The sequence below is a fragment of the Primulina tabacum genome, chromosome 1 (genome assembly GCF_025594145.1).
Source record: "Primulina tabacum isolate GXHZ01 chromosome 1, ASM2559414v2, whole genome shotgun sequence".
Lineage (NCBI taxonomy): Eukaryota > Viridiplantae > Streptophyta > Magnoliopsida > Lamiales > Gesneriaceae > Primulina > Primulina tabacum.
Genome location: NC_134550.1, coordinates 2,500,072 through 2,561,019, shown reverse-complemented (window position 1 = coordinate 2,561,019; position 60,948 = coordinate 2,500,072). Strand labels below are relative to the sequence as shown.

At 32.6% G+C, this 60,948-nt stretch overlaps 3 protein-coding genes, 2 long non-coding RNA genes and 2 pseudogenes across 8 annotated transcripts; 4 read left to right on the top strand and 3 right to left on the bottom strand.

Annotated features, from left to right (window-relative positions):
• Positions 1–12,007: 12,007 nt before the first annotated feature.
• LOC142555541 (1-aminocyclopropane-1-carboxylate synthase 3-like) lies at positions 12,008–13,752 on the bottom strand. Its single transcript, XM_075666855.1, has 4 exons — positions 13,609–13,752; positions 13,341–13,472; positions 13,072–13,232; positions 12,008–12,983 (listed from the first exon to the last, which is right to left on the bottom strand). Exons 1-4 carry the CDS (start codon positions 13,750–13,752, stop codon positions 12,008–12,010), a joined length of 1,413 nt encoding a protein of 470 aa, XP_075522970.1.
• A 1,983-nt stretch (positions 13,753–15,735) lies between these two features.
• On the bottom strand, positions 15,736–17,332 carry LOC142554753 (putative pentatricopeptide repeat-containing protein At5g65820; annotated as a pseudogene).
• Positions 17,333–22,623: 5,291 nt separating this feature from the next.
• LOC142507475 (growth-regulating factor 1-like) lies at positions 22,624–25,729 on the top strand (annotated as a pseudogene).
• Positions 25,730–27,417: 1,688 nt separating this feature from the next.
• LOC142507067 (large ribosomal subunit protein uL23-like) lies at positions 27,418–30,605 on the top strand. The gene is made up of 2 exons (XM_075619494.1): positions 27,418–27,653; positions 29,832–30,605. Exons 1-2 carry the CDS (start codon positions 27,522–27,524, stop codon positions 30,318–30,320), a joined length of 621 nt encoding a protein of 206 aa, XP_075475609.1. The 5' UTR covers positions 27,418–27,521; the 3' UTR covers positions 30,321–30,605.
• Positions 30,606–30,801: 196 nt separating this feature from the next.
• On the bottom strand, positions 30,802–33,404 carry LOC142507221 (ADP-ribosylation factor-like protein 2). Of its 2 annotated transcripts, none has more exons than XM_075619497.1 (6): positions 33,258–33,404; positions 32,715–32,825; positions 32,475–32,585; positions 32,147–32,309; positions 31,431–31,511; positions 30,802–31,070 (listed from the first exon to the last, which is right to left on the bottom strand). In XM_075619497.1, exons 2-6 carry the CDS (start codon positions 32,777–32,779, stop codon positions 30,933–30,935), a joined length of 558 nt encoding a protein of 185 aa, XP_075475612.1. In that variant the 5' UTR covers positions 32,780–32,825; positions 33,258–33,404; the 3' UTR covers positions 30,802–30,932. The 2 variants fall into 2 exon arrangements, with proteins under 2 accessions (XP_075475612.1, XP_075475615.1); XM_075619500.1 differs by having other exon boundaries at positions 32,715–32,842; positions 33,258–33,398.
• A 12,197-nt stretch (positions 33,405–45,601) lies between these two features.
• Positions 45,602–47,203, top strand: LOC142515893 (uncharacterized). 3 transcript variants are annotated; one of them, XR_012811723.1, is made up of 3 exons: positions 45,614–46,612; positions 46,763–46,969; positions 47,067–47,203. It is a non-coding gene; the product is annotated as an uncharacterized LOC142515893 (long non-coding RNA). The 3 variants fall into 3 exon arrangements; XR_012811729.1 differs by having other exon boundaries at positions 45,602–46,612; positions 46,766–47,203; XR_012811717.1 differs by having other exon boundaries at positions 45,602–46,612; positions 46,763–47,203.
• Positions 47,204–52,926: 5,723 nt separating this feature from the next.
• On the top strand, positions 52,927–53,701 carry LOC142515882 (uncharacterized). Its single transcript, XR_012811706.1, has 2 exons — positions 52,927–53,183; positions 53,469–53,701. It is a non-coding gene; the product is annotated as an uncharacterized LOC142515882 (long non-coding RNA).
• Positions 53,702–60,948: the final 7,247 nt, after the last annotated feature.

Sequence of the window (60,948 nt, the reverse complement as noted above, 5' to 3'; positions counted from 1 at the left end):
TCATTTAAAAATTGCAAAATAAATTATCAAAATTACCAAAAAAAATGAAATATACTATATTAAAACTGAATTATGATGACATAACGAATTCAAATCGCCCTATATTAAATCATCTATCTCCTAAATATTTCTTCTTGTTACAAAACGTATTGATCATTGAAGACCCGTAGCTCAATCCTCATTAATTCCTTAGACCATTTCACGTGGAAATCGTGCACACAATTTCTTGTGATGGTCCTAACTCTTTGGGGCCATATTTCCAATTGAATAACAAGGAATGGGGAGTGGGTCACAACACTGATGCTCCCTCATGTAAATATTATAAAAGGGTCATGTTCATTTGGCCATTCCTGTCTTCATCAGAGAGGAATACGCATACCAGGTTGTTTCTTCAATCCCACCCCCGCACATTTCTGCAGGTGTTCTATGTGTGAGAAATTTGACACATGTTAAAGGAAGACGTACCGTGTAGGAGTTGGCGACGGCCAAGAAGCCTACAACTTTTGACGAAAAGTTGCGTACGCCGACTTAACTTCAGAAACTGATATGCGTACACGATTATTCCTTTGAAAATAATGCTCCCAAAATTTCTCGTGGATGGTATGAGATGCCTATAAATAGCAACGGTTAAGGTCCCTAAGCACACACACCTCATAAGAAATATACACCATCTAAAGAGAGCGTGCAGTGCTTAGAAGGCTTCAACCGAGAAGAAAAGCAGAGAAATCAAAATTTTCAATGGCCGGAGGTAACACTCGATTTAAGCTTCCGCATATTATATATCATGTTTGTATACACGTAAAACATGATTTTGAGAAAAATTCTAACAATTGGTATCAGAGCCGTGATACCTCTGCCTTGAAAATATTTGTTTTTCATATCAAAACTTTAAGAAATTTTTTGAAAGTTTTACGTAAAACTTGAAGTGTGGATATGAATTTTAAGAAAGTCTACGTACCTGAAAATTTCTTCATGTTGCATTTTTGAAATTCTCGGAAGGAAAAGTTTCTGAAAATTATGAGAGCAAATTCTCGGTCACAAAATTTGCATGAAGAAGATGGAGTAATAATGCATTCTGTAATGATGTGAAATGCGAATTATTCACAGACAAAGCATTAAAATCGAATCAGAGACACAACATTAAAATCGAAGAAGACATGGGTCTGAGTCAATTGTTCAATTAGTCAATTGCTCAAAATTTCAAAATTCTCGTACGAAAATTATTAATTAAAAAAAAATAATTATATATAAATATTTAATTAATATGTGGGACCCATGCTAATTATTTAGTTTTTATTATTATAATTTTTATAATAATAATAATAAAACTAAATAAAAATTAATGTGTTATTAAGTTATATGTATAATTTGGTATACATATAGCATTTGGTTAAATAATTTGTACACATTAAAATAATTTTAAGTTCAATACAAGTTTAGAAATTATTTTTGCATATTATATAAAATGTCAAATATTATGGATAAGTGTTTGATGTGTACATGCAAATTTAATATTATGTTTGCATTTATTCTTGAAATTTAAAATGCAAATTGTATTAAAATATATATATGGTAAATCAATATTCACATTATGTTCATATTAAATTATATTGAGTTGTTTATAATTTAAAATGAACATATCAAGTGAGATGTGAATATAATATTTAAATTAAAATATTTCAGATATTCACAAATGAACAAATAACCTCACTTTATCACTACTCTGATTGAAGAGAAAAACTGATGGGGAACGTAATTGTTCATATTAAGTAAAAATGTGAATATAAAGTTATTTAATATGAAAAATTTTGGCTTATAAAGATTCACATAAATGTGGATAATTAAGTTGAATAATAATTATAAAGTGACGTAAGAAAACATGATCTAAGGGAGTTCTTCATAGACCGGTTTAAACTGCCTTGACTAGCCACTGGTCTCCCTGATGAACATTGCTCTGTCTAGGAGTTGGGTATTTAAAGGGCCTTAACACTACCTATCTTTCCTGGGAGCACTCTTGGAAAGTGTTGATTGCGAAATAATTATTATATAAAGCATTAAGTGAAGCCAAAATTTTGTCCGGTGAACCGTATAATTTTAAATAATTGAGGAATAGCCACAACATCCTTAATTATGAAAAAATTATGCATTAAGTGGGTTTTGATCACATAATGGACATCAATTGTAATTAATTATATAAAAATAATAAAATTTACCCCACAGGGATTTTTATTATATTTATATAACTAATTAGGTTAAAATATCAAATTATATTTTTCTTAATTTACCCACAGGAGTTAATGAAAATGTATTTTGATAGTTTTATCATAAAGTTACAGAAAAATCTTATTGAATTAAAATTGTAGCCCACAGGCAAATTTTATGTCACTAGATTTTTAAAAAACATGATTTACATTGGTAAAACATGATATTGTCTCAAAATTTTAAGCATATGATATTTTGTGCAGTTATGCAACCTGCGACTTTTTCTGATATGAAATGTGACATTCCCGATCGAAAGGGCGATAATTATAAAATTTGGAAAGAAAGAATTCTTCTTCAATTAGGGTGGATGGATATTGATTATGCTATACGGAAAGACGAACCATCTGCTATTACTGAAAACAACATTCCGGATGATGTTGATCTTTATGAAAAATGGGAGCGATCTAATCGACTATGTGTAATGTTTTCATAAAAACCAAAATCTCTGCTGGTATGCGTGGTTCTGTCGATCAGCATAATAATGTCAAAGAATTACTGTAGGCTATTGATGAACAGTTTCAGTCTTCAGATAAGGCTCTTGCAAGCACCCTAATTATGGAATTCTCTTCATTAAGGCTCACCAGTGTGAGAGGTGTGCGAGAGCACATAATGAAAATGCAGGATATAGCGGCTCGGCTAAAGACACTTGAAGTGGAAATGTCTGAAACTTTTCTTGTGCACTACATTTTATGCACTCTTCCACAACAATATGGACCTTTCAAAATTTCTTATAACACACATAAGGATAAATGGTCAATTAATGAATTAATGACCATGTGTGTTTAAGAGGAAGGAAGATTGTTAATGGAAACGAGTGAAAATGTTTTTATGACTACACAAGGAAAGTATAAGAAGCAAGCCAAAGTCAAGGGAAAAGAGAAAGGAATAATTCCACTCCAACCTGACATCAAAAAAGAATCCAAGTGTTTCTTCTGTAAAAAGACGTGACACATTAAGAAGGATTGCAATAAATTTAAGGACTGGCTTGAAAAGAAAGGTATTCCTACTTCATTTGTCTGTTATGAATCTAATATGGTTAATATGATTTATAACACATGGTGGATTGATTCTGGTTCTACAATCCATGTTACAAATACCTTGAAGGGTATGCAAAACCTAAGGAACCAATAGAAAATGAGCGAAACATCTATTCAGGAAACAAGATATCTTCGCATGTGGAGGCTATTGGGACTTGCTGCCTAGTGTTGAATAGTGGTTATAATTTAAAATTAGAAAAGACTTTTTATGTTCCTAGTTTTTCTAGGAATTTAATTTCAGTTTCAAAACTTGTACCTCTTGGTTATTCATTTCAGTTTTTGAATAAATCAATAAATTTGTTTTATAAATCAAATCTTATTGGAAATGGTACAATGATTTATGGTCTTTTCTCTATTTCTTTACAAAATAATAACACCACTATGCATGTTCAGGGAGGTATTAAAAGATGTGTTATAAATGAAGATTCCTCTATATTGTGGCACAGGAGATTGGGACACATCTCCATAGAGAGAATTAAAAGATTAGTAAATGATGGAGTACTTAGTACTTTAGATTTTACTGATTTTGAGACTTGTGTAGACTGCATTAAGGGAAAGCAGACCAATAAGTCTAAAAAGGGTGCCAAGAGGAGTACAGAAATATTAGAAATCATACATTCAGATATTTGTTGTCCAGATATGGACATGCAAAGTCCGAAATACTTCATCTCTTTCATTGATGATTACTCACGATACATGTATATCTACATGCTTCATAACAAAAACGAAGCACTAAAAGTCTTTAAGGTTTTTAAGGCTGAAGTGGAGAAGCAATGTGGAAAACATATTAAGATCGTGAGAACTGATAGAGGTGGAGAATATTGTGGTAGATACACTGAGAATGGACAAGCACCTGGTCCGTTTGCGAAGTTTCTCCAAGAACACGGGATTGTTGCCCAATATACTATGCCTGGTTCTCCGGACCAAAATGGTGTAGCTGAGAGGAGAAACCGAACATTATTGGACATGGTGAGGAGCATGTTTAGTAGCTCTAAACTTCCTAAATCTTTGTGGATTGAAGCTCTTAAGACAGCTGTGTATATATTAAACCGAGTTCCAACTAAGACTGTCCCAAAGACGCCATTTGAGTTATTTAAAGGTTGGAAACCGAGTTTGTAACATATACGCGTTTGGGGTTGTCCTTCTGAAATAAGAGTTTATAACCCACATGAAAAGAAACTGGACCCAAGAACTATAAGTGGATATTTCATTGGGTATGCCGAAAAATCCAAATGGTACAGATTCTATTGTCCATCTCACAACACTAGAATTGTGGAATCAAGAAATGCAAAATTTCTTGAAAATGATTTGATTAGTGGGAGTGATCATTCAAATGACATAATTCTTGAGAATGATCACATTAATGAACAACCCTCTTATTCAAATGACAGATTGGTCGTTATTCACACCCCTCAAAACCAAATGGGTGTTAGACAACCAGTTACTGAAGTTCCACAAATTGCTGATGAAAATCCAGTGGATCAAGTTGTTAATGAAGAACAACAAGAAATTGTCGATCAACCAAACAACCTAAGGAGATCTACTAGAATAAGAAGATCAGCAATATCTAGTGATTATGTTGTGTATTTACAAGAATCGGACTTTAACATCGGAGCCGCAAATGATCCTGAAACGTTTTCACAAGCCATGAGTTGTAATTAGTCAAAACTATGGTTTAATGCTATGAAAGAAGAGATGAATTTTATGGCAGTTAATGGAATCTGGAATCTTGTTCAGTTGCCTGATGGTGTAAGAGCCATTGGATGTAAATGGGTCTTCAAAACAAAGAAAGACTCATTAGGCAACATTGAAAGGTATAAAGCAAGACTCGTTGTTAAAGGATTCACTCAGCAGGAAGGAATCGACTACAAGGAGACTTTTTCTCCTGTATCTAAGAAAGATTCTCTTCGTATCATTCTAGCATTAGTTGCACATTTTAACTTAGATTTACAACAAATGGATGTGAAAACAGCTTTTCTCAATGGAGAACTAGAGGAAGAGGTTTATATGAAACAACCTGAAGGATTCTTCTCTAGTAATGGTGAGCAATTGGTTTGTAAGCTTAAGAAATCTATATATGGATTGAAACAAGCCTCCCGCCAATGGTATTTAAAATTTCATGATGTTATCTCTTCATTCGGATTCGTTGAGAACCCCATGGATCAATGTATATACCAGAAGGTCAGTGGGAGCAATATTTGTTTCCTTATTCTATATGTGGATGATATATTACTTGCAACCAATGATGAGGGTCTGTTATATGAGGTGAAACAATTCCTCTCTAAAAACTTTGATATGAAGGATATGGGCGATGCATCTTATGTCATTGGCATTAAGATACATAGAGACAGAATTCGAGGTATTATAGGTCTGTCTCAAGAAACCTATATAAACAAAGTTTTAGAGAGATATTGGATGAAAGATTGTTCACCAAGTATAGCTCCCGTTGTGAAAGGAGATAAATTCAATTTAAGCCAATGCCCAAAGAATGATCTAGAGCGGGAACAAATGAAAAACATTCCTTATGCTTCTGCTGTCGGAAGCTTGATGTATGCTCAGGTTTGCACTAGACCTAACATTGCATTTATTGTTGGGATGTTGGGTAGATATCAGAGTAATCCAGGTTTAGACCATTGGAAAGCTGCAAAGAAAGTCATGAGGTACCTTCAAGGGACCAAAGATTATATGCTTATGTTCAGAAGAACTGAGAATTTGGAAGTAATTGGCTACTCTGATTCAGACTACGCTGGCTGCATTGATTCAAGAAAATCCACTTCAGGATATATTTTCATGCTAGCTGGTGGAGCTGTATCTTGGAGAAGTGCAAAACAGACATTGACTGCTACTTCCACTATGGAAGCTGAGTTCGTAGCTTGTTTTGAGGCAACCTCACATGGTGTATGGTTGAAGAGTTTCATTTCAGGGCTTAGAATTATGGATTCTATATCTAGGCCATTAAGAATATATTGTGACAATTCTGCTGCTGTTTTTATGGCTAAAAATAACAAAAGTGGTAGTCGAAGCAAGCACATCGACATTAAGTATTTAGCCATAAGAGAACGTGTTAAAAATAAGAAGTTACTTATCGAGCACATTAGCACTGAATTGATGATTGCGGATCCTTTGACTAAGGACATGCCACCATTGAAATTTAAGGATCATACAGAAAGAATGGGACTTGGTTCCTTTATGTAATTTTGTTGTAAGAACAAATTAATGAAACTATGATGTGATATTTTCTCATATTTGTTGTGCGCATATTCATTAATTCGAGAAATATCAATAAAGTTGGACCTCGAATAAACATTGGGTTTATTCATTAAGTTATACAGTTTTGAGAGACATAATGCATTGTAATACATGGAAGATAATATTCGTTTTTACGATAACCTATCGCCATGATTCATGTATTTTGTTTTCTCCTATGGTAAATGAGATATATGTGTCAAGTGGGAGAATGTAAGAAATTTGACACATGTTAAAGGAAGACGTACCGTGTAGGAGTTGGCGACGGCCAAAAAGCCTACAACTTTTGACGAAAAGTTGCGTACGCCGACTTAACTTCAGAAACTGAGATGCGTACACGATTATTCCTTTGAAAATAATGCTCCCAAAATTTCTCGTTGATGGTATGAGATGCCTATAAATAGCAACGATTAAGGTCCCTAAGCACACACACCTCATAAGAAATATACACCATCTAAAGAGAGCGTGCAGTGCTTAGAAGGCTTCAACCGAGAAGAAAAGCAGAGAAATCAAAATTTTCAATGGCCGGAGGTAACACTCGATTTAAGCTTCCGCATATTATATATCATGTTTGTATACACGTAAAACATGATTTTGAGAAAAATTCTAACACTATGTTCTCTTTCACTTGCATGTGCTTTCCACGTGAATCGCCATACCGCTCAATCAAATTTGTCACTTCCTTCCAGTTAACTTGATCATCCAAATTTCGTCTTGATATTTATAATCGATCCATTTTTGAAAATAACTCGAAATGACAATGAGTAGTTTTACGTTATATCAGATTATCATGTGTTTATTGTCTCAATCTTGCATTGCAAATTTTTTAACATGAAATATCGCATAATTTATAGCACGCATATATATATTGTGTGTATTACGGATTACGCGTATACGTACATGAACACTTATATGGCTTGGAAAGATCAAGCATGGCTCATTAATCCTATAAGTTTTATGGTTTTAGTTCTTGCGCGATGTATATAGGAATTTTTTTGTTTTAAAATAGTTATTATTCCTTTTTAGCTATTATTGTGATACATATTGTCCCACATTATAAAAATCAAATATTTAAAATGAATTTATAATGGGCTACAATCGACTTTTATAGCAACCTGACTCAATCATTTTCGTAAAGCGATGACGAATACGAAGTAGTTGCTATAGGAGTCCATTGTGCAATTACGCATGCACGGGCCCGGTCTCGGGCGTGACAATTATTATACATTTATACAATAATAGTATGATAAATAAATATGCATACCATATACATATGTTATATTTTTAAACAAGAGAGATTGTAACAACAAAGTTAAATTAGCAAGTCCTATTCTATTTCCTAAAACCCACATTTTTCTTTTACTAATGTAAAAAGTTATTGAATCTATTTTATACTTAGCTAATGAAGGCTAATAATCTGTTAATCCCTTTGTGCATGGTTTAAATGTCATAAAATAAAATTTTCGCTAATAATAATTTCTGCGTGCGACAAATTAGTTATATAACTAAGAGCTTGTCCGACTATGAGACTATATCAATAACGTATTGGAATGTCAGAAGAAAATTCAAAATTGTTCACACCTCTTACACCTAAATACTACAGATGCCTGTAAATTGGTATCATGATATATTTTGAATTTTAATTTTGTAATTTATCATAATTTTGTTTTCATCTAGCAACTTGATTTTTTTTTTTTTGTTTATAAGAAAATTATTCCGATATGTAATTCGTCACTATACAATACATTAAAATAAATAGAGATAGAATGAAAAGAGTGGAACGAGAGATCGCTTTTTCTTTTTTTAATGGGAGACCACTATTAAATTTTTTTATGTATGGAAAATTATAAATTTTGCCTTGGACTTTTTTCATTTTTTGTTATATTATCGATTAATTTAAAGTTTTAATCCATTAAACAATTTTCTCAATTTTAATGCAGACATTGCACTAGAAAAAATATTGATGCAGTACCAGAAAATGCTGACATGACTTAAGCACATCATCAAATAAAAGACCAAAAACAAAAACACAAACTAACTTGACCAAAACACAAAATAGACAAACTTAGATAAATATTTTAGCTATTTTATATCCCTAATTTTTTCATTATTGCTAGAGTAACGCCACACTTTTTTAACAAGTTATCAATTATTATGTATTATAAATTATTGGTTATATTTATATTCTCAAAAATTATTCTTAATGTAGAAGTTGGACAAATATATATTTTTGACTATTATGTGCAAATCAGGTAGTTTCGCTCAATATTTTTTTTTTAAATAATTTTGACAACAATTTTTTTTCTTTCCATTTTATCGTATAAAAGTTCAGATCAACATTATATATATTTTATTTATCAGAGATATTATTTAATTTTTTGGTAATCTAATTCCCGAACCGTGATCACGCCCCGTTAGGCCGTCTCGACGTCACTTCTGATCAATTATGGTGTATACATACCAAAGAGTAAATGAAACAAACATACCAAATATATTGATCTGCTTGAACAATATGTTACCGTAGTTATTATTATTAGCCATTCTTTCCAAATTCGTAATGTGGACAAAGTGTTCACTCCATATCGTAAGACAGGAAACAATGTCCATAAAGCTAAGGCTTCATGTCTGGAGTTGTCCTCCCACCCTTTGTTAACTTCAATCTTTGTACTTTTATTAGCATATTAAAGGCTTGATTTTTGTGATCTGCTCAAGAAATTAAGAAGATGGAATCCTCAGAGCAGAAAGTTTGACGCAGAAAGAAGGCCTGCAGTGGAGAGAAAAATAATTGGCCATTTTTGGATTTTAGTTGGAGCTTGAAATCTCTTGGAAGCCACATGCAGACCAATGCTTAACTAGACAAGAAAGTCATTTGTGTAAAGCTCATGGATCCTTAATTTACAGCTTCGCTTTTGTAAACATATCTCGAAAGAATCTGATTTAAGTAGAAAAGTTGGGTTTTGGTATAAATATCATGATTCTTTAGGGCTCCTTTTAGATTTTGTTGCTTTTTTAAAAAAAGAGAAATGATTGTTTTCGGTCAAAATAATTTAAAATTCTCTGCACCTATAAATAGATTCCGTACTGATCATATAATTGAATATATATGTTTCAGATTATTGGTTCGAGATAATTATAATTAGAATTGTATTTGTAACTTGAATGATTTTTATTTTTGATTGTCAATCAATTTATAATCTTAGTCAACTGCTTAAATTGCCGTACAACATGACAGATGTATTCAATTACACTTCAACACTCTAATTAAAAAATTACTAAAATTGAAAAAATACAAATTAGTGGACTTGAATTGATCGATAACATAACTAAAAATGAAAATCATACAAGTTACATGACCTAAAATATAGTTTCCTTGATATATAGTTTCCTTGATATAACTTTCATATAAATGAAATATATATGATGATGAAATGATTAATGAGAGAACCGTAGAATAAATTCGAAGAGTAGCTTAATTAATCATTTTTGTATGATGAAAATAGATATCGAATAAATTGTTAACATGCCATTACAAATTTTACAATAACTGTGTGATATCACCATTATTGGAAAGCGATCGATATGGTAATTAGTAATGTTTTGCACTTATTTTTAGATTTTGAGGTTAAAAACCAACAGGTGAATATATAGTAGTAATGAAACAAATATTTTTCGAAGATTTATGTATATTATTAATTGGCAATGGATTTTGAACATATGCAATCAATAATTTCAGTTAAATTTAAAAAGACAAAATTATAAATGGGAAAATAAATTTTTTGGTCAATTATCTTGTCTCATTTTGTGTTTGGTCAATTAAATACTCAAATTTTGATTTTAGTATACTAATTTTTAATATTAATTAGTCTATTTTGGTTCAATCGTTGTTGCGCTATACACGACATCAATTTTCAATATAATGCCAACAAGTAATGGTTCTATATCAGTATTTTCTAGTGCCACGTCCTAAGGCAAAATAGGACTAAAAGCAAAATAAAAGTCAGTGTACTAAAATTAAACTTTGAATAATTAGTAGATAGAACAAAAAAGAGACATGTTAGTAGACCAAAACAATTTATTTTCTCCAAAATAAACATAAAAAATCATGAATTAGTAAAAGAAAATAAATTACGAATGACATCAGCCACTTCCCGAAATTAAAGCACATGGATAATGGACATATGGTCAGCAAGTACATGCGAAATGGACAGAAATTCGGACCTAGCTCTATTGAAAAAACCAAAAGTCTTATAATAATAATGATGATAATAATAATAATAATGGATAACTTTTGGTCCCGTAATTTTGTTAGATTTTCATTATTATGTTATCAAATTTAAATTTTAGTTTTTTATTTTTGATAATTTTAGTCATTTTTAATTGAGAATGCTGACATAACAATATATACATCATCGCCACAGTAGCACTACATTAGACCAATCCAGAGCCAAGTCTAAAAAAGATTAAAATTATCAAAATCGCATTGAGACAAATATAGATGACAAAAAAAATCCCAATAAATAATAATAATCATCATCATCATGGACTAAATTAAAAATTATTCTAGTGGATTATAATGTAAAATGTATCATTTTTACCTACAAAACAAGATTACGTTACGAGGTGGATATGATAAATTTAAATTTAAATTTAAGTAGTTAATTAATATATAGTTAGTACAATGAAAGCCAAAGAGATTTATCCATGTACCATGCAATTAATTATGAAGAACTATGAGACATATATATATATATATATATATAGCTCGTAAGATGAAATCAATGGTGAAGGTGAGATAATAAATGCACTCAATATGTTTCGATATAATTTTTCGTGTAAAAGAGGATTTGACAAACTTGCGAGCTTGGGTTTTCTTGGTTTCTTCCAGCAGCAGCCGAAGAGGCAAAGACTTTTGGCAACAACCCTAATTTAGAATATTACATTCTTTGACTCGTACAACATTAATGCTAATTATCCGGGGCTCGGACAATGTTAAATAAAGTCCATCGGTTGACAAATATTATATATGTATATATTTTTCATAAATCAGGGAATTGAAGTACAACGTCGGTAACAATGTATTTCTTCATTGTCTTTTGCCGTTGATGTCGCCGATGCACTGACATAAAATAGTCTACAAATTCGATTATTCTAACAAATGAAGAAATTAATAAATTTATCAAGAACGATTTTGATTATTTCGAGAAGATTTTATGCACAATTAAAAAGGAGTTAATGAGATTATATGATTGCGGAGGAAAATACTTCCAAGTTTCCAGTGGAATTAATGTGGAGCAAATCACTTCAAGTCCACATGATGGACCGAGTGCTCTCTTTACATGAAAAGATAAATAGGAAAAAAAGAAAAGAAATTATACAAAATTAATTAACTCGTAACTCAACATGAAATAATTGAGAGAAAAAATCGAATCGACCGGGTGTTGACACAGACTATCGTTCATCGTTCACAGTTCACGTTCCCGTTCCCAATCGTTAAACGTTAGCCGAAAAACCCACTTGGCCAGTGACTTTCTTCTAGGATTCCTGCTTGAACTGTAAGAAAAGCCTTTGCTGTTTTTACTTGAAGAAATGGTGTTAACGAATGATTTTATACGTCGGATTGCCAGGTCTAGTGTCTCCTCTGACATGTTGGCGAAACAAATCCGAAACCAACCCGGTTCGTCGCAATGACACGAAGAACCGGGCGAGATATTCAACCCCACTTCGAAAACAATTTTCTTCCATAGATCCATTTCTGCTTCAAAGGTTTTGGAGCTTAAAAGATGCCTCAGGTCCACCCAGCAGAATAATCCGGCATTACTCTTCAAACACAAAATCCCGGAGGTTTTCAGGCCATTAACAAGCATTGCATGCCTGTTTTTAAGCCTTTTATGATTCTCGACAGTGTAAGTTTTGGTAAACTTCTTGTCTGAAAGCATGGCGGTCAGAAGATACTGAGTCTGCGAGGAAACCAGCCCAAAACTCGACATTTTGGTGGCTGCCGCCACAACGAGCTGGTCATTGGAGTAGATGGCCCCGACGCGGAACCCCGGAAGGCCAAGATCTTTGGAGAGACTGTATACGATGTGAACCCGGTTCCAAACTTCTGTGTTGACGTAATTCCAGTCCACCAAAACCTCCATGATGCTGACAAAACTCGGCGAGTTAAAAACGGTCCCAGAATAAATCTCGTCGCTGATAAGATGGATTCCTTTCGCATCAATGAAGTTAACCAGGAGGTTAAGCTCGTGGCGGGTCAGGGTTATCCCCAAAGGATTCGAGGGATTAGTCACTAATACTCCCTTAACTTTTAGATTACGTTTCTCGGCTAGTTGATACGCCTTTTCTAGTGCTGGTGCAGTGATTTTAAAGCCATTAGAGCTGGTGCAGTGAATCGGTACAATTTCAACTCCCGTTCGCCACTTGAGGTCTCTATCGAAACTGCATTAAATAACTTTAATCAGACTAAATTCGATGTACACTTAGATTTAACTCATTAAACCGAGACTTCCATTAATTTTCTACGTACCCTGGATAATATGGAGCGGGGAGAAGAAAAGCCTCGCCTAGCTCTGCGAGGCAAAAAATGAGAGTTTCATTGGCGGACGTGGCGCCTGCGGTTAGTACAAGCTTGTTCGGCTCGAAGCTGACTTTGTTTCCTCTGAGTTCTGCCATAAATTGCACCATTGCCTGAAAAAATAATAATTAAAAACAATTATACACAGAGTTTTATAATTAAGTATATATGATATATAATTAAATTTATATTTATCTTGTGCTACGATATTGCATGCTTACATTCTTGAAAGCAGGAAGGCCATGATAATCTTGAAAGAGAGCAAGCTCCCTGAAAGCGGATTCTCCATTTCTCTTGAACCCTGCTGCGTCCGGGTTTTCAGCCAGCCATGATTCCAGTAATTGGAAAGAGAGCTACAGAAACGTGAACAAAAACTTGTTAGAATCAACATGGTATATCAAGAAAAACAGTACCAAAATCAAAAGAAAATCTTGGTACAAGAACAAAATCCAAATCGATCCCAGTTTAAAAAAAACATAAACATAGTACTTGATTCTCTGCAAGACCCATCTGTATGATTCCATTGGGATTTTTGACCTCATCGTATGGATTCTTCTCGTACTCCTGCCATCCCAGAAAGTAGGAGGAATCTTGGCCATGGGAATTACACGTGGCTTTGCTCGAGAGAGTCATTTTTTGTTTTCTCAACAAAGTGATCTTGAATATGCCCTAAATTTACAAGTATGATACTGGAAAATCTTCAAAAAAATTAAAATTTTCCACCAAGTAATTAAAAGTTTTATATAGAAAGAGAGATGTTAGAAGTGTTATTTTGTGGTATGTTGCTATGTGGGCTTATATAGTTGTTGGGGCAGTAAAGGAGTGAACACGTCATGTGTCACCAACATGTTTTTGATCGAAGAGTTATTATGTAAATATAGCCCACAGGGTTTACTTTACTCTTACTTCATTAAATTGCATTTCTAGTAGCACGTGATTCGTTGTGCATCATTTGGTGTAAGTTTATTTTACCTTCTAACTTCCCAGATTTTACCCACGTCTCGAATTCGAGGTCTTGTCTTATTTTGGAACAATAGAAACCACTGGACCAAGAAATCTGTGATTGAGTGATTCATTGCATGTTTTGGTACGATGGTGTATGTATAAGTTTAGTTTTTAGAGACTTGATTTAAAATGTTTTCAATGTAGGGATGAAAATATATATATAGGCAATAAAAATTTTTTTATATCAATCCAATTTTATGACATCTTTGTTTCAGCGGAACAAACCAGCAATACTCAAATATGTCAGCATTAATATCGATATCATGTCGGCATCCGATGTTCTATAATATTAACTATTGTAAACTATATAATTTTGTGGCGTGAAATTTTGAAAATAAAATTGAGGTGCTGATTATATTTAATTTGCCATGTTCACGATTAATTTTACCAAATGTTGAAATGGAGAAAGCTCGACCGACAATGAGTCCGCCGAGAAAAATACATAATGGAAAAAGTGGGACAAAGCCCATCTAAAATGGGAATTGGACCTGAAACAGTTGTTTGGTCCATAGCATCCCCAACTAGGGTGGCCCATTTTTTCTTTTATGTCGGCCATTTACATTCTTTCTCCCTCTCCTTTCAATTTCTCTGTTTTTTTTTTTTTAAATCCTAGCATATAATTAATTTGGTTTTACGATGCTAACAACCCAACAACCTTTTCACTACAAGTCAACCATTCCTAATACTTAACATGTTGTGCCTAAAATGATGGGTCATCTTACGATATTTTTGATAAAAATATTAATTTAGAATCAAATGTTTGTCGATTCAAAAAAAAGTTTAGTACCTGATAATATTGCAACTTTAAACTTTAAACTATATAAAATTTTAAGTGTTATGTTTTAATTGTTCTCTTAATAGGAGTAATTATTAGTCCCAACAAATGACATTGAATTTGATAATAATTGTTAGATAAATCTTTTGCCCCTAGGCCAACAATTACAATCGATGATAATTGTACCACTTTAATATTTAAATTATACAACAGCTCAAAGATCAATGTTTTATTTTTATCCTGACAAGAGTATATTATGAAAGAGTATATTATGACATCCCAAGAGTTACTAGCTAAAGTATGAAGTCGAAAGATATTAGTCACAGCGTGTTTTTTTAGCAGATAAAATAACTTTTTCAATAATTTTATGCAAGCTTTGATTTTTTATTTTATTTTTAAAAACACCATATATCTTTAGCCATTTGAATAATCTGTGTAAGAAAATATGACACATATTAAACGAGGCGTAGCGTGTAGGAATTGGCGACGGCCAAGAAGCCTATCATTTTTTACGAACAACACATAGCAGCTTCAAATTTTAGAAAATTGAGACGTGCACGCACCTCTTCCTTTGACAATTAAGCTCCCACAATAAACTCGTTGATGATATGAGATGCCTATAAATAGCAGCGATTGAAGTTCCTAAACATACAATCTCATACAGAATAATACATCGTCTATAGAGAGATTGGATAAGTGTTTAGAAGGCTTCAACCGAAAGAAAATCAGAGAAATCAAAATGTTCAATGGCGGGAGGTAACACTCGATTTAACCTTCCGCATATTGTTTTTTCATGTTCATGTATACGTAAAAAAAAATGATTTTAAGAAAAATCTCTAAGACTCTGCTCTCAGAAGGGAATTCAACAGGCCTTTCAAAGTCCCGTACTGGGGAGCGGCTAGAAGGCCCCTACCGACCATTTTTTTGAAGTAATCACAAGATTCAACTAAGCATCCTTGCTCGACGAGCACATTAATCGAAGTGACAAAGGTGTCAACTCCAGGGCTGAATCCATTTGTATCTATTTCATTCATAAATTTTATATCTTGTTCAGTCTCCCCAAGCTTGCATGCCAGTCGGATTATGATACCATAAATGGGCGGGTCAGGCAATACGTCAATCTTTCGCATCTCCTCCAAAAGCTCACGGCACTCCTCCAACTCTCACTTTTTTTCATGAGCTGACATGAAATGCGTATAAGTTGTCTGATTTGGTTCACGCCCTTTCTGTATCATAGCATCTAAAAGTTCATACCCTTAATCGTTCTTTCCCTCCTTATCAAAGTTGTGTACGTAATAATATCAGCTTCACACCCAACCTTTTCCATATCCATGTGTATATGAAGTTGCAGTGGGCTTGCAATTGTTATAAACTACTATATCAGGCTCATGAGAACCTGCTTCTCTCATTTTCACCAGCACGAATTTTTGCTTCCACTAGCTTTCCTTCTTTACACCAACCGTACGACAGAGATGTGAAGTGCTTGATAGTTGGCTTGAATCTAATCTTCATATCCTCGAACAGCAAAGCAGCTTCCTTTACACTGCTATTCTTGCACAAGGCATCCAACAAGCACCCAAAAACAAACTCATCAGGTTCATGTCCATACTTGGGCATCTCGTCCAGGACTTCAATTGCCTTTTTCACCATTCTTGCCGAAGCAAATCTCCTCATCAGAACAAGAAAAACATCTGGAGACAAAAGCTAAGGATTTTCTTTCCTCATCTCCTCAATTAGAGCCCAAATTGCCTCACTTTCCCTAAAACCTTAATCATTGATTTGTACACGTCGTGGCTGTGTCTATAACCTGGCTGCTTGCACGCCCACTCAAAGAATCTCTATCCTAGATTTCCAGCATCACCACAGCGGTTAAGAACCCTTTCAGTCAACCCAGCCCTGACCACTATACCAGATTCTTGCAAAGGAAGGTTCAATTTTGGGACTCTAGAGTTAAATTTCCGTAATCTTCTGTATATCTTTTCAACTTCAGCAGAATATTCATCATAGAGTGGAAAAAATGAAAAGATGCCAAATTTAACAAAATTAATTTTAGACTACAAATTATAAAATGGCAGTTCCATTTTTCTAATCGCTTCAATAATTCTGATATAAAATTTTAAAGAAAAATAATAAATCTTGATAAGCGGTCCACATTTGAGGTATAAAATATTTAAAATCGAACAATATAATTATTTGCTTTCCTTTTAACAAGAAATAAGAAGACTGATGTTATTTGAGAATTCATATATTTCCTTGATAGTAATATGTACCCAACAAGACAATTCAATCAAAATGAAATGTCAAGTGCCCGCAAATCATTTGCACTCCACAACATTGTATTATTGTTTCATTTAAGTTTCGCATATTTAGAACAATAATCAAAACATTTTGAGATTCTGGAGGATCGACTTCAATAGGGAGAAACATGACCATTATGAATTCTCATATTTGGAATCTAGATTTCAGTCGTCAATTAAATCACCCAATTAATTAGTTGAAACCATTACATACTGTGGAATAGATTATTCTATGTTACACTTGAAATATGTCTTCATATATGATATAGTCAAATTTTAGCTCTTAGATCATCAACATATATGACCCACTTTCATAAAAATATGAGAGACTCAGATGATCTAATGATATTGAAATATGAATAGAAACATCTAATATACACTGACCCGACTGATTTATAAAACTCATAACTTTGCAATATAGACTTTAGTAGCAGATGCTACGTATCTATCTTGATCATTGTTATATACACAAAAATAGTTAATTCAAATTTTCTATAACATAAGTTTAAACCTATGAGAAACGTGAATATTACAATCAATCATCGTTTAGAACATGGAGTCTTCGTTGTGATCTGAATAGATAGCTTTTACAAGTTAAAGTGGTCGCTCCTGTTCATTTGAAATTTTAGAAACACGAGATTTTTTTTAATGGTCGGTCAAATAAAAAAAATTTAGTGTAACAATTTAATACTAATCTATCACTCTCATTAAAATGGAGACGTGAATAATAACTACTTCAACTACTTCTGTTCTGTTGTCTTACCAATTTTGTTTCATCGGTCTCTCCCCATAAATATCACTATTTTTGAATAAAACAAAACATAATAAATTGATGATTACAAAACATAATAAATTATAAATTCAAACAATAATTATAAATAAAAATTACTCTAATATGATATATGCTTTTGAAAAATCAAATAGATTAAAGTGATGCGATGACTTATAATCTATTAGAATATATGATATAAATTTTTTAAATTTGAGACGAGATCTCAAATTCAAGGTACGATTATAATAAATTATTTTGTAGCTAAAAAACAAATAAATAAAAGTAGCATGAAGAATTAAATATTTGTTTAAATGTAGTTTTTTTTTTGACGAATTGTTTAAATGTAGTTATTGCTGAAATTAGTTAATAACTAGTCCCACCAAGGGAGTCACGTGGTAGCATATTAATTATGGTATCTTCTTGGCTGTCATAGATCTTTGTTCTTATTTTGACCAAATTAATGGTTTACAAAGTATGTACTGCTCGAACATGGTAATTTTTTGGTTTTTTAGGTATCCACCATTTGGTTTTGAAGAAGGTTCACACACACACACACACACACACACACATATATATATATATATATATATATATAACTTGATGCATTAATTGGACTTTTAAAGCCAACTTGATGTTTAATTTCCCTAAATCTACAAAACCCCACAAATTAATGATTTCTCTAAATGTCTAGGGACATCCTATTTTTGTGAACATTAAGTGACGTTCATGCTTCTTTATTCCTGGCCCAGTTTTGTCCTTTTCTTGCTTTCATCCCGTTTGTTAGTAAAATTATTTCTCAAAGAGCAGTTCGTAGATGTTTACTCAATATGTATATAAAGATAGCGACTGTGAATTTTATTTTTATTTTTAAAAAAAAATAATGTATAACCATATTAACATAATTAACGATATTTTAAGTTCTATGTTTTTTTTTTAAATCAGAGATAAAACCCAACACTTAGGGACAAATATGCTCTACTATAATTTAGTTTGTGCCAAATATATTATTTAAAATTGAGACAAGATTTTAGTGTGAATATCGGTAGAGTTGACTCGTCTCGCAGATAAAGATTCGTGAGACCGTCTCACAAGAAACTTACTCTTCAATTTAAATGTTTTTGAATTATGTTGGTAGGTACAGAAGGGAAAACAAGAGAAAAACTCTATATAAATGCAATCATATATGTACAACTTAACGAATTTGAAAACTTTTATGTTTCTTATTTATAGTTTTCAAGAAACGCAGCAATTCGCGATGCAAGTTTTGGAGGCAGTGAACCTAATTTGTCAGTCTCAATATATAATACTTAAAATTGCATTCTTTATTAAATTCCACATTACAAAAAGAATTTAATTCAGATGACTTTAATCAAACGGTCAAAATCACACTTATTTTATAATGTCCACATTCATATGATGTAGCCGATTTTGATGGCCCATCATTCCTTCTAATCACGATCCAATAATTTTGATCACGCTTGACTACTGATTAGTGATAATGATAATACAAACACCTTACACACCAAATATATTATGAGTTGTTACACTCTATTGTTTTTTTTTTATGGAAAAAAATTTAATTGTTGAATTTTTTTAAAAAAAATTTGAACGATTAATTATCAGCTATTTTAATAAAATAAACAAATATTCATATATAAATATTCATTACATTCAACAAAATATTTCAAACATCCAAACACATTATTCTCCATCCAAAATCTTTCCAAAAAACTTCTCTCTACTATTTTCATCATCTCAATTTTATTTTAATATTGATTTCTAAAATCCTTTTTTATTCCGAAATAGATGAAAATAACCGATTTTTTAGAAATTTCGTGAATTATCCAAAAATGCAAAAAAAAAATGCTTCATCCCAAAATTCACAAATTCTACCAAATTATCCACGTAACTCATGTAGACCAAATTATTCACATAATTCATATCCACCAAATTATCTCTATAGTCCATATACACAAAATTATCCATATAATTCATATCAACTAAATTATTCATCTAATTCACATGCAACTGGTATGTATTTTGCATCTCCGACGGCAAATGACAATGTTGCAAGCTACTACACTGACAATCGTCCCGCATGTGTACCGACCAAAAGTGCAAGTGTCATATCTAACGATAGCATTTATAATGCATATCGTAGTGGCCGCAGTGATGAGAATATGGAAAATATCACGAGGAAAATAATGATATCGCATTTAATCTCGAGCATGTGTGGAAAACCATAAAAGACTATCCATTGTTTACTCCACAGTCCGTCGATCACCTTGTTGGCACGAAGAAGGAAAGGACCTCAGAGTTGGGAGCAAGCAACGTTTCATCCAACTAAGATGCGAGTCTACATGTAAACCTAAAGGAATAAAAACTCGTCCAGTGGGTCAGAAGGCAACAGAAAGAAAGGGAAAAGGCAAAACGAAATCGGACACAGAGTGTATGACAGTAAACTCGGACAGTATGTTTGCAAAGTTTACTGAGTATACAAGCATGAAAAGCTGAAGTTAAAATGAAACAAAAACAACTCGAAGTAAAGGAGATGAAAGCAAAAAGCTGTCATAACCAAAGTTCAACTAAAGGAATACACAATCCTTTCGAAGGACACTTCGCAAATGACAGATGAGCAATTTATCATCCATGAACGTCTATGTCAATAGATTAGGAAGAGATAAAATATTTGATTTTCAATTATTGTAATGTTCAATTATTGTAATTTTCAATTAATGTAATACAACTGTTTCAAAGTAGTCGTTGTAATATAGTCGTTTCAAATATGAGTGTTGTAAAGTAGTTGTTGTTATATAACCTTTGAGAAGAAAAAAAATATATAGACACCTTGTGCCCTACCATTATTCATTCTAAGAACGTACCATTTAGAAAACACGTAGATTTGAATTTGTTTCCATCAAAATATCTCAATATTCCAGTAGCTCAACTTTAGCTCAATAAGTGAAAATGAAGTCCAAGTTGAAGTTGATGACGAAGATTGTTATCCGGGGAAAGAGTTAATGTCTTTGATACTTCAACAAAGCCGAAAATTAGTTGAAGCATATCAAAGTAATAACATGCTGCGGCGAAGAAGAAGGTTCATATAAAGAAATCGTGAAACCAGGCATGCGAAACTCTTCAATGATTATTTCTCCTCAAACCAGGTATATCCAAATCAAATATTTGAAAGACAATTTCACATGCAAAGAGAGTTATTATTTCACATAGTTAATGGATTTGAGAGTCATTGTATTTGTAGCGCATGCGAATACAGTTATTATTTTGCATAGTTAATGCACTTGTCACCATTAAAAAAATGCACGGCTTCAATTCGTCAATTGGCTTATGGAGTCCCGACCGATCATCTTTACGAGTACCTACGTATAGGTGAATCAACTGTCATCAAGTGTCTTTTCAAATTCTGCGGATATGTGGTTGAACTATTTAGTTATTGATATTTGAGAAGGCCGAATGCTGATGATGTTCAACATCTTCTTCAAATGCATGATGAGAGGCACGACTTCCCTGGAATGTTGGACGGTATTTATTGCCTGCACTTGGAATAGAAAAATTGCCAAGTTGTTTTGAAATGTCAATTGACAATAGGCCATGTGTCACCAACAATCGTGGATATGACGTACATTTTTTGGTGTCTTTGGTTCACGCAATGATATTAACATGTTGTATGAATCTCTCATATCCATTAATGTCTTGCAAGGAAATGCCCCAGAGATTAATTTCACGGTCAACAAGACTCAATACACGAAGGAGTATTATCTAACATATGAAATATATCCGGAATGAGCTACTTTGGTGAAGGATTTTCCTTGCTCGAAGGATCTCAAGAGGAAGTTGTTCAAGGAAAGACAAAAGGGTGCAAAAAAAAATTGTTGAAAGAGCATTTGGGTTGCTCTAAGTTTGATAGGCAATTGTCATATGTACAGCTCGTTATTGGTACATAAAAAATATATATTGTGTTAGCATGCATTATTTTGCACAACATGATTGTTAAAGATGAAGGGTCACGTGACAAATTAATACAACGATGAAGATGACGAACCCGCACAACCCGTCCAGGGCTCAGACTGAGGATTTCATTATTATCTCCGGACAAATTCCGAAATACGTGACATTCATGTGCTTCACCAACTTCGTACAGACTTAGTTGGAACATATTTCGTAACAATACAAGAACAATCCTAAAATTAACATTTTACAACTTCTCTTAATTTTTATCTTATATGTTTTTTTTAAATTTTATACAAGTGTGATTTATTTTTATATTTTTTTTCTATTTCAAATTTACAATAAAATTTTAATTTTAAATAAATGATACTCATAAAATAAAATAAAATAATTTTATGTAATAAATATACTAAAAAATATTATTATTAAATAATAATCATTTCAATTATGTAAATAAATTTGAAATTGTATTTATTTAATGTAAAATAAGAATAATGATAAATAAGAGGACAACATTAAATAAAATTGAGAATATATATGTTATATTATAATGTGTATATAGCATGTAAACCTCGAGATTTTAGATGAAACTGGTAGATATTAGTAACGTGAACAAATACAAATGTCCAAATATATTTTCAAGGATTTTACCATACTCTTCCCCGGTTTTTTTTTTTTTTTATTTATTTATTGAGAAGACTCTTACCAAGTCGAACTTGAGAGTGCATCTGATATTGGCAGCGTGGCATTTTCTCACACGCACTGCTATCAGCAAATTTTACACACTCTTTTTGATCTCAAAGGTATCTGTTTTTGCTTCTCCTCTGTCTATAATTTATAGGCCATGTCTCATGCTCCTTAAGCTTCGCTTTTCTTTCATACAAAGTGACTTGCAATGAACTCATTCTCGTTCTCTTGTGGTCGGTTCTTGATATAAACTTCATAGCTTTTTCATGAGAGATGGATTTTGGGGTTGTAAGCCACAAGCCACCCGCTTCTAATACTCCTTGTGGGGGTTCGAATGAGCCCGGAAGTGATAAGGGTCACGGATCTGTGAATTTTAAGCACCAAAGATCCGGGCTTTCTGACGATAACTGGAGGCTTACCAGAATGCCGAAGCCTGGTGAAATTGATTTCAGCTCCAAGAACTGTACAAGTGAAAGTTTTGCGGCTCTTGGAAGATTTAATCCGTGGGGATTAGGGGTTGAAGGACAGCAAATGCTTTCATTTTCTCGCAATGGTGGGATGAATAGCGATGATGCGAGTAGGAGCATTGCGTTTTCATTTTTTCCGGATGAGCCCCATAGTAGAACAGGAGGTAAGTTTTGTTCTGAAAAGAAGTTCTCTTTCTGTTAATTTGAAGTTGATTTTTTTTTTAAAATCTGTTTCTGCCCCCACTTTTCTTAAGATGGTGATTAGTTTGTGGGAAAGTGAAGAACTGAATTATACTTTTTAATTGTGACGTTTATTTTACATAAACATAAAGGGGGGTGGTGCAGTAATCTGTCGGTTCTGTTGAGTCGGATGCTTTGTGAAGGGTTTTTATTTTCAAGTCTAATTTCGATCTTTTCCTGTATTACTCGATAATACTTTGGAATCTTGTCAATAATAACGTAGATTTTAAATGTAATTGGCCCCAAACAGTGGGCATCTCATGTCATAACAAACAGAATAAAGTTGGTGAGTAGTTTTGCTTTGGTGCACCATTCATTCTTTCAGGTATTTGATGCACTGTTTGTTCAATATATGAGCACGCGCATACACAAACTTATGCCTAAATTTCTTGTTTTGGTTCTTGGTTGATCAGGTGGTTTAAATGAAAACATGGGTGCGACTTTTGCTAGGCTGAAAGGGCCATTTACTCCTTCTCAATGGATGGAACTTGAACATCAGGCTTTGATCTTTAAACATATTGTGGCAAATGTTCCAGTTCCATCATATTTACTTGTGCCCATCAAGAAATCCGTATACTCAAATGGAAGTCATGCCTCTAATTTCTGTAAGCTTCAGATTAAACTGATAATGAACTGCTTTATTTCTGCGCCTCTTTTTTCGCTTCTGAGTTGTTGTCTTATTCTGTAAGTGGCAGTAAGTTTTTATGATGTTTTGTTAATGACCAATATCACGTTATCCCCGCTGCTATTTAAGGAATTAATTTATTAAAGTCATGAGTTGAACAACTGTATAGCACCCAATATACCTTTGCTTGTTTTGAGGTTTTTGGCTGTTTATCTCCTTTTTTGTGCCTGCAGTGGGGTGGGGTCCTTTCCATCTTGGTTTTTCCGGAAGCAATGATCCGGAGCCTGGGAGGTGTAGGAGAACAGATGGAAAGAAGTGGCGATGCTCTAGAGATGCTGTACCTGATCAGAAATATTGTGAAAAGGCACATTAACAGGGGTCGCCACCGTTCAAGAAAGCCTGTGGAAGGCCACACTGGCCATGCTGTCTCTGGATCCACTGCTTCAAATGTGGCACTGATTGCCTCTTCCTCATCAGCGTCGGTGATATCCAGCAGCAGCGCATCCAACAGCTTTGGTGTCAGTCCACACCAAGTCAGTTCCTTGCAGCCCAATCTTACCATTGCTTCTGCTGACAATTGTGATAACCGGTACATGGTGTAGTAGACACAGTTCCCTTGATCTTTAGAGAAATATCACAAGAATATGCTTTTACGTTGTTTCTTTTTTCATATCTTTAATGTAGGCTGAATTTGTTTTACTAGATACTTTCTCGTGTCGTTTTTCTTGACCAAAATGATGGAATTCTCTGCAGAACACAAGGGCTTCAAGGCTCATCTGTAATACCTTCTACTATCGATCTGAAGTCTAAAGATACGCCATTCTCCATTGCAAAACAATTCATTCCACTTGAAAAATCACCTTACTTGGAGTTTGGATGGGTCACCTCCGATTCCCTTGTCAATCCCGCGGAAAGGATATCCTACATGACTACTATAAACACTGATTCTTTCTTAAAATACACCGACAAAGAAACAATCAATCAACCTTCAGCCCAACATTTTATTGATAATTGCCCACAGAATCAGTCAAATAGTGGCACAGACTCCTGGCCCGAGGAACTGAACTCAGATTGGACCCAGCTTTCGATGTCCATACCAGTTGCTCCAGACTTTTCATCCTCCTCTAGTTCTCCCATACAGAAGAAATCAACGATCTCAACTATTGCGCTGTCGCAGGAGCTTAAGCCTATCAATATGAGCCTTGGTGTGAGTCACAATTTTGGTGAGCAAATGCAAAAGCAATCATGGGGTATTAGTTCAATGGGTGGACCCTTAGGCGAGGTTTTGACAAGCACGACATCCTATGCAGAAACGGGCCCAAACATGGATTCCTCTCCCACTGGTGTCCTGCAAGAATCTACTTTCATCATGCGTTCTAACAGCAGTTCAGGAAGCAGCCCACGAAGCGCCGACAAGAAAGCAATCCCAGCTCCTCTCGGGCACGAACGAGAAATGGTAAAACAAGAGCAGAACACCTGGCCAGGTTAGGCGGCTGATGATTCACAAATCACAAAGTAACTGATTGGAATTTTATGTTTATTTCGAATCGATTCGTATTTTCATGTCTTGCAACTGGTTTTGTAGTAGTGACGGACCTTGTTCATTTCAGCCTCGTACTCATATTTTATTCGCATTAATCAATGTATTGTTTTCATTTCAAGTGTGAAATGTGTTTCTTGCAGCAAATGATTGCTGCATGAGCTAGCTAGCCAGCAGCAAAATCTTGCAGTGACAGGAACTTCATTAAATTGTTATTTGCCGACACTACGCATTAAAAATTTTACTCGCAAAAATTTCTTGAATTATCGAGTCTCGTACTGTTTTGGTGTTTATGAGATCATATTCGAACTGTTTTATTTAGGATCGATTTAGTTTTAAACTGTTGGGTTATTTTGATTCGGCTTGGATAATTGTTTAAATAAGTAATTAAAATATATTTCAAATAATAATATTATCTTTTCGGTTATTTTTTTTAATAAAACCAAACCTTTAAATTTAGAATTATTAAAGAAATATAATCAACTAAAAATTAACAAAAATATGCCCAATTAAATAAATATCATTTTATAAAATGTATCATCTAAATAAATTTATTAATATAATTAAAATTTGATTTGTTCCATCACTTTTAATGACATATATAATCCAAAAATAAAACGATATAAACTTCAGTTTTAATATTTGTATCCATTGTTTAAAAAAAAAACATTTGTATCCATGATAATAATAAAAAAAATTGTTTTCAATTTGGTTCAGTTATTATTTTTTATTTGGATTTTCGGTGTTTGCGATTTAAATAAACCGAAGTTTGAATACATGGTAAGTGGGGTTACTGATTATAGAATTTATACTATATAATAATGCATGAATATGTTAGAACAAGTACCTTGGTCATTTTAATGGATACAAAAAAATATCAATTCTTTTATTCAATAAAAATTATTATGACAATCTATTTTAGTAAATTCTAAAAATAATTATAAATATTTGTTAATTATAATCAATAACTTATTTTTTTAAAATAATTACATTAAATATCTGTGCACGCAAATTATCGCATGTGGATTGCTAATATATAAGAAATTGTATGTATTAGATATATGTAATTATTTTTGTCATAACGACAATAAATAAATTAATGGAGAGAGTGAATATGAGGGTTTTAAAAAAAGGAGGATTAGTTACCAAAGATTCTCTCGTTCATTTGTCAAATAAAAGTTTTTACTAAATTGTTGATATTAATTCACAATTTGCAAATATAATAAGACTGCCCTCCAAATAGCTTGTCAAAGGAAATAAAATAATCGAGTTGACTCGCGAACCTTTTGAGTTTGTTAAAAAATATTTGATTAATATTTAAAATTATCGAATTTAAGTCAAACTCAACTAAATTTGAATTTTTTTTGAACTGAATTCAAACACATATTATTTTATTCAAAAGTTTCACGAGCCACCCGTGAAATTTAATATTATATTAATATAATACAGTTTTATATTAAACAAATATATCTCAAACCTTTCAAGTATTTATTATCAAATAATTTCAAATAACTCGTGAATATGTTTGAATATTTGAAGCCAAAATCGAGCAAAAAATTAAAACAATTAGATATTTGAATCAAATTCGAACCTTAAAATTTTCTTCATATTCGATTATTTGCCTACTATTTTTTTATTATATATTTCTCCATCTATTTTATCTTCAAATTTATCATAATTATTGAGACGTTAGTGACCGTATTTTCATTTTGGGACAGGTCCTATCAATTTTTATTTTCTCCTTCACAATTATTAAAATCAAGCTGTTGCAATGTCATTGCCCGGGTTTTCCCTTTTATGGGCTGATAGAAAGCTCCAAGCGGAAAGGCCCAAATACTTCGTCATATGAAAAATATATGACGAAGTTGGTGGATTATATTTTGGCCCAGCCCAGAAATAATCAATCGATTATTAATTGCCGAAACCGCAGTTTCTGGTTCATCTTTTCCCTCTCCAAAGCCCCATTTAAACCCTACTTCTTTGTTACCTAATCACCCATTTTCTTTTTCTTTTTATTTTATTTATTTCATGCTTCTTTCTTTTTTCCTTCCGATTCAAATGATCACCTCTGCAATATCTTCATCGACAGCAGTCAGCCCTGCAAATTGGTACGGTCAGCACAAAGTATCATTTTCAGCTGGATCTTCGTTCAAGTTGAAGGTACTGGTTATTATTTATTTATTTTGTTTTCTTTTGATTTTAAAAATGGGTATTGGCAGTGTGTGTCGAATTGGATCATGAATACTCTGATCTTCAAATAGTCGGGTTTCGCCTGTTCCGGTTGGTGTCAAGTGTACGCGACACATTTTTGCATTGTTTTTTTTTTCCTGTTTGATTAGTTGATTAAACACACTCGGAGAACATGATCTGTGACGAGCGGCAAATTTTTTTCTCTCTCGAAAATATAGGTTTAAAAATTGAAACCTTTTTCATCTTAAGTGGGGCTTGCCTGGATCCTGCTGTGATTAGATGAATATAAGAATATGGGTGGCCCAGGCATAGACGAGTTGACTTGTGGTGACGTGAATTGATATTTTGTGATGTTGCGTGACGATTATTGTGTGGATCGAATTCTTCGCTGAAATATGATGAGGTATGCTCTGAGTGTTGTATCCACCAGAGCACATTCCTCGATTGACCTTCTCGTCTAGATCAAATGACCTCTAACTCGTACAGCGGATCACCATGGTAAACCTTTTGTCTGACAAAAAATATAAAAATATGGGTGCTTAAAAACTTATGTTGCCTACGTTCTAAGTTCTAACCCCGTTTTTCTACTATCATACACGGTATCTGTACTTGAGATTCTGAGACATGGAGAACACAAAAAATGGTGCCCTCAAAGCTAGATATCATATATTTTTTCATCTATGTAAATACAATAGTGTATGTAACATGAATTTTAGAATTAAAATATAGAATTCAAAACAATATGTCATAAGCAAATACTAATAAAACAAGACGATGCAAACAAAATATAAAATTTATGTTGCGAACCAGTACATAGTCACTTAAATTAAGTATCTTCCTTTAGTTTTTTCTTCTCCAAGCAATTGTTTTCTTATAGGAGGCATGTGTGCTAAAACCCTAAATGTTAATCTGCACAAACAATTCATATATTATTAAAATAGTTCTAACTTTTAAATGCAGAAAAAAAATCACCAAAATCACAACACATGTAAATATCATCCTGCTAAATTAAAATCAACTAAAAAATTCAGGCAATATTTCTTGGAATTCAAAATATTTTCTGCAAACATTCAAAGTAGGGAAGAAATATCCGATTTTAGTTTTGAGAATTTGAAAAAACAAACTCTGAATATGCTTGTTCCGTGGAAAGAGAAGATTTTTTTTACTCAAATTACTTTCTTTTCTCTCGCCCCTCTGGAGTATTTGAATGACCTTTGTCCTCTGGTTTTGTTCAACGTGTGAAAGAAAGTTGAATTTGTCGATTTTGTTGAATCAACGTGTTTAAGAAATTAAAAGTGAACTTTATCATTCATAGGTCATTACCATTATTCATGGGCTGACTGGATGGGATCATGAGCATAACATATAATTAATTATTTTTAAGATTTTGGTGCCCAAAATTTGTAGGCTTGAGGCCCTTGCCTGCATTGTAGGTGGGCTTGATCATAGTGGTAGTTTTCCCAGAAATTTTATTAGCTTCTTATCTTTGTGTATTATGCATTCCAACTTCCAATATAATGTTTTGGCTATGTTAAACCTTTTTCTAAAAGAAAAGATGTAAAAAATTGTGGATGTTTTAATGGAGAAGGATTTTCAAAATGCCAGAGGAGATATGGCTTTTGGGTACGCGTCTTAGTTTGTTTCATTAAAAAATTAAAAGATCTTTATTACAACTGCATCCAAACATTAAAATTGACGTTGCACTTCAAAAACAAAAAGCACTTGAAAAAGTTGAGCTCACTAAAGAAAAAGCAGTTAATGATTTCTGCGTCGAAACTGATCCACTGTAGCATGAAGAAAACAGATACCCATCCTTGAAATGTTGATATTTGTTTACGGAAACATGGTGGAGAAAATAAGAGAAACGCTTTCACTTTGTACTTATATGAATTTTCCTTTTTTTCCTCTCGAAAAGAGAAATGGGACTAGTGAATAGATTCTGGAATATGTTAATGGCGTATATTCATAATGTTGGGAGTAATATCATTAATTTGAAAGCTGGAGAAGATGAGCAGTTCTGTTGCACGCTTTTGAAAGTAATTTTAAATGGTTGATTCTTTTTTTAGTTCACTCATTGTAAAATCAAAATTTATCGGAAAATATGCGACCATCTTACCATGCACTTTATTCTTTGCTTATTAATTGTAGGACCTAGCACCGAGCTTTTTATCATCGTCCTCTCACGTTCTAGGATGTTGTTTGGCGCACCCTGTGATGACCACAGCTGAAAGTACCAATGAATCTAATGTCTGGTCTCATTTATCGAAGAATATAGACTTCCCGGATTACTTAGATCCCGTGGCATCCTATCGAACAACATCAAAGAAGGAAAAGGATCCACGAAAACTTAGCAGTATGGCATCTCAGTTCAAGGAGCTCGACCGTCATTTGGTTATTCAATATCCAATTATTACCGAGTCTGCAATGAAGGCGATATTGGAGAACAACACTTTGGTTTTCATCGTGGACAAACGTGCTGACAAGAATGATGTCAAAGATGCTGTTAGGATTATGTTTCAGATCAAGGCCGAGAAGGTAAATACCTTGAACTTGCCCAATGGCGCGAAGAAAGCCTACGTCAAGCTCGGGCCAGGTTATAACGCCATTGATGTTGCAAAGAAGATTAGAATTTTGTGAATACATGCCTGATTTTTCCTACTTTAGAATCTTGTGAATACATGCCTGATTTTTCCTACATGTAGGCTCAAATATGCTGTTGGAGTTAGGAAGGCTTTTCATTGTTTTCGCTAGGAATTTAAACACCTGTCGCTAAAATATTTGGTTGGTAACATATACTAATCTTAAATATGTAGTTTGTAAAGATAAATGATCTCTCTTTATTTGCAACATCTTGATGCAAATAAAGCCAAATATAACTGTTTCATGAGATGATAAGCATCAAACAGGCGATATTTCAATTCTCTTCCTTAGTTTTCTTCTTTGGGGTATAGGTTCTGATGATACCGAACACAAAGATTAAATCAAAATTTACAACTGGAGAATTGCACACTGATATTTGAGTGAATTTTGGATTCTTGGCCTCTTTAGGGCAATACATGAAGCAGACGACATTTGGTTGCCACGGAAACCTTTTATAAAACATAGAATCTCAATCGAGTTAATTTCAATAAACACAACACTCTCTAGTTTAGCAAAAACAGTTAGAATGCAACACAGTGTGAAAGAGCCATGTCAATACATTTGGAAAAGTCTTTGCAAATACATCTTCAGTCCAACTCCGAGCATCATTTAATCGAGTACGTAGATTCTCGAGGCAACATCTTGAACCAACCAATCAAATCCTTCAAACAGTCCTTCCCCAGTATATGCACTACATCCCACAATTCTCCAATGTCTGGTTTTGTCCATTGCTTCCAAGTTGAGCACCTGAATGAAGGATATGTAGACTTAAACTAAATTTTATTTCATGCAGAAACTTAAAGAATTTCATATAGTGAAGTAAAAAATTTGTTTCCATCGTGCCAGAGAGAAAACTATGCGAGTTGAATAAAAGGTCATTAGCAACAAGAGCAGTATTGGGCAATAAAATATATAATCCATTATTTTATTTGTCGCATGAGGGCATTAAAGCAAGACTACACTTCACAAAAGAGTTGAGTTTCATCGAGACATTTCACAAGAAAAGTAGCACAATCTGTTTCATGTATGCAATAAACAAATCAACATTTCAAACAAATAAATAAATAATATACAATGAACTTAAATTTCAATACATCATCTCACTACCTTAGCTATCTCATCTGGTGACAGAGAACCTTGTATATCCTGCTTATTAGCAAAAATCAACAATGATGCTCCTGATAGCCTCTGCAAATAACAGAAAATCAGGTGTTGAAGACAAGAAGCGGTGGAAAGGGCGAAAGATTAAAATGCACTATCAAGGGAGCTCTATCTTTAATTTTTAGACGCCGTTCTTCTCCATAGGATGTGAAACCTATTAACCAAACATCATAAATAAACTGTGTATTGCATCAGCATTCAAGGATGTTTTTGATGAAAAAACACAATCGTAAGAAATGATGCAATCCAAAATATTTGCTGATTTGCATGGTTCAGTACATAAGCCATGATATTTCATGCAAATCGCTGTCACGTGCCAAAGGTAGCTATCTATCAACTCAAGCAGGCCTGCTATTGCATCCTTATAACATATTTACAATAGTTGTGCATCACTAGGAAGGCAACATGCGGCAATAGCTGTAATCCAACATCAGCAATACCAAAGTGCCATCAAGAATACCATAGTAGAAAAAATATCTCATTTTTTGGCTGCATATTTGAAGAAAATGCCAATTTCCATAACTTTATGGACTTCAGCTACAAAAACAAGGGTGAAAACTAAAAAATGCAGGAACCAACCAAAATATAAAACTCAATATATCATCAGGACTAAAAGCCATCAAGTGATGGGATAAACAATGCACAGGATAGAGAGAACATACCTCTTCTTTCAAAAGATTATCCAACTCATATTTGCAATCATTCAGCCTTCTAATATCTGAACTATCAACCACCCAAATCAACCCATCAGTTTGCTCGAAATAGTTCCTCCAATAGGACCTAATGGTTTTCTGCCCACCTACATCCCATATATTTAAAGTGTACCTACAATTAACACCACGTTTGTCCATAAGCATATTAAATTTTAATCACACACTAAACCTTACCGTTTTCCTGGGAAACTAGCATCAAATGTAAGCAAAAATCAAAAGAATTGCAATCAATCTAACATAAATTTTCAACAATTAACAGCTTACAATAAGAACATACTTCTGGTAATTGATGGTTTTGATGTTGAAGCCGAGTGTTGGGTTGATAACACTGGTGTCTTCGCCGTTGATTTTCAAAACTATTGTTGTCTTTCCCGAATTGTCAAGACCCCTTCAGCAAGTGAACAAAACACAGAAACAAATAATCGGCATTAAGATCAAAAGATTAATAAAATAAACCTACAATTCCCGAATAACAGATAAAAAAATGAAAAACGAGGAGTAGGTTCAGAATTCATACACCATGAGAACGCGCATCTCCTTTTCTTTGCGCTTGATTTTGCGGATGATGCTGAGTAGACCCATTATTGCCTATCAAGTTGGTGAAGTAACACTGAGCGGGACTCTGAATCTGAGCCACGTGCAAAACTAAAGGATCCAAGATATTTATAATTAGGTCACAAAATGAATTCAGAGTAGGACCAACACAAATCAGCCCAATCAATGGGCAGGTCGAGTAATTGCATTTCTTTTCGCCATCTTCACAACCCCACCCCCCGCACAACTGGCCTACGCCTAATTGACCATAAAATTACATGCAGTAGAAGCACATGGTCAAATTTATATGATCCCAGGTTTCGCATACAAGCATTTAATCAAACAGTTGTTACCTTCAAACCCGTCACTCATGACCATAGGAACTAAACAGAAATGCAACATGACTAGTTCCTAAAGAACACAAACAAATCAGAAAAAATTGGCGAACACAACAACAGAATTTACAAACTCAGAGCTATCCGCATTGAAGCATGATAAGAATGATAGAAAAGTTTATGACTTTTACCGGAAAATTGCTTAATCAATGAACAAGCAAGCTGATCTCTCAGTCCCGAGAAATTACTCCGATACGAGGGGTCAAGGGCTGCTGATATTGTCTGAATCTTGCAGCCTCATATGGGTCGGATCTTTATTTAGCTGGGTCGTAAAGCATGATTGTCAAATTGGGCTTTTCTAATCATTTGGGTACCGGGCGTGAATTTGATCTGATTTTGTGTAGTTATTTTGGAACGACAGAGTCAAGTTTTATAAATTATTAATTATTATACTATGTCATATTTAATTAGTTATTTTTGGTGAGAAATTGCCGTGCATCCGACGTGACATTGATGTGATATTTGTCACCTAAACATTCCCATAAAAAATGATTAGTTTACAAAAAAATATCAATTTTTACAATACTACACAACATAGTTATAGATACGTAAACATAGCGAGGGAGAAAAACAATTTAGCCCAATCAATTCAGATTCAAATGGACTTTTTTTTTTGTGTGTGAATGCTTAATTCTGTCGGGAGAGAAAAATTTGGTGTGCAAGTAAGAAATGAGTGTGTCTAAAATTTAGGGACTATCTGATATTTATAAAGTTGAAATAATTTACTTTGTACAACAAGAACTCTAGCAATACAAGTCTTGCATATGGAAATAACTCTGGTAGAGTAAGTTTCTTAAAATACATATTCGCGCCGATTTTACTTTATTTTTTGTAATTTATAAATTTCATTATATTCTATCCCAATTTCATTGGGATTTTTCTTTTCTTACCGACCGCAAGAGTGACTGGAACTCGAGTAAGTTTACTTTCCATTCGGTTGATTGGATTCCAGTTGAGCCTTTACTCGGGCCCTGTTGCCTTAGCCTTAGGCCCATAATCTTACCAAACAGGTTGGGTATCCGATGACTCTAGTCGGGCATACTATGACAGGGTCAGATAAAATTTATGGATCTGATAGAAAAAAAGATATCGATATATTGATAGTTGATCATGAAAGATATACATAAAATAATGAAAATTAATTTGAATTTTTTTATTTAACGTAAGTAAGGTGGTTTGAAAATTAAGATTGTTCTAATTTCACGTTGAGAAAATGCAAACGAGAGATTACATGATATTGTCAATTAATTAATACTAATGGCCTTTTTCAATTAAAATTTTGTCTAAAATTAAAATGGTTTTGTATAATAATTTTATATGTTATGGATGATACTATCATTTTAAATTTCAAAAATTAGATATGGATAACAAAATTTATCAGGATATGTTAGATATAGAATACGTTATTATTAATTTTTTATTGAATAAAATGTAATTTGTTGTCATTTGAGAATAAGATTGTTTCTAATTTATCAAAAACACACAGTGACATCAAATTAGTTATTCTATGCATTGATATTTTTTTCTATAACTTAAATTTCAATTTTATTTTTTCAAAAATAAAAGTCCAACCATCTAAAATTTAATTTGTATAGCATCATTTCGTGTATTAGAATAAGGAAAAAATTTATGTGAGACGGTCTCACGGGTCGCATTTTGTGCGACAGCCCATGAAAAAGTATTACTTTTTATGCTAAGAGTATTACTTTTTTTGTGAATATCGGTAGGGTTGACCGTTTCACAGATAAAGATTCGTGAGACCGTCTCATAAAAAATCTACTCTCATATAAGAGGGTGATTGTCTCACAATCCACATTTATCATTTGTTTTTCTCACTAATCGACAGACCCAATTTAATCTCTACTGATTTAAGAAAAAAAAAATTTGTTAAAATGGAATAGAATTCTACAAACATCAGAAACCCATTCACTTCATAAATGTACGGAATCATATAGCTAGTTATCATCATAACCCACTTCAACAATACAGTCCTCCTCCCCACGGCCGGCCGTACTTATGACGTCACTCTCCGGGAGTCCGATGTCACGAACCAACGGCGAGCCGCCACCATCCGTATCCACGTCTTTGGTAGCGACGTGGACACAAGAACACTGCTCTAATGAGGAGAAGAATGCAACCGAGACTCCGCTCAGCAACCATGTTGCCATCCTTTTCAAGGCCTTGCAACTGGTGGTCGACGATGGTCTAGCGCTGGCGGAAACCGGTTCGGTTGATGGATCTTTGAAATGGCAGCAATACTTCATCATGCGCTTTATTAACAATTAATTAGAATAATTGAGTGAAACAATACATAAGAAAATAATAATTCTTAATTTCTTATTGTAAGACATCCCTTGCCCGTAAAATAATCTACGAATCCGAGGTTCTGTATAAAGATGATTCTATAATGTGTATGATAATCTTTCTAACATTCTCGATGTAACACTGATGTAGCTAAAAATTGTGATTATTCGGATTACTATGTAGGTTACGTAAACGAATTCATATAATAGTTGAAGGATATTCTAGCTAGTTCGTAAACGGGTTCAAGTAGCTTGTGGAGAGAAATCTTTGTGGGTTATCACCTGTGTCACAAACAAACGTCAGAGGCGTCGGTGTTTGCTCGGCGTAGACATTCCAACGCTCAAGTCAGAAAAAAATTTAAAGATGTTAATTGAGAGCTTAAAATTTTAAGCATAAAATTATCTCCTCATGAATAATCAAAATCCTCTCTTATTTATAGTTTTTTTTGGAGTGTATAGCGGGCTTGGGTCTTTATAATTAATTTGAGTCTCAATAATGAATTGAATAATTAAATTGGGTCATTACCCATCAAACACTAAATAAAATTTATGAGAGCTACCATCTAATTATATTTTTAATCATTTATTAGATCTAATTAACTACAAAATAATGTTTTTTTTTCTGAGTGTTGGGTTTGGGCCCAACTCTTACCAAGCCCAAAAACCCAAAGCCCATTACAATAGCCCTTTTTGTCACATCTGGGCTGTAGGGCTTAATAGCCTCTCTTCCCTTCTTTATAACAGAGGGCCGCCTAACGTTTCTTTAGGGATTCAGCTTGTGCAGCCGACTTGAGAGGAGCGTAGCGTGAATTCTTTCTTAGAAAAGGCAGTAGCTTGAATTGTGCGCTGTACGTTCCATTCTTCTTCGGTGTGCAGTGTTCTTTACTTTGTGTATGTGAGCCATTCTCTTCTCTCTTTCCTCTATACCCCTAAAGCGATATACGAGAGAGTGTGGTGAGATTGGTAGCTGCTGTCTTCTTCCTTGTGCTGTCTTGATCAGTGTCGTTTCTCGCCTTGATTGAGTTTGCCTACTGTGTGTGTTGAGCTGTGTGCTTAGGGGCTATTTGCTTAGGGAGAAGTTGGTTATAAGTAACCGGGGTTTTGATCGGGAAACATTTGTGGTCTTCGTCTTGGTTTACTGTGTATTTGGAGAGGCCAAAATCAGTTCGTCTGAGCCCATTTTATCCTAACATATCATATTGTATTCTTTATTGTCTGTGGCTGAAAGTTGCAGGTTGTCCAGCAAAATTCAGAAGATACGGCATCACCGATGGGCACCTTACAGTGGTATCAGAGCCATTGGTTGCTGTCCGCCGCCGCCGTCGCCATCGGTTTGTCGGAATCTGAAACTCTTACTTAGGGTTTCGCTCTGGTATATTGGTTGGAACCTCTTTTACTGCTTTAGTAGCGTAACCGCTTGCCGCGGATTTATGTGCTGGGATTTGCTGCTGGTAGAACGCTAGGTCTTATATGCTTGTTCTTTACTGTTGTGTTTTCATTTCCATGGCTAAAAGATGATTCCGCTGTGTTCGTTTTTATCTTGTGTGATTTACATTTTTTTGTGTGAAAATTTGTTGTTTTTTGATAAACTGTTGAGATTTTTTGAAAATGGCTATGACTGGATATCATCTCGAACCTTTTAACGGAAAAACATATTTTTCAATATGGCAGCAGAAAATGAAAGGTATTTTGGTACAACAAAGAGTTTTCAAAGCGATGGACTGGTCATATTCTGCTGCTGAAACTCCTGAAAAAAGAGCTGAAATGGATGAGTTTGCTTATTCGTCTATAATTTTGAACTTGTCTGACTCTATGTTAAGAAAAGTTGGTAAACTAAAATCGGCTAAGGAACTTTGGGAAAAATTAGAAGAACTTTATACTGAAACTTCGTTGCCCAGTAAATTGTTTTTGCTTGAGAAATTTTTCCCGTTCAAACTTGATTTAAACAAGGACATTGATGAAAATCTTGATGTGTTTACCAAATTAGTTCAAGATATTAAGCAAACAGGAGATAAGAATATTGATGATTACACCCCTATTGTTCTTTTAAATGCCATACATGATTCTTACAGTGATGTTAAATCTGCTATTAAGTATGGTAGAGATCAGGTAAGTTTAGAAACTGTTGTGAACGGCTTGAAAAGCAAAGAGATAGATTTAAAAACCAATAAGGGTGGTAATAATTCTGGTGAGGTTATGTTTGTTAGAGGAATGTCTCAACATAGATTTCAGAATCAAAAACCTTCAAACAACCACAACCAATCTTTTGTTAAAAATAGAGGTAAGAGTAAGGCGAGATCCAAGTCAAGACCCAAGAATAGAAAATGCTATAATTGTGGTGAAACTGGTCATTACATTAAAGAGTGTTCTAGGCCTAAGCAAAACCAAAACCAAAACTTTAAAATCAGCATGATGACCATGCAAATATGGCTTCTGGTAGTGAAAACATGGGTGATATTTTTATGGTGACTGAGGTATGTGATGTGTCTGTGGTGAATTTTGTGCATTCAAGTTCTTTGTGTGAGAATGAATGGCTAGTTGATTCTGCGTGCACTTTCCACATGTCCCCATTTAAAAATCTGTTTTTTAGTTATAAAGAAGTGAATCATGAGTCTGTTTCAATGGCAAATGAAAAATTGTGTCAGTTGCTGGTCTTGGTGATGTATCACTGAAATTTGATTCTGGTTATGTGTTAACTTTGAAAGATGTGAGGCATGTTCCCGATTTATGTCATAATTTGATTTCATGTGCTGCATTGGAAGATGATGGTTTCCAAGGTAGATGGGGAAATGAGGTTATGAAAATTATGAAAGGGTCTTTAGTGGTTTTTAAAGATGTCAAAAAGAAAAACTTGTATGTTTGTCATGCTGCATCTGAACATTGTGTGCAAAATTCTGTGAATGTTGTCTTAAGTGACAAAACTGATTTGTGGCACAAAAGATTAGGTCACATGAGTTCTAAAGGTCTTGAAATTTTGCACAAAGATGGTTATTTTGGTAGTGATAAATTGTCTTGTATGCCATTTTTTGATTCTTGTGTTCTGGGTAAACAGTCCAGAGTTAAGTTTCCAAATTCCCCTATTCCCAAACACTATGTCACTTATGAAATACTTGAGTATTTGCATGCTGATGTGTGGGGTCCTGCTAGTGTGCCAACGCATGGTGGAATTCAGTATTTTCTATCTGTTATTGATGATTTTTCAAGAAAAGTTTGGGTGTTCTTAATGAAAAACAAATCTGATGTGTTTGAGAAGTTTAAAAACTGGAAAAACTTGATTGAAAATCAAACAGGTAAGAAAATTAAAATTCTAAGAACTGATAATGGTCTTGAATTTTGTAATCGATTGTTTGACAATTTGTGTGCTGAATCTGGTATTCAAAGACATAGGACAATCCCTTATACGCCTCAACAAAATGGTGTAGCTGAGCGTATGAATAGAACTTTAATTGAAAGGGTGAGGTGTATGCTTGCAAGTTCTGGTCTTTCAAAAAAGTTCTGGGGTGAAGCTGTTTGTACTGCTGCTTATTTGATAAATAGTTCTCCTTCTGTGCCTTTGGATGGTAAGTGTCCAGAATCTGTGTGGTCTAGTACGCAAATTAATTTTTCAAACTTGAAAGTTTTTGGTTGTTCTGATTTTGTGCATCAGAAAAATGACAAACTTGAACCTAGGTCTTTGAAATGTGTTTTTCTTGGTTATCCTGATGGGGTTAAGGGTTATAGATTATGGGTAAGGGACCAACCTGGTTTTAAAGTGTTAATCAGTAGGGATATTGTTTTCAATGAGTTTGAATTTCCCTATTTATCTGTTCCTTTACCTACTCCTGAACCTGCCACTGCTCCAAACAAGGTGGAGCATTTACTTGGTCCAAGTCATGATTCTGAAAATGTGCAGAATGCTCCTGATGTGAATGATGTACCTGAAAATCTGTCTGAAACTGTTTTGATAATCAAGTTGATGCTGATGTGCATGGAGAAATTGCTGAAAATATTCCTGAAACTGATCTTAGTGATTTGAATGATTATCAATTGGCTAGGGATAGATCTAAAAGAAATATTAGGCAGCCACAACATTTTGATGATTTTCATATGACTTCTCATGCATTTAGTGTGTTTGAGTCAATTGATAATGTTGAACCAAAGTCATATGAAGAAGCTTTAAAATCTGAAAACTCTGTGCAATGGTTAAATGCGATGAATGAAGAAATTAACTCACTGCATGTTAACAACACTTGGATTCTTGTACCTAAACTTGAAAATTGTTCTGTTGTGGACTGTAAATGGTTATTTAAGGTCAAGAATGAATGTGAATCTGTTAGATTTAAAGCTAGGTTAGTGGCTAAGGGCTTTACTCAAAAGGAAGGGATAGATTATACTGAAATATTTGCTCATGTCGTAAAGTTTACTACTGTGAGAATTATGCTTGGTCTTGTTGCTCAGTTTGATTGGGAGTTAAAACAATTAGATGTTAAAATTGCTTTTTTACATGGTGAACTTGATGAAAATTTTTTTATGAGGCAACATGATGGTTTTGTTGACTCTAAGTATCCTGATCATGTGTGTTTGCTAAAGAAATCTTTGTATGGATTGAAGAAATCTCCTAGGCAATGGAACAAAAAGTTTGATGAATGCATGCTCTCTATCGATTTTACTAGAAGTAATTATGATCATTGCTTGTATTTCAAACACAATGCTAAAGTTCATGTTTTCTTGCTTATCTATGTGGATGATATGCTATTGATTAGTCCTTGTGTGAAAACTATTGATCATGTCAAAAATTGCTTGAGTGCTAAATTTGATATGAAATTCCTAGGAGATGCTAAACGTATTCTTGGCATGAACATTTATAGGGATAGAAAAAGTTCTGTCATTTTGTTGAATCAGGATACATATGTTAAGAAAATTTTGAGTAAATTTTCCATGTCGAATGCAAAACCAGTCAACGTACCTTTAGCTGGTCATTTTTTTCTAAGTAAAGAGCAATCCCCTAAAACTGATTTTGATGTTAAAAACATGAAGAATGTGCCATATTCAAATGCTATAGGTTCTGTCATGTACTTAATGGTTAGCACGAGGCCTGATATTGCATATTCTGTGAGTTGTTTGAGTCGGTATATGTCTAATCCTGGTGTTTACCATTGGCTAGCTGTCAAATGGCTTTTGAGATATCTGAATGGTTCTGTAAAGCATGGTTTAAAATTTTCAAAATCTGATGTTGGTGTTAAATTGGTTGGATATGTGGATTCTAATTATGCAAATGATAGAGACAATAGAAAATCAACAACTTCTTATGTGTTTACATTGTGTGGTGCTTGTATTAGCTGGAAATCTCAATTACAACACATTGTTGCTCTGTCAACCACTGAATCTGAGTATGTTGCTGTCACTGAAGCTTTAAAAGAAGCTATTTGGTTGAAAGGTCTTATTTCTGAAATTGGTTTTCTTGAAGGTGAAGTTGTAGTATTTTCTGATAGCCAGTCTGGTATACAACTGTGTAAGAATCCTGTTTTTCATGATAGAACTAAACATATTGATGTTAGATTCCACTGCATTCGTGATGTGGTTGCAAAAGGCATAGTCTATCTTGAAAAAATTCCTTCTCAATTCAATCCTGCTGATATGGGAACTAAGTGTTTGTCTGTTGAAAAATTCAGATCTTGTTTAAAAATTTTAAATTTTGATACTTCTGACTGATGTGTTCGGTTTATGTTCTTTTATGTAACTTACTTGGTGTTTGCTATAAATTGATACTTGTACTAACTTTGTGTTTTCAGCAAGTGGGGCAATGATGATGACTGTAGGTGACTTTCCTGTCCAGTGAACCAGCGTTGGGCCGAAAGGTGGAGAAATGTTGGGTTTTGGCCCAACTCTTACCAAGCCCAAAAACCCAAAGCCCATTACAATAGCCCTTTTTTGTCACATCTGGGCTGTAGGGCTTAATAGCCTCTCTTCCATTCTTTATAACAGAGGGCCGCCTAACGTTTCTTTAGGGATTCAGCTTGTGCAGCCGACTTGAGTGGAGCGTAGCGTGAGTTCTTTCTGAGAAAAGGCAGTAGCTTGAATTGTGCGATGTACGTTCCATTCTTCTTCGGTGTGCAGTGTTCTTTACTTTGTGTATGTGAGTCATTCTCTTCTCTCTTTCCTCTATACCCCTAAAGCGATATACGAGAGAGTGTGGTTAGATTGGTAGCTGCTGTCTTCTTCCTAGTGCTGTCTCGATCAGTGTCGTTTCTCGCCTTGATTGAGTTTGCCTACTATGTGTGTTGAGCTGTTTGCTTAGGGGCTATTTGCTTAGGGAGAAGTTGGTTATCAGTAACTGGGGTTTTGATCGGGAAACCTTTGTGGTCTTCGCCTTGGTTTACTGTGTATTTGGAGAGGCCAAAATCAGTTCGTCTGAGCCCGTTTTATCCTAACATATCATATTGTATTCTTTATTGTCTGTGGCTGAAAGTTGCAGGTTGTCCAGCAAAATTCAGAAGATACGGCATCACCGATGGGCACCTTACACTGAGAAATAATTTTATATAAAAAAATTGATTAGATGGGGAATATTTTTCAAAATCAATATTAACAAAGATTAGAGAATCAATGGTTCACAAAATAATCAGATATCAGCCATTTGAAAATATAAATTAATTAACTCAAAGTTTTGTCAATAATTTAAGAATGTTCGAAGAGTCGCACAATGATAAAGATGTTGTGTACTATGTAAAAAATTGATAATTATACAACTTAAATTTTTAAAGAATGTAACCAAAACGACTCATTTTGGTAAGCTTAAAAAATTCAGCATCTAGAAGTTCATAGTAAATACTTTATGGATGTCGATTTCAACTTGATTTTATAAAACTATATCTACTACGAATGTATTTTAAATATTAAATCAATTAAACTTCTTTTAGATTATTTTGAAAAATAAAACTTAATAATATATATATATATATCTTTTGAAATATAGTTTTCGCTAAGTAAGAATTTAATGTTTTAAAACTTTTAATAATTTATTAAATAAGTCTAAATACTTGCTATTAACAAGGGATTTCTTAGGGTTTTTGGCGCAAACTCTAACTTATCCAAATTAGCATTGTAATTGAAACTTGAAAGAAAAAAGCATAGTACTTTATGAAGGCACTAGGTAAATCCTAGTCCATTTTCTTTTGATTCGTGGGAGGAATTTGTCAAAATTGGATCTCAAACTCGAGATGTCATAAACTTGAGACTTTGATACCAATGAGTTATAAGTCATTTATATATAACAGATTGAAGAATCAAAATCTGGCTGAGGTCAATCATATATATAATTAATATATATACATCAAGTATTATGCTACCAGATTCTACGAATGCTGTAATCACGGCCTGAAAATTTCCACGAAGAAAAGTATATCGAATATAAAAAATTAAATAAACCCTAATCTGATATTTAAACCAAATATGAAACACACATCTACAAGTATCCAAGGTAATAAATTGGAAAAAAAAAAAAACATTCAGAAGTAGATGTGATTCGGTATGGTATAACGAATTTTTTTTCCTCATAACATATATCGTACCAACATTTTCGGTATTAAAAAAATTATAATGATATCATACCGAAATTCTGGTATGGTTTACCGAGATGTCGATATCGTATCGTTATTATACCGTCTACCTAAAAAAACACTTTAGTTTATAAAATGAAAATGAGGGATACGGTGGTTTTGAATTTTGGGAATACAAATAATTTTAAAAATTGGTCACTTGAGTTTTTAACCATAATTTTTTTTATTTTATTTATAATTTCATTATTTAATAATAATAAATTTTTATTTATAAATATTATTTCGTTGTACCAAATACGAATATTCACTGAAATTTTCAGTATCGTTACCATATCATACCGAAAATGTTCGGTGTGTCAAAAATATCAGTATTTTTGATATAATAAGTTTGGTTTATTGAAAATTTCGATATTTTTCCCAACCCTGTTCAGAAATGACCAGATCCAAGCCCAATAAATTCATTCTAGCCATGCATGTGCTTATATTTAATCGGGCTACGTATATCTTCCTATAAGTTGATTATGTTATTTTTTTCATTTGTGATTGTATATTGTTAAAGTTTAGTCTTACTCCAATAATTTTGATTTTATTTTTGTTTTTGATCCTTTTTCACCGAATTTCTTAAATTCGGATCAATTCATAATTTCCACAAAAGCTATCCCATTTTTGCACAATAAAATCGAATAAAATTACTATTTAATGTTGCGTATGTGAATAAAATTGCTTATGTTTAAATAATTTTTAGGTTTAATTTATTTATTAATTAACAATTAATGTTATATGTTTAGGTGTAAATCAGTATTATGTCACATATGCAATTTTCCCTCCAAAACCCAAAATGCCCAATTTGTTAGTTCACTAGTATATCAACCGTGTGATGTATGGTATTAAAATTAGTAAGTATGAGCGTTTAAATAATTACGTGAAATTAATGATATAATCAGTATATTTAAGATTATATAATATTTTTTTATACTATTTGAGATTATATTTATTTATCATTACACTCAATATACTGATTGAGTGGAACTGTTATTAATAAAAACATATTAAAAAACATATATTATTTGTTTATAAAAATTGAAATAATAAATAAATATTTTTCAAAAATAAAAAAAATTTACTCGATGAAAATTTTGACTAAAAATTGAAATCATTTTTTCAACATTTTTAAAAATATTTATATTAAAGTTATAATAATAATAATAATAATAATAATAATAATATTGATGTATGAACATTTAATATACCAAAAATTTAAGATGTCATTCTTCACTAAAAAATTGAGAAAAATAATATCATATAAATTTTTTTAGTTAATTTAATATTTTAGATAATATGGAAAACTAAATATATAAAAGTAACACAAAATCTAAAACCGTAATCGAAATTAAATGAAATGATAAATCAATACAAACATTTAAGAAAGTGTTATTTACGCTCCACTTTTTTTAAAAATATCTTTAATGTTTCTTTCTTTACTTTAAATTGTGTAATACGTTTTCAAATGATTTTTTAAAAAATATTGATGTAAACATATAATGTCTTTTATAAATTTTTTTATTAAATATAAGAAAATATTAAAATTAATTCATAAAAACTCTTATAAGACCGTCTCATGAGTCAATTTATGAAACAAATATTCTACCCGACCTGAATTATAAAAAATATTGTTCTATGTCAAAATTATTATTATTATTCACTCAAGATATGGGCCGAAAAGTAATTTTTCCAGACAAGGAATCTCATCATTCACGCGATGCTATAAGTCAGTCGCCAAAGAAGGATGATCTTGGAATAACGTTCTCGTGGGAATACTGAGGATTTGCTTCGTTGGAAGACAAAAGAATGCATCAAATTTATGTTCGTTGACATTTGACAACTACGCTTTTCTTTTCAATTAATCAGCTTCATCCATACGATTTGCATGCACACCTTTGGTGGGACTCCATTGTTGCATAATAAATCGAGATCGATGATTTTTTTTTTTTGTATATATATATATGTTAAAACGTTATGATAAATTTTATATATCTTCTCTATAATTCGATTATTCATTTTTTGCTCTATTTCTTGTTCTTCCATGGATTTCAGTGCTTTTCGAATTTGCTATATATCAAAATCTCTCCAGACATTGCATCACGTGACATTTTCGGATTTACATTCATATCTGTTTCTTTGTACTCATCATGAAATAATTAAATTGAAACGTCACTACAACAATAAATTGCTATTGTGACACTTTTTTGTAGATACTTTTAATTAAATGTTGTTATAAATACTTAATAATGACACTTATAAAAATTAATAATGTGTAAAATAAAAAACATATTAGTTATCGTGACATTTTTAATTGATGTCATTTTTTACATGAAGGGAAACAATTATTTTCCCTTATCCAATTTTTATCAAACCCAAATATTCACACCTTTATTTTATCTATTTTTCTCCCCAAAATTTTACACCTTTATTTTATCTATTTTTCTCCCCAAAATTTTACCCTCCTCTCTACGCGGTGCTTGCATCCATTTCGACTCCAAAATCTTCAAATTTTATCTATTTTCCCCAAAAAATTAATAATGTGAAAAAACGTTGTAAAAAACCATTTTTTTGGCTAAAAAAAAACTTATTTAAAAGAGAAAATGAGAAAAGCTGGAGACCCACGCCCAAATCCCCATTATCATTCCCGATTAATGAACAAAAGCTACTTCCTTTGGCTCTCTCCCTCACCACGCCAGCTGCCGCCGAGTGCCACCCAGACCATTTGATCATCTTTGTGTGGATTTCTTTTGTTATGACTCAGCCAAGCCCCACAAATTTTGATTGTTTCTCGCTAGTCTTTGTTGGTGAAGAAGACACTGAATTCTTGTGGGCGAGAAAAATCTTGTTTTATTGAATTTTCTTTATATTTGGGTTTAGGATAAGAAGGAATAAAGCATCCTGCCTAAAACTGGGATACATGGCTGTAAAATAGTCTATGATTTCATTTTCTTGCTGTTTCTTTTGATTGATTATACATGCTCATGTGATTAGGCATGAGTTCTTAATTCACAGGGTTGTCACATGTGGGGAAACTGATAGATTTGATTTTCTGAAAGTTTCAATTGTTATTTGATTCGTTTTTACTTTTTATTTTTACTATTTTTTTTCATTATTTACTGATCAAGCCTGAGTTTGTCTTTTAGAAAATTAAAAGGCCTGGGACGGAAGATAGAATAGAAATAATCTGTTCTTAGGCATACGGCAACGAAATAATTGTTGATCTTCAATAGTTAAGTTTGTGACTGATATTTGTTCTCTTTTCTGAAGTCAATGCCTGAGTTAGAAGAATTTCAGCCTTTTAATGTATTTTTCGTTGCTTTTGCATTTTTCTTCATGACTTTTAATCATCAATTGATATGTTCATTTGTCTTTGTATGGATTTGATCATTTTTTCCTAGTGATCGTTTATGTAGATTACCTTGCAACTCCAAGTCACGGGTGGCTTTGGTGCACATGTTTGATGCTTGTTTTCTGGACTCCTTGATGCTGGAAATCTTTGACCATTGGAATATATGTTTTTTTGTTTGTTTGAATGACAGGGAATCATGGCAAAAATTCGGTGCTATGCCTACTGAAGAAGCAATGGAAAAGTACATTATAATTGTAAGTGAATTATATCCTTCTTGGGCTGCTGGTTCTGCAACAGTGAGAAGAATTATTTTCTGTTTTTTCCGTTTTTACCAAACTATCTGTGCTTACACTATTATTTACCTTTGTTATTGTCTTTATTCCTGGGTGCCATACTGATGGCAGAAGAAAATAGATAAAGAGATCAGTGATGCGCCAAATGCAGGCTCCAGGGGACCGATGGGATCTATTTTTAGCAGTTTTATATACGAGGATGAACCAGGATGCGATTTTTGAGGATTCTGAACTTAACAAATATTTTTGGCAGTTTACATTTTATTGTTTCTGCCGGATGCATTTGGATAAATAATAATTTTTCAGGTTTATCATTTGGTATGATATTCACTAGTTTGAATTAAATTTTAATCTCTTTATTTTGTGTTTCTTTAATTTTATTTCATTCATACGAATATATGAATTTTTATTGCAGGTGACACGAATATTGGATTTTGATTAAGATAAGATGGTTGAAGAATGAAGATGCGTCACAAGTTTGCTTTTGTTTTGCTTTACAAGACTTGATTGTTTGCTAGTTTTTAAACTAAATACATTTGGTACATTGATACATTTGTTGGGGTATAGATGTTTTTCGAGGTAATAAATTTGTCAGTCTTATACATTAATGATTGTAAAATTAATGACAATTATTGATTAGCAATATAATTTCTATTTTACAATTTTGTATTTGTATTTATGTTAATTTGTTATATCCTTGAATATTATATCATTAAAATATTGAAAATCGATGACATTTCATAAGATATGACATTTTTTATATCACACTAGAACATTAAATCATGTACATAAAAAATGTCATTGTAAAACTCATATGGAGACATTTCAAAAAGTCATTATAAACAACTATTATTGACAATTTTCAATGTCCTTGTATACTAGTATAGAAGACATTTGTAAGTACCACTACAGATTATATAATGAGACATTTTAAATTAACATTATAACCTATCATTAGTGACATTTTTTATTGTCACTATAAATAGCATACACAGGCAATATTAGTTGTCATTATAAATGATTTAAATGACATATAAATTTGTCATTATTACTATAATAACAAGGCATGTATAAATGTCTTTAAAACATGAGTTTCCTGACATTTAAAATTGTCATTATATGAATAATTAGTAACACGTATAAAGTTGTCATTAACATCTTATAATGCCATTAAAAAATGTCAGGAAGTTTAAGACGACATTGGTATAGACGACATTTATTTGAGATGTCACTAAAACTTAAATGTCACTAAATATTAAATATGATGACATTATGAATGTCATCATAAGCATTTATTTTTGTCAGTGCGTCAATTTACTATGAAGTGTCCGGGATGCAAGAAACTCTAGAACCGTGAATAACTGGACTCGCATCTACAAATGCATGTGGACGTGTATGTTACCATATTAACAGGGTATTTTCTCTACACAGAAAAAGAAATAAAAATCAATAATTGGACCACAAATAGCCACAAGAAAGCGTCGTATGCACGAATAGATCGACAGTACGACACGAAATTTCCGAATTTTATTCCAAAACACATTATAGATAATTTTAAAATGAGGAGTACCAATTTTCATTGGAATTTTTATCCGTCAGATTATGAGATCAGTGACCATTCGATCACCAATCTCAATCTTCCTTGCTCAATAATAAATAAATGTATAATATAGACTAGTGTTCCTTTACACATGCATAGGCCGCACCAGTGTTCAATGGGACCTAAAGCAAAAATTTAAAAATGTGTAATCTTGTTGCTATTAATAATGTTAAAATTCAGTTAGCAAATAATAAATATAACAAATACAAAAGAAACAATATATTACATAAAAAAACAAGTCAATAAATATTTGAAATAATTATATAAATAATAATTGTCTAGCTATTTTAGAGGAAAAATGTATATCAAATTTGTATAATCCATTTTCGGATCATTTCTTTGTCAATTAACAGAATATCTAGATCATTTAGTCTATTTTGTGACATTATTGATCGAAGATAAGTGTTTATTAACTTCAACTTCAATAAGCTTCTTTCTACTTATGCAACTGTTACTAGGATAGTTTACAAAATATTATATTTAATATAAGTATTTAAGAATAAATCATTCAGTTTTGTTACACTCTGTAGCATCCTAAAAAAATTGTTGAAGGTTTATACAATACTTTATGAAGATAGTTAAAGGATAACTCGTTAACTTCTCCAAACTCAACAAATGCCCCAAAGTCTCTTGATATTATTTAAATTGTTCAAACCGAACTTGAAGAAAAGATCGAGTTTAATAAATTATACACAAAAAATAATTAGATTACTCTTTTTTTTATTTAATATTGAGCCAAAAAAAATTATTTCAACAAGTCATCAACTTAAAATACATATGTTAGACTTTTTCAAGGATCGGGTGCTGAGACGATAACCTCTTTGACCTCAGAAAAGGTACAGGCTATGTTAACACGTGTTGCATGTTTCATAACACTCGTTTATTTAAATTTCCAGAGTTTCTTTGTACTCAACCATGAGACGGCAAAAAATATATTCTAGAATCGTGATTAGTTGAACTTGCAAGTTGCATCTAGGAATGTGAACTTATTCTGTTCCAAGATTAACAATAAAATGTAAATTTTTTTAAAAAATATGAAAAATTAAAAGTTGGTCCACAAATAACCCCAAGGAAACGTAACGTTTACTAGTTTACATGATGATAGGTATGTATTCGTATGAATAGCCGTGAAACCAAAAATAGTCCCTCGTTCGATTCTAAATATTTTAGGTTCACTAGATATATTATAATGTAGTTTATGGTCAAACATTTTTAATTTAATTCCTCATATCCCCCTCTTCGAGAAAGTAATGTCAATCCGGCTGGAAAAATATAAAATGAATCCGGCTTGATTGAACGTTTCAGAATAAAGCGGACAAAAACTTAAATACTATAAAAACTTCAGAGGAAAAAATATAATATTGTTATTTTTTTTAAATCATTTTTAATTCCTTTGACTTAAAAAAAAAATTATTGGGAAAACTATATCGTTTTAAAAAAGAGAAGTCAGTGAAAAATCCCCGATCAAAACACTTCTTTAGGTTCAATCCCTGGATCCAGATCACCTACAGTGGTGGTACCACTGTAGGTGATGATGTGCCTATTTTTTTATTATTTTTTCAATTTTTTTCTTTTTTCTACTTTTTTTCCTCCATTTTTTTTCTTTTGTTTTCCCTCCATTTTTTTCTTCTTTCACAAATATTAGCCAACAATTTTATATGAAATAATATAAACATTTTAATTATTTTATGTTAAATTAATAATTTTGCCATTAAAAATTACTATATTAAATTTTTACATGTGAAAAATCGTATCATTTTTTTCGAATTTGATGAGTATTATTAATTTTATTTTTCAATGAACAAAATTTTTAACAATATAAAACTATTAACATGTTAATGCTTAAATTAAAATTTAGAACATTTCCATCATGCAATATCAAAAATTAAAATTCAACACCACATTTCCATAAAAAATAAATAATTCATATGTTTTGAGACATCATTTCAACTAACAATGTTAATCTGCTATTATTTAAATAAAAAACTACTCAAGAGCATTATTGGATATATCTCCATTGAAATTCATGGCTTCAAGAGAATGGTGAGGATGATCAAATTGTGCCTACATTAAATAAGAATAAATATTATAAAATCAATTTTACTATATAAGAATTAATATTTTTTTGGCTTAAGATTTTTACCCACTAAAAAATTTCTAGATATCATTAAAGTTCATACCATCAATAATTCAGTGAAATTGAATTGACACAATAAGAGTTTCATATCAATAGCACCGTAAAAATACAAACCAACAAAATCAAATAAAAAATTCGATAGCCAAACAATTAGAAAAAGAATTAGACATTTAAAGAAACAAGAAAATCGAACCTTGTATGTTATAGTATTTCCTGTAAAATTAAAAAATAATAATAAAATTGAGTGAGAGAGAAAAAATGAGAAAAAAAAAGAAAATAGACAAAAGAAGACGAAATGAAATAGCCGAGAAGAAAACAAAATTGTGTGAATAATGTATGTGGAAGAGGGAAAAATGAGAAAAATATAGGGAAAACAAAAGAAAAAAAGAGAGGGAAAGAAAGTAGAAAAAAGAAAAGAATTAAAAGAATTAAAAAAAATAGGCACAGCATCACTTACAGTGCTTGGTACCACTGTAGGTGATCCGGGTCCTTCACTCCCTACCCACAAAATTGTGGTATTATATCATACAAAATGTGGTACATTTCATGTGAAAATGTGATACTAAAAAAGTACCAAGGGACTGAACACAAAAAAAATCGACGGCTGAGGATTGAAGGCCAATTTCCCATTTTAAAAAATTCTGCTCGTTGCAGACAATCATGAGGACTGAATAAATTTTGATGCAACCTCTCATCAATCAAGACGCGTACGTAATATATAGTTCTAGAAGAATATAGTTATAGTAACATATTGAAAAATCAATGGGAATTTCGTGACTTTTTCTCCTTATCGGAAGACTTTTAGCCACTTTTGATCATTGTATACATGCGTTCAAAATCAAAATACAAATACATTGTAATTTCCTTTTCGGCAGTGATACTCTTCACTCGCTAAAATTCAAATATGTATAAACAAGACAATAATTTATAATTTTAATCATCTGTAAAATTTGAACAAATCTTTAAATGAGATAAAAGATATGTTAATCAACTGTTGCCTCGTCGCTCACACCAAAATTGAAAGGACACACAAATTTGATCTAACACAAAGTGGGAGTGTGTGATTACAAACATTTGACTATTGAACATTCCAATTGTCCCCGTAACATAAAGCCATGCATAAAGGTCCACAACTACACAGAAATTATTCAGAACAAACGGCTATATATACCACGTAATTCATATTATTATATATATATGTTACTAAAGATAGGTTTTCTACGTCATTCACTGGCTACTACATGACACACGAAAAACTATAAATGGTTTTGAATTATATCCACAAATTTTGCATACTAAACACATTTCAAATGATTCTAGAATGCTAATTACGCGTACAGCTTTTGTTAGAATTTCATTAATTCATGGTTTCTATAAGATCGCGTCGCATTCGAGCTAGTTATTTTAATCGGTATGACTAATATTCGTTGTTATTATTCTAAGTTACGGAATTTTGTCGTAGAATAAATAAATTCAAAATTTGAAAGGTGGTCGAAAGTTAAGCTTCAACATGTGCGCAATCGAGCTTCAAGAAACATAAGGTAAGCACGAAATTTTCTTGAGTTAAGCACGAAATCAAGTTCGTGCCAGACTCAAGCCAAAACCACAGCTAGAATTCATCGAGTTTCGAATCGAGCTCATTATTAATACTCAATTAAAATATGTTTATATTTAAAAATACTAATAACATTTGTAAAAATCCCATTTGGTGCCACCGCGTCTTCTCCCATAATTAAGATCTTTCCCACTTAAAGTAAGAAAGTATTGAAAAGCAATTGTTCTTCATGACAATTCACATAAAGTGAATGTAAACCGAATTTTTGGCGAGATAAATTGAAGTATTTTTTCTTGACAATCCATTAGATATACATTCGCATTTAAAGGTTATTTTGAGGTTTTATTAATGGGAGAGAAGCGAGAAAATTTAATTTTGGTCTTATATTTTTTTCCTTTCTAACTTTGATCATCTGTATAATCGAATATCAGTCTTAGTTTTTTTTTTCAATTTGGTCATTTTCTCAATGTAGCGACGACATAATGTTCAAATATATAGTGCGTCAACATTCTCGATGAAAAATGATTAAAATTACCAAAAAATCAAATATACATGACTAAAAAAAAATGACTAAAATTACCAAAAAAATCAAATATACATGACTAAAAACCAATATTATCAACATAATAGAATACCCAAATTACAAAAAAACAAACATACATGACAAAAATTATAATTTTCTGGGAGAGAATTTGAATTATGAAGCAACACATATGATCTTATGTGGATATTGACTTTAGCGACGTTGCGTATATCCGTCGTCAAAACCGCCGCTATTTTTTTTTTTTTTTTTGTAGTGTGATATAATACAACATAGATATGATAATTTTAACATATCACGTGAGAAAGTCCCTTTATAATAATTAATTTTGGTGTTGATGGTGAAGTTTTTTAAATTTTATATTTCTTCGGTCAAATTCACATTTATTTATTATGACATGAATCACCACCTCTTAAATACAATAAATTAACATAATCTCCGATTGACCCTTCCAGATTCACACCCTTTCACATTTTTCAATCTTCCAAACTAGCAGAAGAACTCTATATAAATTGGCACCATTTCCAAATTCTCTCTGCATCCTATAAGTTATAACCCTCAAGAATACGATTAAAAAAAATGGCTAAAGCCACGACCATTTTCCTATTTGCTCTCCTCCTGATCTCCACCTTCTCGGTATCCATGGCCGCTCGTCCTGAGCCAAAGCTTCATGAAAACCAAGTGGAAACCGAACAACAGGTAAAAAAAACACAAGCCCTTTTAATTCTTTTTTCAGGTGTTAACGAATAACTGGTCTTCTAAAACCTCGCTTAAGCTTGAACACACTCGATCGAGATCAACCGTCCCCTTTTTAGAACATGAAAATTTATTTATTTATAAATCTTAAATTTATGGTGTTTCTGTCATTTTATTTATCATTTGACTTAAAATTATGGTAAAATTGGCCAAGATGCTTCGTCGTGCTTTACGCTTTTTAGAAACTCGCAATTAAGGGCTTGTTCGGGTTTAACTTGTTACGCGCAGGCTAAGTGGGAAGCGGGAAATAGCTGCGAAGGGATTGAAGACGAAGAGTGCTTGATGAGGAGGACACTTGCTGCGCATATTGATTATATTTATACCCAAAAACCGAAACCATAAATAAGGTTCTTTTATATTTAATAAAAATAATTTAGACGCTGTGGTTGCTTTCTGATATTTTCTTGTTTGAGGTACAAGATGTCACCACATATATAAATAGCAGCGTTGTTCTTTGTGCCTGTGTTTTTCTTTATTTGGAGATTGCTTCTTATATTTCTGGAGTAAAATGAATGGATCGACAATTAATTAATTAGAAACATGTGGATATGTCTAATTAATTAATTGTCGATCCATTCATTTTACTCCAGAAATATAAGAATATATATATATGTAATATAATGAAATCATGTATAATATAACTGTAAAAAATGTCTCTACCATTTACAAATACTATAATAATATTTTGCATGTCCAATGACCTCTTGATTGATTCCTTGTCATGACTCTACCATTTACAAATTACAGCAAGTGATTGTCATAAACATTTACATACGAACATATACATATATAGTATCAAAATAACAGATGGAAATATTTTAATTTCGGTAAATAAAAATAGTTTTTTCCCCAAAAAAAAGTTGTAAGAAGGTTGATGTAGAAGCTGCTAATACATATCATTTTGTTTAAAATTAGTTTATCTAATTTTTTGAAAAAAAAAATCTTTTCTGACGTGATAATCTCTTGTTTGAAGATCCAGTTGGAGTTGGTTTCCATCTGCCTTTGAACTTTCTCCAGTCCTGAAAACCTTATGATCGACGTTGTTAGATATTGTTAGTGATGACTGATTCAGGTTAATTCATAATTATTGGGTCAAACGTAACGAAATAAAATGTTCTGAGTTTGTTTAATATATAATAGAATAGTATTGAACTCGATCGATTCAATACTCAATAAAAAAAGCCAGCTTCAGCATGCATAGTGTGTGTGTGTGTGTGTATATATAATCATTTACAAATACAAGAAATATTACAAGTACGTACGTAAAATGCAGGGCTATTAATTTAATGTATTCAAAGACAAACTCAGCCACACGGACAGTGGCAACTGCATAAGATCCACGATGAACACCATCGACGTAACATTTTTCTTTACACAAACATAATCTGAATAGAAAAGATCTTTCCGTTTCAATTGTCGAGAATGAAATCCGACAGAGAAGATCCAGTTGATCGGCTAATCAGGGCTGACCTGACAATTTTGTGGCCTGAGACGGATTTTAAAACAAGACCCCCTTGAACACTAAAGTGCAATTAATTTTTTTTATTAAACAAAAAATGTAAAATATAAACTAAAGTATGTATTAACTTATAATAATCAAAATACATGTAACATAATCAAATACCTTAACAAAAACATTGTAGAGGTTGACCAACTTCTTTCATTGTTATTATTTTTAATAGATTATTCAAGTTCTCTATCCATATTATCATTTTTTTGTTCGATCAACATTTTGTTTGCAAAATATTTATCAATATCTCTTGTCTGATTTTGAATTAAAGTTTTCTGTCTTAGTTTTCTTTTTACATAGCCGAACAAATATTTAGGAGACTTTGTTGACTAATTTATACCTAGCAAAACATTAAAAATATATTAGAATGCATTGTGTTGGGTTTCAGAATGCTAACAATCTTTATTTTATTATAACAAAATTTGTTATTATGTTTCTAACATATTTACTCAAGTTTGTTCAATCTAGAAGTTCTGGATGCTGAGATCAGGAATCAGCAAACTGAAAATCTAGCAAGCATAAGTTTTTTAATGATACCTCATAACTCGGTGATTCATATGATCAGCCGTTAAAACGGTTAAACAATCAACACAAAAAGTTACAAATCATATTCAGAAGTCAAGGTCTGAATCAGATTTTAAGAGGACGAAAATGCACATTGAATTTACTGGTTCTGCAGTCAAATTCAATAGAGCAAAATCTCTGGCGCATCTGTGTGTTTCGAGCACAACGCTTCTGTACGAGCTCCAAAATGAGTATTTTTTTATCCTGGGAAAAGATAAGAAAAAATGCTACAAATTTCATGCCCATAATTTTGCCAAAAAAAAAAAACGAATCAAGAGTTATAAGCAAGAAACTTGGTTACTGGAATCATGCGTGCTGAAATTGCGAGTGTTAAAAAACAGTATATCAAAATGTAGCAGAGTTCAAACTAGTAGAGATGGCTACTGAAAACATGTAGCCACTGTAACCAATAGCTGTTGCAACCAGTAGCTGTTGTATCTAGTAGATCCCAAAATCAGCAGATTGAATTCAGCACAACAAAATTCAGCAGCGGTCAGAATTCAGCAACAATTAAATTCAACAAATAACCATCAATGAGAATATGATCGTTTCAATATCAAAAATAGTACGCAAACTTTCTCAAATGTCATATTCTCATTTCAAATGTTCATATTATTGTTGGAGGCTATAAATATAACAACTTGAAGACCAAATGCAAGTTTTGGAAGGAGATTCAAAGCATGAACATCCTATATGAAGAAAGTAGCTAGAATGAGAGCAATATTTGGAAAAACACCTATGTTTTGGAGCGTTAATGAACTCTCTTTCTTCTTTGTTTCTTGTGTTTCTATTATTCTTCTATGTGCTCTTGAATTCTTGTTCTTTTCTACGTTCTCTGCATTGTTGATGTTCTCTATTAGAGTTTTTGAAAGAATTTGACAACCATTTTAAGACTTTTGGGATGCTTTTTTTAAAAAAAATAAATTTAAAAAGCCGACACATATTTTTGGGCTTTTTTTTATAAGTTATGATAAAAAATAAAACTATATACTTTGAACTTATAAATTATACCTGACCTTAGCCTATATACAATTTTTTTTGGACTCTTTCTAGTCTGGTTCTGAGGCGGCGGTCTACTGGGCCTTCCCTCGAGTTCGGACATATGGCTAATACTCTATAGTCTAGAGATAGAATTTTGTGGGATGTTACACTATCACAAAGGAAAGTGAGTATCGGGGGCGCATAACAAATCACTATGACACTAAAGTACGTAAGTTATTGTCCAATGAAAGTCTCAAAGCAATCAAACATTTGACTAATAATTGAGAGTGTATCTTGTTCATATGAGACAATGTTCCATATTTATATATATTTTTAAGAGTCTCGTGGGCTTGGATCTCTATTGGCCTAATTGAACTTACAAGCCTAATAAAAGGATTATTTAATATTGGGCACAATTCTGTTAGCTAAATAATTGAATTGAGTCATAGCTCATAAGAATAATTTGTAGGAGAATATATTCTAGTCATCCACGTTCCACTTTTGTCTCGATAATAAACAATTTCGCCCCAATCCGCATTTTCTCATCTATGTGGAAACCATCCATTGAATCGATCATTTCTTTATTTAAACTCAAATTTGAATGATCAACATGTTTTTGTAGTCAGGACACAATGAGATGCCCGGAGTAAATATTCCGGGGCACCTTTTAAGATACATAATAAAACGTAACAAAGTTTGTTACTTAATTTTCATGCAAGGGTTTAGTTGAGCCAGAAAAGAGATATCATAAGTGTTTATATCCTTGTTTTTATTGAGAATCGGACATTTTTTGTAATGACTCGAATACATATTTTGTAATGAAGTACAAATTAAGAGATAATTAAAAAGTTTTTCAATGTTTATCATTCTGTTTAATAGTGGCTCGGATAAGGGCGCTACACTTTTGTGTTCACAAATAATTGAATATAATCTCAGATTTGTTCTCTGAACTTGTCTTAACTAGGTGACTCAAAGACAACGGTGAAAAACCATTGTCGTAGACATCAAAGACGACAGTGGAAAACTGTTGTCGTAGGTATTGTAAAACCGTTGTTAAAGGTACTGTGGTTAAAAGAGGTGCGCTCAAAGACAACGGTGAAAAACCGTTGTCGTAGCATTGAAAAATCGTTGTGAAACAAAAATTTTGCGACGGTTTTTCTAAACAATTCCGTCGCTAATAGCGACGGTTTTATTATCCGACACTAATTAGCGACGGTTTGTATTATGATCACCGTCGCTACGTATGATTTCCGTCGCTATTGTTTTTCGTAAAATAAAAAAAATTACGGTTTTAATTTTATAAATCTAACCATCTTAATAAATTAATATATTTATAATCTTTAACACTTAATATTGAAGTTTAATGAAAATCGTGGAAGAAAAAAGAAATTTATGGAAGAGAGAAATTTGATGTGGGAAGAAAATTTGTGAAAACACAAACCGTTGTCTTTGACCCTTGACAGAATTTATATAGACAACGGTTTTTGAAAAAACGTTGTTGTATCCCAAAAAAATCATCCGAAAGACAACGATTTTTAAAAACCGTTGTTGTAGCCTAAAAAAAAACCGCTCATAGACAACGGTTGTTAAAACCGTTTTTGTAGCAAAAAATAAAGCTCTTAGACAACAGTTTTAAAAAACCGTTGTTGTAGCCCAAAAAAAACGCTCATAAAAACTGTTGTCGTAGACACATCAAAGACAACGGTTTTTAAAAACCGTTGTCGTAGACACATAAAACCGTTGTCTATAACCGGGTTTTTTAGGCTACGACAACGGTTTTTGTTAAAAACCGTTATCGTATGAGTGTTGTTAATTTGTATTTTTCTTGTAGTGGAGGGTCAATGTTGATGAAAATAGAGAACAAATTCTAATATTTTTACAGCCAGTGAGAACATTCATCTTCTTAAGACATGACAACAATGAAACTAATGTGGTATTTATGCAAGTGAAATTGCATACATTACAGTTATGAAATATCGAGATTGCTGAAAACCCCCATGAAATTTTTTTGAGCTAATAACTCCTTATAATTTCAAATCTTGAGCCCACGCCTCCTATGAAATCTCGAGATTGATGAAAACCCCCATAAAAAATTACTTATAAGTCCATGGAAAATATAATCTATGTATCAAATGTTATATTGAGATAAAATTCGAAAAAGTTTTGGCATGATAGGTCATACCATGATACTAAAATGGTTACTCCAATAGCCTCAAAAAATGGTAAATATATTGTAGAATGGTTGCGCATGAAAAGTGATTTTAATAGGAAATCTCCTATTAATCTTGTTCAACACCTCACTTTCTCTTGCATGATCTACCCGATATGGAAGGCTCGGAATGACTTGATTTATGAATGATTGGTGCCTAATGTTCATGTTATTTTTGTTGCACAATATATCGAATGATAAAGTACAGTAAACTTTCGTAAAAACCAGTGAATTAAATGGTGAAGAAAACATAGTAGATCAAAGCTTAAAATAAACAAAACCGAGGCCTGTACGAAGTACAGTGTACTTAAAACAGATTCGTCCCCTCCTGGATGTTCTTCGAGTATCACCTTGGACGTCTGTTTCTCAGAATACTATAAAACAACCAGTAGTGACTTAGTACGAGGCACTACTACGGCGAACTGAAAACATATATTTGTTTTATCACTGAAATTTAATGGAAGTCAAATGAAAAGTTAACAATATGAAATGCAAGAGAATGCTTGAAAGAGATAAGATTTTTCATGTATTTGAAATGAAAAAATGAACACGCTATTTATAAACCCTAAAATGCACACCAAGAGTCATGCAAGATTAAATAACTCAAGAATATGAAAAGTAAAAAATTTTCAATTAACTCAAGAACGTGGAAAGTCAAAAGACACTTCCACAAATAATGAGCTACAACTAACTCAAGAATGTGGAGATTCAAAAGACACTCTAACATTCATAAGACATATTTTTTTTATTCAAACTCTAAATTTGATTCAAATTTCCAACAATACCCCACATGTAGGGATGTCAATGGGTTCGGGTCTTACCCAGACCCGCAATGGACCCACGTGTATGGGGTGAGTTTGGGCATATTAAATGGGTCATGGGACGGGTCTCGAGTCCAATTTTTCATACTCGTCCGGATATGGGACGGGTCATGGGTCCTATAATATCCGTCCCATACCCGCCCCATATATGTGGAAATAAATACTCTAGGGTTTTAATTTTATTAATTTTCATTTTTTTAGTAGCTCACCTCAACCATAACGGTCTTAGCTATTCATATGTCAACTGTTGCATTTGAATCTGCTTTTAGCAATAGTGGAAGAATAGTTGGTCCTCATCTTAGTAAACTTAATCCAACGACTTTGAAGGCATTGATGTGCTCGCGGAGATGGTTGTGGGGTGAGGTGAAAGGTAATTAAATCACAGTTTTATTTTATTATTGTACTTTCATTTTAATTTTTTTTTATTGTACTTTCTCTTTTTAAATTACATTTTTTTTACAATTTGAAATTACATTTTATTTTTTCAATGTACTTTCTCTATTTAATTTTGTAGTTAATTCTTCAAGTAGTTTACCAACTTGTCCCACCATTCTTGATGAAGAGAAAAATGATCCCGAAGAATGTGTCTGAAATATTGCCTACTCATTGATTTTATATTGATCTGTTTAAATTATGTTATGACTTATTTTTTGAGATGTCGATATTTTTTTGGAAAGCTAGTAACTCTTTTTTTATGTAATTCTTTAAGTCGTGAAAATACTTTGTTTGTTATTATTAAGTGTATTCGAAGACATGAATTAATTTTCCAAAATGTTGTATTTAGAGACTTGTCTGTTTCATAATTCAGGCATGTGAGAAGAAAGATTACTTTTTTATTTAAAAAAATTCGGGTCTCATGGGTCTACCCGGCCCAGTTTCGTATTCGAGGTGGGGTGGGTCCGAAGAATATTTAACCGATGTGAGACGGGTAATGGGTCAAAGTTTTTTTCATGAGGAGGGTCTTGAGTTTAGCCAAACCCTCCCCATACCCGCCCCATTGACATTTCTACCCACATGAATGAAAATTGATACAAATCTCGGTGACAGTTCTACAGTTGAATTCTGCATAAAATAGATAGGTGTTAATTCTTTGAACCTTCCCTTATGAAATGTATTTGCTTACTAGCTGACCAGTAGACATGATGTCCTTGAACTGTTCTGTCTTTTTATGTAAATTAAGATATACTTCACACAAGACTCTTCCTGATACTATTCAGTTCTCATGATCGTTTTGGCCATGAACACACGTTTGGTTCTGCGAGAGGTCTAGAATTGAGTCTAACAATACCTTCGAAGCGACACCACTTCTCTCTCACAAAGGTGATTCTATATTCTTCTCATCATAATCATTAAAAGCCGTAAGCTTATGCACAACATTCACTATTTCATAATATGAATAGACTAGGGATAACCCCACATTGATATACCAAATCAGTGCGATTATATTGTCCTATTAAACCTAGTTCTTGGAATCTCCAGTCAGCGTATATTGGGTTTTCCTTCGCACCAATTTATTCTATAGGCTTGAGCCCATTCCCCTTGAGGATTTCGCAACTAACTTTCTGTTTAATCCCTTGGTTAGCGGATCCGCTATATATCCTTTGACTTTACGTAGTCAACAGA

Excerpts from the sequence above, each read along its gene's own strand:
- LOC142507221 (XM_075619497.1), bottom strand. The coding sequence starts at position 32,779 with ATGGGTCTACTCAGCATCATCCGCAAAATCAAGCGCAAAGAAAAGGAG. Across the intron at positions 32,586-32,714 it reads GAGATGCGCGTTCTCATGGT|GGGTCTTGACAATTCGGGAA; the intron begins GTATGAATTCTG and ends CACTTGCTGAAG. Across the intron at positions 31,071-31,430 it reads CACCAGATGAGATAGCTAAG|GTGCTCAACTTGGAAGCAAT; the intron begins GTAGTGAGATGA and ends TCCTTCATTCAG.
- LOC142507067 (XM_075619494.1), top strand. The coding sequence starts at position 27,522 with ATGCTTCTTTCTTTTTTCCTTCCGATTCAAATGATCACCTCTGCAATA. Across the intron at positions 27,654-29,831 it reads GATCTTCGTTCAAGTTGAAG|GACCTAGCACCGAGCTTTTT; the intron begins GTACTGGTTATT and ends TATTAATTGTAG.
- LOC142555541 (XM_075666855.1), bottom strand. The coding sequence starts at position 13,752 with ATGACTCTCTCGAGCAAAGCCACGTGTAATTCCCATGGCCAAGATTCC. Across the intron at positions 13,473-13,608 it reads TGGGTCTTGCAGAGAATCAA|CTCTCTTTCCAATTACTGGA; the intron begins GTACTATGTTTA and ends ACGTTTCTGTAG. Across the intron at positions 12,984-13,071 it reads CCCGCTCCATATTATCCAGG|TTTCGATAGAGACCTCAAGT; the intron begins GTACGTAGAAAA and ends TATTTAATGCAG.